Below are 70,246 nucleotides of genomic sequence, written 5' to 3'. Positions count from 1 at the left end.
TCCTGCTTCAGCGTCAGGGTTTGGTTCAAATTTGTGCTTCAGGAGTGCCGCTGGCCATCGTGAAGAGAATCCTGGCGTCCTTGAGTTTTCCCAGAAGTGGTTCAGGTTTCAGGGAGGCGGCGATTGCGGGTGGCCGGACCGCCTGCCTGCCGCCCCCGCCCACCACTCTGAGTGCACCGCCAGGTTCGCATCTTGCCTCGCCCGCCCTGGCCGGGCCTCTGCGCCGCTCAGTGTCCCTGTGCGCGCACCTGGCAGCCGACGCGGGCCCAGCGGAGCACCGGGCATGCCCTCCCCCGCGAGCCCTGCGGGCGGGCCGGCCGCCGAGCACCCTGGGGAGCCACCGCCGCCCTGGGCCTGGGGCTCCGAGGCCGTGGACACCGGGGCGCGGGCGCCGCCTCTCCCCAAAGGTATGGGGCGGCTGCGCAGCTCCACCCGGGTCTGGGGAGGTGTGGTGGGCAGCGCGGCTGGAGGCTGGAGACCAGATGGGCGCCGGCACCACGGCCCCGACCCGGGGGTTGATCTCTTCCGGCGCCTGTTGGTTGTTCTTGGCAGACTGGCAGCTCCCTGTTCCTCCTCCCCTCCTCCCCCAATCTACTCGCACTTCGACTCCGGAGCCTTCTGCGGGGGATCTCCTCTCTGATCTTGAGATCAGCAAGATACACCGTGCTGAACTGAGCACTATTACAGAGTGGGAGGAAGCAGTCCCCAAAGCTTCAGTTTCCAAGTGCTCCCTGTCGCTGCTGTGTGGTGTGTGAAGTGCTTAAAGGTTTTTATTTTGTTTGTATTTATTTATTTATTTTGTTGGTGTTGAGACTTTCTGCTACCATCTTTTGGGTCTTCCCAAAGGGGACTTTGTTGCCGTCTCAGGATTCTTCATCTTTTTTCTCTTCCCTTCCATTCTGTCACCTGTTCTTTGTTCCGGAATAAACACCTCCCCCTTGTTGGGCTTTCTCCACCAAACTGCGGCCTGCCATCCCGGCCTGCCATCCCAGCCCCAGAGGCGCCTGGTCTTTGTGGTCCTGCCCCTGGATGCCTCGGTTGTTGGGTGGGGATGGGGGAGAGGGGAGGGCGCTGGCCCCTTCTGAGCCTGACGGTGAAATTTCTCAGTGCTCTCTCTGTCTGAGACTATGGTAGGGGCTGGAAGCTGGCTGGTGACGCAGGCTGATTGTTGGGGAGTTCGTTGGGCCTCCCCTGGCCCAGGATTAGTCTTGGCTTGCTGCATTTGGACAGCCCCACGCCTTGCCCTGGTTCTCCCTGTCTAGCTGTGCACATACATGTGCCCCTTTCAAACTCTCTCAGGGACTGGCGGCCCTAGCATGGGCACGTGATCGCTGGGAGTGGGTGTGGGAAAGGAAGGCTGCTGCCCCAGTGTGGGCGGATGTGAGTCCTCCTCCTCCCCGGGTGGGGTGTGGGTGGCTTCTAGGGGTCTGGCCTGCCACTCACTGGGGTGACTTCTCTCTGGCCGGTTTCTGGGCTGGAGCTGAGGCGTTTTGTGAGGTGCGTGCGTATTCTTGTTTGCAAACGTTCCTCTGCCGACTATTTCAGTTCCACTCTGACAACCAAGGAGGCTAAAATTAGTTCTGGGGAAGGAAAAGGAAGGCTGCTTGGAAACTCAAGCACTTGGCTGGAGGATGGAGGAGGCTGCTTCCTGGGGCTGGTGGCCCAGCGTTTCGGGGAAGATGTGACCAGACCAGCTGTTGTCTGTCCATCCGAGGAGAGGGAGGGGCCTCTGCTTGCCTCCTAGACAAGCACCAATGAAAACGGGAGGCTGACCTGGAAGCTGCTGCTCTTGAGTGTTGATGCCAGGATGTTTTCTCCCCCTGGCCTGTGTAGTGGAGCACAGTGTTTGCAGGTATGAGGACAATGCCTTTTAGCGTCCAGTATCACTGACAACTCTCCTTCCCCCTTTCCCCTCATTGACTCGGAAAGCATGCGTGAGTTCTCAGAGTCTTGGACTGGCAACCCTGGCTTGAGAAACCATTACTGTATTCTGTTTGAGAATTACCCTCCTGTCCAAGTTTGACATTCCCTTCGGGGCCTCACAGGCCAGGCAGACCAGAGCCCCCTTGGAACCGCTAGCTTGGGTGGGAGTGAGTGCGAGCCTGCCGGCTTAGTTGCTGCAGTCACATCTGACTCTCTGTGACCCTACGGACTGTAATCTGCCAGGCTCTTCTGTGCATGGAAGTCTCCAGGCAGGAATATTGAGTGGGTTGCCGGGCCCTCTTCCAGGGGGTCTTCCTGACCCAGGGATTGAACTCACGTCTCTTATGTCGCCTGCCTTGGCAGACAGATTCTTTACCAGTAGAGAGTAGGGGTTAGAGGAGAGCCCTTGGTACCCTGAGGGCAGAATGGAATCAGGGTTCATCTGCTCTGGAGCTTAGAAAATAGAGGGGCAGAGGAGTCAGGTGAATTCTGGTTTCCCTTCCCACCTGGCTGGTGCCTCCTGTGAAGCCCCCACCCCGACCTGAGAGTGAGTCCTGCAGGACTCCGTCGGGGAGACAGTCCTGTCTCCCTTCCCTGAAAAGCCCCTTCCAAACCTGCGCTCATCCTGGGGTCTCCTGGTGGGCCATCTGGGGTGTAGTTGATAGTAATAGTCACTTTGGCCGTAACTTCTTGTCCCATTTAAAATTTTTGTTAATTTTTAGTTTTATAAGTAACACATGGATTTAGTTGCAGAAATTTAGATATTACAGGGGAACCCATGGTCTCTTTTGCCAGCTCTGTCTGCCTTCTGAATCCTCCTCCAGAAATGAGCCTTCTCACAGTTGGTGGAGTTTAACCTGTGTATCTATAGAAGTATTAGACATAGAGAAAGACAGAAAGCTGGTTTTTTTTCTTTTTAACCTAAAATGGTATTACCCTTTTTCAAACATTTAACTGAAGTGTAAATTATGTATACGATAGTGTAATTACCATAAGTGACAGCTTGAGGAATTTTCACAAACTGAATATGCTGATGTCATCAGCATCCAGATGAAGGTGCTCGCCCCCTCCCCACTGAGCCCTCTTTTTCTCCATTCCAGTCTTGACCCCTAAACCCTGGAGGGTAACCACTGCCCTTTTTTAATAGCATATGTTAGTTTAGCCTGTCATTGTGCTTTGAAGTGTAGTGAAGTGAAAATCAGTCGTGTCCGACTCTTTGCCACCCCATGGACTATACAGTCCATGAAATTCTCCAGGCCAGAATACTGGAGTGGGTAGCCTTTCCCTTCTCTGGGGGATCTTTCCAACCCACGGATCGAACCCAGGTCTTTTGCATTGTAAGCGGATTCTTATCAGCTGAGCCACAAGGGAAGCTGCCATTGTGCTTTAAAAGGATGTAATCTTGCGGGGTGAACGGTTTGTGTCCCCATCTTTTGCTCACCATGTTTCGTAACTTGCATCCACATTGTCACATGTTGTGGTTTTCGTGGTGTGTGTGTGTGTTTTTCCCCCACTGCATGGCATGCAGGATCTCAGTTCCCCTGGCCAGGGATTGAATCTGTGTCCCCTGCAGTGGCAGCGTGGAGTCTTAACCACTGGACCACCAGGGAAGTCCCTGTCATGGCTTTTTAAGCTCAGAGACTTGCTCTGGCAGTCTTTTTCAGTGTTTATGCATCCACCTCAGTCTTTCTAATAGTGTGAAATTTCAGAGTTCAGAGATAGGCTGCGTTTTGTCTGGTCTCCTGTTGATGGACTTTCTGATTGCTCACAGTTTATGCAGATTGCTTGCTAAGGATAGATGACAAGAAGAGAGTTCGGAGTCACAGGGCATGTATGGTTTGAATTTTAATATAGATATTGAGAAACGATTACACACGGTTATGCTGTGTTGTGGTTGTGTATGTGTGTGTTTGTGTCCCTGTGTAATGGTAGGTTACAGAGCTTGGAAATCGCCCACCTCACGAAGGGTGCCCAGACAGGAAGGATGTCCACTTCCACTGACCTGGTGTCTGAGGAGCTCCAGAGAGGCTGCTTCCCACGTCTGAGTCACTGTGCCGACAGATGGAGGTGGCCGTGGACCGACCAGGATGCGTCCGGGTTCGGGGTGGACGTGCACGTGTGCGTCTGTGTGTGCTCACCAGTCAGGCTCCACGCTGCCTCCATGCCCAGAGGGGCTGAGGCTCTTGCGGAAGGTTGTGGGGGGCAGGCTCTGCTGGTGCAGCCAGTGCGTTTGGCAAGTTCTGGGCGTGGCCGGATCCCATCTCACGTGTGGCGATAATGGAGGTAGGGAGGATGGGAGAAACTTGTAGAAGAATGGGCCTGGAGTCTGGGGAGAGGCTTTTCACAGCAGAAGGGGCTGCGTGAGCTTCAGTTCCTGGATGGGCGTGTGGCTTGTTCCCCTGCACCCTCTTCTGCCCTGACTGGCTGAAGAATGAAAGAGGGCAGGTTGAGATGGCTTGTTCTCCAAAGCCCCTGCTTTCCGAGTTCCTTCCTCACCATGCACTCTGTTCTTTCACTGCTGTTTTCCTGGGATTCCTTGTGTGAGCCCGCTTGTCAGGCCCTGTTTGTGGAGCTGGGTGTCAGTGGGTACTGTTTCTAGCGTGAGTGACGTCCCAGCCAGCTTTCCCACATTGCACAGGTGATGGGCGCTGTCTGGGTAGGAATCTGCTTAGGCTGCAGAATACCACTGACTCGGGGGCTTCAGTAACAGAAATTAATTTTCACAGCTCTGGAGGCTTGAAATCAAAGACCAAGATTTTGTCAGGATAGGTTCCTGGTGAGCTCTTGCTCCTTGGCATGCAGAGAGCTACCTTCTTGCTTGTCCTCACACAGCCTTCTCTCTGGGTGTGTCTCTTCCTCTTATAAGGACAGAATTCCTATTAGAGCCCCACCCATGTGGCCTTGACTGACCTTAATTACCTCTTCAGAGACCTTATTTCCTAGTACAGTCATATTGCCGGTTACGAATTTGAGGGCAAGGAGATGCAGTTCAGTTCACAAGAGTCTAAAATAATGAAGTTGGTTGAAAGGGGATTGTTTTGCCTTTGACTTACCCTTTGGAAGGGAAGTTAACTTTCTTCAGGACCCTGCTTTGGGGTCAGTGTTCTTGATTAACACTTTCTATGGGCAGTCTTTGGAGAAGGCAGTGGCACCCCACTCCAGTACTCTTGCCTGGAAAATCCCATGGACGGAGGAGCCTGGTAGGCTGCAGTCCATGGGGTCGCTAAGAGTCGTACACAACTGAGCGACTTCACTTTCACTTTTCACTTTCATGCATTGAAGAAGGAAATGGCAACCCGCTCCAGTGTTCTTGCCTGGAGAATCCTAGGGACGGTGGAGCCTGATGGGCTGCCGTCTCTGGGGTCGCACAGAGTCGGACACGACTGAAGCGACTTAGCAGATTAGCAGTAGCAGATGGGCAGTCTTATCTGCACTGGTGATCTCAGTTGCTGTGTATGTATGGAGGTGTCCTCTTGAGCTATTATATATAGTCCTGAAAATATATTTAAAATCTGGGTCAAAGTAGATACGGAGGTTCCCTCTTTTGATGATCAGTATCAATCCTCTTTCTGAAGGCACCTGGAAAAGATGGACAAACAGAGAAAATACCTCCGATTGAAAGCATTGTACAGCTAAGAAGATAGGGAATACCTACCAGGCCAGGATCTGTGTGACTGCAGAGGCCCTGGGTGGTGACTTTTACATCTGAGTCTGTTTTCAGTTCCACGTGGGCAACTGAGAGGCTGAGCCTTGCACTTGACACCCTTGCGGGGCGAGGAAGACAGGAATTGGAATTTTAAATAGAGGGTGAGTATAGTGAGCCCTTCTTTTTGGTTTGGGACTCCAAAGATATAGAGTGGAGGCGGAGCCAGAAGAAGACAAACTCTAAAGTGGGATGAAGATGTTAGGTGGTAGAAATCATGTTGCTTCTCAGCTTTCTGTGCAGCTAGTTGAGGAGTCCGTGTGGCCATTGGCCACTCGCGTATTTGCTTTCCGGCTTCAGAACTTTACTTCTGTGGTTCTTTGCTGTTCCTTTTGTCTTTATGGGTTTATGCCTTAAAAACCTTTTCTTTGCTGTGGTTTTAGTGGGATTACAGGAGGGAGCAAAAATAACATTTGTGTGAAATCCTTGACCTTTTATCTACAAGCTCTCTTACCAGTGTCCTTCAGGAATGATGGGCTCTGGAGAAAAGCAGGTGTTGTGGAGAATGGTCCTGCACCCTTGTGTTTTGTTTTGTTTTTTAATTGTATGTTTTAGTTTTGGCTGTGCTGAGTCTCCGTTGCTGCTCGGGGTTCTCTGGTTGCGGAGTGCAGGGGCTCCTCTCTGGCTGCAGTGGCTTCTCTTTGGAGCAGGGCTCTGGGGCGCACGGGCTTCAGTAGTTGGCTTCCAGGCTCCGGAGCGCAGGCTGAGTAGTTGTGGTGCAGCTTAATTGCTCCGTGGCATGTGAGATGTTCCCTAATCAGGGACTGAACCCTTGTCTCCTGCATTGGCAGGCGGATTCTTTACCACTGAGCCACCAGGGAAATCCTCCGCCCCCTCACTGGCCCAACCTTGTTCTGTGGGTGGTGTTACGGAATCATTTACAAAGTCAAAGTTGAATGTGACTCTAGGTGACCTCGCTTGATTTCTTGTTCTGCTGGCACTAGTCGTAAAGAACCTACCTGTCAGTGCAGGAAATGTAGGAGATTCGGGTTCCATCTCTGGGTGGAGAAGATCCCGTGGAGGAGGGCATGGCAGCACACTCCATTTTGTGGAGAATTTTGTGGACAGAGGAGCCTGGCAGGCTGTAGTCCAGAGGGTCTCAAAGAGTTGGATACGACTGAAGTGACTTAGCATGCAGGCTGATAGAGCTCCTCTTGTCACCCTTGAAAATTGCTCCGAACTTGCATTTCTGGCAATAATAGTGAACAGAAGAGCCAAAAAACCTCGTTATACAAGACACATGGAAATGCTGGATAAAGTATAGCGAATATCCTTTTTAAATGTGTATGCATACTTGCATGTATAAGAGAGGGAGAAGCAAGAGTGGGCTGGAAACTAGAGCTGTGCCCTTTCACTGGCTAAAGCTGCTTTTTCCTGAGGGACTTTGCCTCTTTCCATAATTTCAAGATGTGGGTGGTAGCAGGGTGTGAGGCGCAGGAGATAAGATGTGGAACTGAGACTGAGGCTCTCACATGATAAGATTCTGCAGGGTTATTCATTCAGTGAAAGTATGGACAAGAGGGAGCATTCTTTTGCTGATAAAGGGAATAGATGAATTGTTGATTGCTGGGGAGGTGGGTAGTTTCCTTTGAGAATTTGTAACATAGATCTGTGTGCTTCCATGAGCTTGGAGTTGAAGTTTATACCATCTGTGTTTCCTGGGAACCTGACGTTGAATAATTACAGTGATTCCAGATTGGTAATGTCCTAGAGAATTTGGCAGAATTTGGCAGAAGCAAAATATAAATTATTTCTGGAAGTTTGCCCCTTCAAACTTGGCTTCACTTTTTATTCCCACAGAAAAGGCCGCCACTGAACATAAGTTCTGTATCCAAAAACAGAATCCAAAATTCCAAAACACACAGGGAAACAAGATTCCATGAGTGAAATCATCAAAAGTAACAAGTGGGATAAATAGATGTTTAGGAAGTTAAATTATGGAATTTATATAAACTAGAGATTTGGAAGTATGACAAGAAATGGAAGTATCAAAATTGACCAAGAAGGTTTTTTTTTAAGTAGAACTTACCAAAATAAAATAATAGATTAATTGAATTTATAAATTAATTAGAACTAAATAGCAAATTAGACCCAGCTAAAAAGAGAATTAATTAGTTGGAAGTTAGATCTGTGGAATTATCTATAATGGCGTTTAGACACAGATTCGGAGAAGGCGATGGCACCCCACCCCAGTACTCTTGCCTGGAAAATCCCATGGACAGAGGAGCCTGGTGGGCTGCAGTCCATGGGGTCGCTAAGAGTCAGACACAACTGAGCGACTTCACTTTCACTTTTCACTTTGATGCATTGGAGAAGGAAATGGCAACCCGCTCCAGTGTTCTTGCCTGGAGAATCCCAGGGACGGGGGAGCCTGGTGGGCTGCCGTCTCTGGGGTCGCACAGAGTCGGACACGACTGAAGTGACTTAGCAGCAGCAGCAGCAGACACAGATTTGAAAAATATGAAAGCAGAGTTAAGAGACTGATCTGATGGTCTGATGCTTGTAATAGGAATGTCAGAACATGGAACAGGGAGATAGAAATAGATGTGGGAAAAGTGGAAACAGTGGCAGATTTTATTTTCTTGGGCTCCAAAATCACTACAGACGGGGACTACAGACGGGGATTGCAGCCACAAAATTAAAAGACTCTTGTTTCTTGGAAGAAAAGCCATGACACACCTTGACAGCATATTAAAAGCAGAGACAGCACTTTGCTGACAAAGGTCTGTATAGTCTAAGCTGTGGTTTTTCCCCTACTCACGTACGGATGTGATAGTTGGACCATAAAGAAGGCTGAGCACCGGAGAATTGATGCTTTCAAACTGTGGTGTTGGAGGAGATTCTTGAGAGTCCCTTGGATAGCAAGGAGATCAAACCAGTCCATCCTAAAGGAGATCAACCCTAAATATTCACTGGAAGGACTGATATTGAAGCTCCAATACTTTGGCCACCTGATAGGAAGAGCCAGCATGTTGGAAAAGACCCTGATGCTGGGAATGATTGAGGGGAGGAGGAAAAGGGGGCAACAGGGGATGAGCTGGTTGGATGGCATCACCAACTCGATGGACGTGCATGTGAGCAAACTCTGGGCCATGTGAAGGACAGGGAAGCACTGTGTGCTGCAGTTCATGGGGTCACAGAGTCGGACACAACTTAGTGGCTGAGCAACAACAAAGAATTTTTCAGAGTCAGTGAAAGATGTGAATCATCAGATTAAAAGCATATTCTTCTGAGCAGTATGGCAACCCACTCCAGTATTCTTGCCTGGAGAATCCCATAGACAGAGGAGCCTGGCAGGCTACTGTCCATGGGGACACAGCTGAAGCGACTTAGCACATAACTGCATAAGCACATGCCTCTGAGCAGTACAAATAAGTTTAAACATACAGCTCATTAGTGAAATTGCAAGAAGCAGATCTAAGAAAGCAACCAGAGGGAAAAGGCAGAATATCTACAAAGGTAAACTAATCATAGACTTTTCTGCAGTAACGGTGAAAGCCAGAAGACAGTGGAATAATACCTTCAAGATGCTGAGAGAAAATAACTCAACCTAAAAGGTTATGTTCTTCTACACTGTCAGTTAGGAACAAGAACAGAGTCAGTTAGGAAAAAGAACAAAATGACAAATTTTCAGAGAGAGAAGGCTTCTTTATCCAAAGATCTGTACTGAAGGAAGGTGTTCCGTGGAAAGGACAGCGGTCTTGGAAGGAAGAGTGGAGTTCCAGAATGAATGGGTGCGCAGACCAACTGATGGATGTATGAGCTGAGAAGAAGATGCCGACTGTGTAAAACCCAAATATATCTGCTTCGGGAGGCAGATAAGAAGATGAACAATTGGTTACACGTGGAACACAAATATGTTAATTTAATGTAGGTTGGATGGAGGTAATTAGAACAGTGAAGTTCCAATAAGGGATAGGAGAGATGTTGATTAACGTTCGGCTTTTAGCATAAATGTACATGTTAAAGCTTAGCTTACAATGGAATGGAAATAGGGTGCATTACTTCCAGACCAGAAGTGGCTGAAATAATGGAATTTAAAACAGGCTTACATTTGGCTGGGCCAGGTGTTAGTTGCGGCATGTAGGGTCTAATTCCCTGCCCAGGGATCAGACCTAGGCCCCCTGCATTGGGAGCAAGGAGTCTTGGCCACTGGACCACCAGGGAAGTTCCTGAAATGGGATCTACAATGATAATCTAAAGGTCTTAACGGTAGAGAAAAAGCAAATTTAAATGCTGTTGTTCAGTCGCCAAATCGTGTCCAACTCTGCAGCCCCATGGACTGCAGCACGCTAGACTTCCCTGTCCTTCACTGTCTCTCGGAATTTGCCCAGACTCATGTCCATTGAGTTGGTAGTGCCATCCAGCTATCAAATCCTTTGTTGCTCCCTTCTCCTTCTGCCCTTAATCATTCCCAGAATCAGGGTCTTTTCTAGCAAGGCAGTTCTTCACATCAGGTGGCCAAAGTATTGGAGCCTCAGCTTTAGCATCAGTCTTTCCAGTGGATATTCAGGGTTGATTTCCTTTAGGATTGGCTGGTTTGATCTTGCAATCCAAGGGACTTCTCCAGCACCACAATTCAAAAGCATCAGTTCTTTGGCAATTAGCCTTCAATATGGTCCTGCTCTCACATCTGTACATGACTGCGGGAGAAACCATAGTTTGGACTATATAGACCTTTGTTGGCAAAGTGATGTGTCTGCTTTTTAATACATTGTCTAGGTTTGTCATAACTTTCCTTCCAAAGAGCAAGCGTCTTTTAATTTTATGGCTGCAGTCTCTGTCTATAGTGATTTTGGAGCCCAAGAAAATAACATCTGTCACCGATTCCACTTTTTCTCCTATTTGCCGTGAAGTGATGGAAACGGCATCTATGATTTTCGTTTTTTGAATGTTGAGTTTTAAGCCAGCTTTTCCACTCCCATTTCACCTTCATCAAGAGGCTCCTTAGTTCCTCTTCACTTTCTGCTATTAAAGTGGTATCATCTGCATAGCTGAGGTTATTGATGTTTCTCCCAGCAGTCTTGATTCCAGCTTGTGCTTCTTCCAGCCCAGCGTTTCTCATGATGTACTCTGCATATAAGTTAAATAAGCAGATCAGATCAGATCAGTCGCTCAGTCATGTCCGACTCTTTGTGACCCCATGAATCACAGCACGCCAGGCCTCCCTGTCCATCACCAACTCCCGGAGTTCACTGAGACTCATGTCCATCAAGTCAGTGATGCCATCCAGCCATCTCATTCTCTGTTGTCCCCTTCTCCTCCTGCCCCCAATCCCTCCCAGCATCAGAGTCTTTTCCAATGAGTCAACTCTTCGCATGAGGTGGCCAAAGTACTGGAGTTTCAGCTTTAGCATCATTCCCTCCAAAGAAATCCCAGGGCTGATCTCCTTCAGAATGGACTGGTTGGATCTCCTTGCAGTCCAGGGGACTCTCAAGAGTCTTCTCCAACACCACAGTTATAAAAGCATCAATTCTTGGGCGCTCAGCTTTCTTCACAGACCAACTCTCACATCCATACATGACCACAGGAAAAACCATAGCCTTGACTAGACGAACCTTTGTTGGCAAAGTAATGTCTCTGCTTTTGAACATGCTATCTAGGTTGGTCATAACTTTCCTTCCAAGGAGTAAGCGTCTTTTAATTTCATGGCTGCAGTCACCATCTGCAGTGATTTTGGAGCCCAGAAAAATAAAGTCAGACACTGTTTCCACTGTTTCCCCATCTATTTCCCATGAAGTGGTGGGACCAGATGCCATGATCTTCGTTTTCTGAATGTTGAGCTTTAAGCCAACTTTTTCACTCTCCACTTTCACTTTCATCAAGAGGCTTTTGAGTTCCTCTTCACTTTCTGCCATAAGGGTGGTGTCATCTGCATATCTGAGGTTATTGATATTTCTCCCGGCAATCTTGATTCCAGTTTGTGTTGCTTCCAGTCCAGGGTTTCTCATGATGCACTCTGTATGTAAGTTAAATAAACAGGGTGACAATATACAGCCTTGACGAACTCCTTTTCCTATTTGGAACCAGTCTGTTGTTCCATGTCCAGTTCTAACTGTTGCTTCCTGACCTGCATACAAATTTCTCAAGAGGCAGATCAGGTGGTCTGGTATTCCCATCTCGTGAAGAATTTTCCACAGTTTATTGTGATCCACGCAGTCAAAGGCTTTGGCATAGTCAATAAAGCAGAAATAGATGTTTTTCTGGAACTCTCTTGCTTTTTCTATGATCCAGCGGATGTTGGCAATTTGATCTCTGGTTCCTTTGCCTTTTCTAAAACCAGCTTGAACATCAGGAAGTTCACAGTTCACATATTGCTGAAGCCTGGCTTGGAGAATTTTGAGCATTACTTTACTAGCGTGTGAGATGAGTGCAATTGTGTGGTAGTTTGAGCATTCTTTGGCATTGCCTTTCTTTGGGATTGGAATGAAAACTGACCTTTTCCAGTCCTGTGGCCACTGCTGAGTTTTCCAAATTTGCTGGCATATTGAGTGCAGCACTTTCACAGCATCATCTTTCAGGATTTGGAATAGCTCAACTGAAATTCCATCACCTCCACTAGCTTTGTTTGTAGTGATGCTTTCTAAGGCCCATTTGACTTCACATTCCAGGATGTCTGGCTCTAGGTGAGTGATCACTCCATCGTAATTATCTGGGTCGTGAAGATCTTTTTTGTACAGTTCTGTGTATTCTTGTCATCTCTTCTTAATATCTTCTGCTTCTGTTAGGTCCATACCAATTTCTGTCCTTTTATCGAGCTCATCTTTGCATGAAATGTTCCTTTGTTATCTCTGATTTTCTTGAAGAGATCCCTAGTCTTTCCCATTCTGTTGTTTTCCTGTATTTCTCTGCATTGATCACTGAAGAAGGCTTTCTTATCTCTTCTTGCTATTCTTTGGAACTCTGCATTCAGATGTTTATATCTTTCCTTTTGTCCTTTGTTTTTTGCTTCTCTTCTTTTCACAGCTATTTGTAAGGCCTCCCCAGACAGCCATTTTGCTTTTTTGCATTTCTTTTCCATGGGGATGGTCTTGATCCCTGTCTCCTGTACAATGTCACGAACCTCATTCCATAGTTCATCAGGCACTCTATCTATCAGATTTAGGCCCTTAAATCTATTTCTCACTTCCACTGTATAATCATAAGGGATTTGATTTAGGTCATACCTGAATGGTCTAGTGGTTTTCCCTACTTTCTTCAATTTAAGTCTGAATTTGGCAATAAGGAGTTCATGGTCTGAGCCACAGTCAGCTCCTGGTCTTGTTTTTGCTGTGACAATATAGGTGTTGTACTCCTTTCCCAGTTTTTGAACCAGTCTGTTGTTCCATGTCTGGTTCTAACTGTTGCTTCTTGATCTGCATATAGGTTTCTCATGAGACAGGTAAGGTGGTCTGATATTCTCATCTCTTTAAGAATTTTCCACAGTTTGTTGTGATCCAGACTTTAGCATAGTCAATGAAACAGATGTTTTTCTGGAATTCCTTTGCTTTCTGTATGATCCAACAGATATTGACAGTTTGATTTCTAGTTCTTCTGCCTTTTCTAAACTCAGCTTGCACATCTGGCAGTTCTCAGTTGAAGTACTGATGAAGCCTAGTTTGAAGGATTTTGAGCAGGAACTTGCTAGCATGTGAAATGAGCCCAGTTATGTGGTAGCTTGAACATTCTTTGGCACTGCCCTTTGGGATTGGAGTGTCCTGTGGCCACTGCTGAGGTTTCCAATTTTGCTGACATAGTGAGTGCAGCACTTTAACAGCATCTTCTTTTAGGATTTGAAATAGCTCAGCTAGAATTTCATCACCTCCAGTAGCTTTGTTTGTACTAACATTTCCCAAGGCCCATCCTCAAAGATGTCTGGCTGTAGGTGAGTGATCACACCACCGTGGTTATCTGTGTCATTAAGACCTTTTTTTGTATCATTCTTCTGTGTATTCTTGCCACCTCTTCTTAATCTCTTCTGCTTCTGTTAGATCCTTACCATTTCTGTCCTTTAAGTGTGCCCATCCTTGCATGAAATGTTCCCTTGATAGCTCCAGTTTTCATAGCGGTACTTGTAATGGGACTAGAGTCGGGGGTTTTGGCTGTGCCGGGTCCTCGTTGCTGTGCACAGGCTTTCTCTAGTTGTGGTGGGTGGGGTCTGCTCTCTGGTTGCAGTGTGTGCACTTCTCCTTGCAGTGGCTCTCTTGTCATGAAGCTCGGGCTCTAGAGCATGTAGCTTCAGTAGTTCTGCTGCGAAGGCTTAGTGCTCCGCAGCATGTGGAATCTTCCTGGACCCGGGATTCAATGTTAGAGCAAAGACAATTTTAGATTGAGTTGGGATAAAAAGAGATACAGAAAGATTTGAAGTACGAGTTGGATAAAGATAAATTGGGAAAATACTAACTACAAGAAATGTCATAAAACTGTGTTAGCGTCACATTAAAGTAGGGTTTCTGGCAAGGAGCAAACAAACAAATGAAAGGGGTTATTTTGTAGTAAGAAAAGTTGTATTGGAACATATAAAAAATTTCTATAACCCAAAGGAGAAGCAGCCCAGTGGAAAACGGGAAAGGATGTGAAGAGGCAGTTTTCAGAAGGAGCTGACTCACACACGCATGACCACTTTCACAAGCGATTAGGAAATGGGGATCAGAACCGTGACGTCCGATTTCACCCTGCTCCGGTTAGCACGTCGCAGGGCTCGGGGTGGCTCAGTGGGTCTGGAGTCTCTTGGGCACGTACAGAGTACATCCACGTGGGAGAACAGTGTGACCGTGACCTGTGAGTTGGAGATGCTCATCCCTGTGTCCCCCTTCTCTGACCTCTAACCCGTGGTGTATCCCCCTAGAGGAACACCCGCTCATGAGAAAACGCACAGGGGACCCCAGGAGGGCCCATGGCGGCAGGGCTCACGGCAGCAAGCATTGTCAGGGACCCTCGAGGTCCAACAGGAGGGTGGGCCCTGAGGTGGTGGTCTGACTGTACAGTGAGCTGTTCGCTAACACCGAGAGTAGCGGTGTCAAGAGCAGGTGAAGAGCGTGTGTACTCCACAGCGAGGCAGCCTTGGGCTCAAAACCTGGTTTTGACACTTAATAAACATCTTGGGTAGAGTTATTCTCTTATGTGGGAGAAGTTCAGAGATGGGTGTAGTCCAGTTTGGGATTCTTTCCTGCCTCTTGTATGTGTGTGTCATTGCACAGTGCGTGCACACGTGTGTGTGTGCTCCAGCCCTCCTCCTCACCTCCATTTAGGTTCCCTTTATCCCGCACACACCAGCCATCCTACTCTGGTCGTGGGGAAGATGGTGAAGAGCATCCTGTGTGGACCGGGGGAGGCGGAGTCACAAACTCAGATCCGGGTATTGCCGCTGGGCGCCCCCACCTTCAGGACCCTCCTTGGCTGCTCTGGAGGAGCCTGCGGTGACAGCGGGTGCTCGGCTAAGGGCAGGTCCCTCCTCGGGGCAGGGTGAGGGGAGCCCAGAGCACAGCCTCCAGGGAAGGGAGCCTGACCCCTGTGTGCGCTTGTGTGGCGGGGTGGGGGCTGCCTCTCTTCTCTGCGCAGACCTGGAGGCTGGACGATGTGGGAGAAAGCTGGGCTTGCCTCACTTGGCCGCCTCTCTGGCTTGGTGGCTCCTGCAGGGAGCGGGGGTGGTGACCTGGTGCCTGAGGTGGGTGGGTGGTGGCTGGCATCCCATTCTCACCACTCCACAGTGTAGGGGGACTGCGCCCACAGGGAGGCGGGGCTGTTCAGGGAGCCCCGGGAACCAAGGGCAGAGTGCAGTGGCCGGCTGGCTGCTGGGGTCTGTGGTACCTCTGAGAGCTGTTGGCTGAGCTGAATGTTCCCTAGACCCAGAGCTCGGGGGACCCCAGGGGAGGCGTGGCTGCTCCGGCTGCACCCCCTCCCCCAAGGTCTGCCTCAGGTCTCCAGCACTCTCTGTCTCCCCATTAGATTTCCCCCTTGTCTCCCCAAGTGCAAGTTGGGTACATCCAAGGCCAGCTGGCCTGGGAAACAGACCTTGCGTGTCAGAGCCCATCTATTCAGGTCCATCCTGCTTTCAGATCGTGGGTTCCGAGTGGAATATGCGTGTGGTTCTGTGTGTCCAGGATTGGGGTTTCCGTGTCTCGCCTGGACTGGGGGCTTGGGGAGCACCAGGGGTGTCTTCCCACCGAGGTTTAGACTCCTTGGAACATAAGGACCACCTCTTGGGGACACTGCTGCTTGTATACCTGTTTCCTTGAGAGGCTAGTGCTCAGGTCGGCTGGTGCTCGGGGTAGAATGAACCCCTTACCCTCATGTCTTCGGGGGAGGTGCCCAGAGCTCTGAGGCAGCAAGTGCGGGCACAGCTTCTTCTCCTGCTGGGATGGGTGAATGGGCGGGGGTTGGGGGAGCCTCCTGTGTAGGGGGCCCCGGCTCTATGAGCGTGGGCAGGAGCCCTGTGTCTATTAAAAGGCGGAGGCGGCCTTGTGGTTGGAGTGTTGCCAGAGGCTATAAATAGCTGAGTGTGTGCAGAGGAGTGCCAGGGAGGAGGGAGGAGGGGGATTCCTCTCCAGCTGGCAGCAGAGTCTGGGAGTGGGGGGGCATGCAGCCTCCCGGTCTCCCCGAGTCCCCCTGGGGGACAAAGCTCTTGCAGGTGTGGGTGTGCACACCCCAGCCTGACGGGGCGGGGGGCTTGTGCTGTGATGAAATGGCGTTGGCAGTGAGGAGGGGTCTGACTTTGATATAACAGTGATGGTGCCAGGCATCTTTCTCACTTAAAATGCAATAACTCAAGTCATTCTTGGGACAGCCAAGGAAGTGGGTTCGTTAGCATCCCCTTTACCCGAGTGGGGAAACACAGGCACGAGGTGGTTGGGGCACTTGCCAGGAGGTGTCCAAACCAGGACCTGAATGGGGTCGAGGCCCCTTTTTTTCAGTTGATGTGTGGGGTTCGCCGGGTGGCGCTAGTGGTAAGGGACAGCCTGCCCGTGCGGGAGGCGCTGGAGACATGGGTTCCATCCCTGGGTCAGGAAGATCCCCTGGAGGAGGGCACGGCAACCCACTCCAGTATTCTTGCCTGGAGAATCCCATGGACAGAGGAGCCTGGCGGGCTGCAGTGCATGGGGTCACAAAGAGTCAGACACGACTGAGCGACTTAGCATGCATGCACGTGTAGGAGGATCTTGTCAGGTGTGGGTCCATGGTCATCCTGAGCCCTGGGTCTTAACTGGAGCCTTGAGATTTGGAGTTCCCAGCCCTGTCCGCATGGGTCCTGCTCACAGTAGTGGCCAGAGGGGTCCCTGCTTGGTCAGTAGCCTGGAGAGAAGAGCTGGGCCAAGCTTGGGACACTCCTGCTGTGTGCTGACTTCTCTCTTTCGGCGGGCTCCCAGCTTTATACGGGGCGCGGAGGCTTGTTGTCTGAGCGCAGATGGACCTTAGGGCTTGGGCTGCAGGCTGAGGCCATCCCTCGTTTTCCCCTCCCTTGACAATCCAGCTCCAGCCAGGAGAGAACTATGTCCTTCTGTCTGATTATTGGTCCATCCTTCTTTCGGTGCCTCTGCCCATCTTTCCAGCCTGTGTCTGGACCTGGTTCTAGCACTCAAGACAGTTAAGGTTTCTGCTGTCAAAGCATCAGCTTTGCAGTCCTGTGGGGGAAGCCCACAGGATTAGGAAGCAATCATCAAGCACATTTGTAATGTTTTGTTTCTTATATGAGTGTTTATTATGTTATTGTCTCTGGGGGGATTATCTTTGGTTGCATTATTTTTATACTTTTTGAATGTCTGGAAAAACCCTTTAAACAGCAATAGGCAATTAGTCACAGGGGATAAATGAGGTGATGGAGGAAGTGCAAAGGCCTGTGGAAGTGGAGAGTAATTGGCCTGGCCTCCAGGGAGAGAGAAGAGCCAACATTTAAAGGAGAAAGTGGGGAACGTCTTGCAGCCAGAGGTAGTAACTTGTGTGAAGCCTGGAAGCCGAGCATATTCAAGAGCCTGGCAATGTTGTGTGCTGCAGTCGGGGGAAGGAGGGTGGGGTTGTGCCCAGCACCTGTCTGTAGCCCAGCTTGGGGGTCCGGCCCACAGGTCACCAGAGGACCCCCACTAGATTTGCTGCCATGGATGCAGTGGGTCCTGTGTGCCCTCTGGATTGGGGGCTTTGCAGAGTATGCAGCTGCCGATGCTGCTGCAGGTCGGCGGGGGGAGGGGGAGGTGTGGGCATCGTTGGCACCAGCATGGGCCCTGCCACAGTGTTTCCATCCCATTCCCTCAGCCCCACCTCTCGCTAGCAGAGCTGCTGAGACAAGACAGAGACATGGGCAGGAAGCTGCGCTCCTAGTTTCTCCAAAGTGGTCCCCGAGTTTTGCATGAAAACCACCTGGGACAAAGGGGGTGGTTAAAACACAGATCCTGCCCCCACTCCAGTTGGCAGGGTCTGGGCTGGGCCCAGGAATAGGCATGTCTAGCATCACCCTCCCGCCCCACTCCAGCACACACGGTGATTCTGACATGCCTGCGGTCGCAGGGAGGCACCCGGAGCTCCGGGTGTTGGCCGAGCCCCTCCCTGTGCACTGGCTGCCAGTCTGTGCCCGCCCCTCCTCCAGCCCAGGGGCCTGGGGCGGTTCAGCAGCAGCTGCCTCCTGGGCACAGGTTCGGGGCGCGGGGAGGCCGAGACACGGGAGTGCATCTACTACAACGCCAACTGGGAGCTGGAGCGCACCAACCAGAGCGGCCTGGAGCGCTGCGAGGGCGAGCGGGACAAGCGGCTGCACTGCTACGCCTCCTGGCGCAACAGCTCGGGCACCATCGAGCTCGTCAAGAAAGGCTGCTGGCTGGACGACTTCAACTGCTACGACAGGTGCCGGCACCCCCGAGGCCGGGAGTCTGGAGTCCACACGGGCTGTCGCCGGGTCCCAGCCCTCCCGGGTTTTGAGGTCCCCAGTGATGCTGGAGGGTTGTCCCCGCCTTGGATCTGCGTCCCGCTTCCGGGGAGCCCGACCCCCACGGTTCCCCATAGGATCTCTGTCTGTGGGGAGGGCTTTGGCTGGGCCGCCCTGGGAGTCTGTTCCTCAGCCGAGCTGTGGATGGGAAACTGTGCCTCCAGGCAGGAGTGCGTGGCCACCGAGGAGAACCCCCAGGTGTACTTCTGCTGCTGCGAAGGCAACTTCTGCAACGAGCGCTTCACCCACCTGCCCGAGGCGGGCGGCCCAGAAGGTGAGGGCGTGGGGGGAGCAGATGTGGGCCGGCTTTGGCCCCCAGATGCTCGGCTTCTGCGTGGGGTGGGGAGCGGCTGCAGGGGTCTCTGGTCTGGCTCTGGAGGTGCGCAGGTAGGCGCACTGTGTGACGCTGGGCTCCGTGTGTCCCCTAGTCACGTACGAGCCACCCCCGACAGCCCCCACCCTGCTCACTGTGCTGGCCTACTCGCTGCTGCCCGTCGGGGGCCTCTCCCTCATCGCCCTGCTGGCCTTCTGGATGTACCGACATCGCAAGCCCCCCTACGGCCACGTGGACATCCACGAGGTGAGACGGGGGTGGCTCGGGGTGGGGCGGGGTAGATCCTATTACGGCCAGATCCTGTTAAGCCCTGGATCTCCCTAGGACCCTGGACCTCCACCCCCGTCCCCTCTGGTGGGCCTGAAGCCTCTGCAGCTGCTGGAGATCAAGGCTCGGGGGCGCTTTGGTTGTGTCTGGAAGGCGCAGCTCATGAACGACTTCGTGGCTGTCAAGATCTTCCCACTCCAGGTGTGTGTCTGCCTGTGGTGGGGGGAGTCTCCAGGTCATCTGGCTGGGGCCTGAGCCCTCCTGCCCAAGAGCAGTCCATACCCTGTGTAAGCGGGGTGAGAGAGGAATGGGCCCCATTGCGGGTGGCGGGCCTAGGGTAGAGCTTTGTGAAACCTTGATTTGCAGAACTTCAGTCCACCCTGGTTTTCAGGGTTTTGCTTTGACATCAGGTTCTGCTTAGAGGCCCTGGACACAGGCTAACGGAGCCATTGCCCAGGACACTTGGCAGAACCAGGCCTGCTCTGCTTCTCGTTGGTTGGGTGGTCCTGGGCCACTCATTTCTGTCACTCTGGACCTCAGTGCCCCCTGTCGTAAATCAGGTGCTGGCCTTAGTGATCTCAGGGCTCACCGCTGGCCTGTGGTCCTTGGCCCGGCTCAGTCCTGCCCTGCGCCCTGACAGGCTGAGGTTGGGAGCGGGTGGGAAGCTGCCAGGCGGCATGGCTGCGGTGGGGTTCAGCCGCACCTCCCTGCTTCAGGACAAGCAGTCGTGGCAGAGTGAGCGGGAGATCTTCAGCACGCCTGGCATGAAGCACGAGAACCTGCTGCAGTTCATTGCCGCTGAGAAGCGAGGCTCCAGCCTGGAGGCAGAGCTGTGGCTCATCACGGCCTTCCACGACAAGGTGAGCCTTGCCCTGCGGACCCTGCTCCCGCGGGAGGTGACCATGGGCCCACCGTGGCCTTCCCCCGAGGTCCCCGTCCACGGGTGTGGACACGAGGGTCTGCAGGAAGAACCCCTCTCCCTGGGATCAGTTCTTGCAAACAGGAGTAGTGACTTCATGATTATCACTGTCTGACATCACCCGCTTCCCAGCCCCTCCTAGCCTCGTCGGTGCCAACCTCCTGGTGGGGAGCTCAGCCATCTGACCCACGGGTACTGCCCTCCAGGGGCAGGGCTGGGTCCTGCCCGCGTGCCCAGAGCCTGTGCTGTCTCCCGTAGGGCTCCCTCACGGATTACCTCAAGGGGAACATCATCACATGGAACGAACTGTGTCACGTGGCAGAGACGATGTCTAGAGGCCTCTCATACCTACACGAGGATGTGCCCTGGTGCCGGGGCGAGGGCCACAAGCCATCTATTGCCCACAGGTACCTGGGTTAGCAGTTGCCCTCTCTTCTCTTGACCTGGAGCCACAGAGAGGGTTAGAGGTTGAGGGCAGGGCCCGGTGGGGGTGGTTCTCAGTTTCATAAACATGCTTAGCCGCTCTGTGGTGTGTCAGGGGCAACCCTGGCCCTTCCCCTGACTTCCACCCTTGTCTGCTCAGGCTGTGGTCTTGCAAGCTGGTTCTCTGGTGCCCTCCAGTGGCCACAGAAGGAAGTGCTGATTCTGTCCCTGGTTGGAGTTCTGTGCGTTGATCCTTGCTGTATTAGAGCATACATATCCTGTTAACTGTCAGAGTGACGACGTGTGTATACGTGTGTATGTAGCCTCTGGAAAACTCTGTAGTCCTGGGAGAATGAGCTTTAAGAAAGGCAAATAACGGATTATTATGAAAGGAATGTTGACCTTGCAGATCCCCTGAAACAGTCTCGGGGATTCTCTGGAGTCCTTGGATGGTGCTTTGAGAGCCAGTCTGTTTGTTACCTTATCACAGTGGCAGGCACTACTCTAGACACTCCGAAATGCCAAGTCCTTTAAGCCTCCTAACTGCTCTGTGACATAAGCACTATTTTCCCCAGCCCTTCTTACAGGTGAAGGAACAGCAGCACAGAAAAGATGACCTAGTTTAGTGTGGCAGGGAGGCTCCTCTCTGACTGTGAGGGAGCCTCAGATTCTGGGGTTCAAAGCTGCAGGGCCACAGTGGGCATAACATGAATGACATAGGGCATTGACTGTAGGAAATTACCGTTTCTGTAGGTCAAACACGGTTGAATGCTGACTCTTCATTGGGTCCAGGCTAACAATAGTGCATAGTAAGTGTGCCGGGGTGGCTCGTCCGTCAGTTTAGTCCTCAGAGTAAGGCTGAGACAGGCATGAGGAAGTTGAGGACCTGCTAGGGAAAGGCAGGGCTGAGCGCAACCCCAGCGCCCACTGCACCACCTCCAGAGCAGCCCGAACCTCTGGGGCAGCAGTCCCCAACCTTTTGGCAGCAGGGACCAGTTTTGTGGAAGACAGTTTTTCTACGGACTGGGGTGAGGGTGGTTTCAGGTTGATTTAAACATGTTACATTTCAGTGCACTTTATTTTTATTATTACTGTATTAGCTCTACCTCAGATCATCAGGCATTAGATCGTGGAGTTTGGGGACCTCTGCTCTGGGGCCTGCTCAGAATCAGGCAAATTCATTGAAACTTCTCTTTTCACTTACATCCCAAACGGTGTAAATTCTTGCCAGGAAACTTACATCCCCAGCTGCAGTGCCCCTCCTCAAACCCTCTGAGAATGTGAGGGCTGGCCTTTGATGCTGGGGACTAGACGGGGGTTGGCGTTGCTGTGACAGCTCTGGTCGGAGTGCAGTTAGGGATTCTCACACTGACGGAGGGGAGTGTCCTAAAGCTGCCTGCCTGTGTGGCTTCGTGGAACTCCAACCTGGTGCAGACCCTGCTCCCCACAGGGTGGGATGGGCCCCGGCTTAGGGCTCTGGGAGTCCAGGTGGGAAGGCAGGAGCAAGGTCGATCGGACCACAGGTTCGGCTCCCTCTCAGTCCACTGTCTCCACAGGGACTTTAAGAGCAAGAATGTATTGCTGAAGAGTGACCTCACTGCTGTGCTGGCTGACTTTGGCCTGGCTGTTCGGTTTGAGCCAGGGAAACCTCCGGGGGACACTCACGGGCAGGTGACGAGCCTCAGGGGATAGAAGACAGGGGTGGACATTGCCCTTCTGGTGTCAGCTGGCAGGGGACAGGGGTCACCCCGTGAGCTCAGAGTTGTCTGAGAACCCTAGGGGCTATGCTCTCATTTCACCAGTGGGGAGGTGAGGCCTGGAGGGTGGCATGGCTTCCTGCGCCGGTCAGCGAGAAACAGATTTCCCTTCCCTCTTTCAGTAATTATTAAAGAAGATAAAAATAAGATAAATAAATAAGTGTATATTAAGAATCCAAATCAAAAACCTGGAGAAAAAGTAACCTAAAGTTAAACCTGAGCAGATCATCCTAAAACAACTGCTGTTAATATTTTGAACTATTCTCCCCCTTCTGTTTTTGGTGGCAGTCTCAGTAAAATACACATTATCTGTGGAGCCCCTTGTGGTGTTGATGGAGTAAAGAGGCAGCGGTTCTGTGGTAGATTACTACTGTCTGGAGTCATATTCACAGTCGTCATTGCATCGTGCCCCTTGTAGGCTCCCCGCCCCCTCCTCCCCACGACCATCGGGGACAGCTGTCATTGTCGATGACCCTGCTGTGCACACGGGCTGTAGCTCCCATGTCCTGTGAGTGCATCTCTACATGCTTGGTGACCACAGCCCCTCCCCTGTCCTCACGCAGGTGGGCACGCGGCGGTACATGGCCCCCGAGGTGCTCGAGGGAGCCATCAACTTCCAGAGAGACGCCTTTCTGCGCATCGACATGTACGCCATGGGGCTGGTGCTGTGGGAGCTCGTGTCCCGCTGCAAAGCTGCCGATGGTGAGCAGGGCAGGAGCCCCGAGCGTCCTGGGTGTGGTGGGGGAGAAGTGGGGCAGTCGGGTGACCCCCTCCCAACCCCGCCTCGGGACTCACTCTCTCCTCCAGGACCTGTGGATGAGTACATGCTGCCTTTTGAGGAGGAGATCGGCCAGCACCCGTCACTGGAGGAGCTGCAGGAGGTGGTGGTGCACAAGAAGATGCGGCCCGCCATCAAGGATCACTGGCTGAAACACCCGGTGAGGGCCGGTGGGGGGCGCTGCGGAGGAGGCTGTGGGCACAGGATGCTGACGCCAGGAGGGGAGCTTCACCCAGCGTCCTGTGTGGCAGGGCCAGAGGGCAGGGCTCAGGCCGCAGGACCGGCCCCCCCTCATGCCGGGGCAGTGCCTCCCTTCCACCTGGGGAGTGTCTGTGCGGGTTAGTGCTCTCCAGCTGGGGCGGCGGCTCTGGTTTTGACCCCAGAGAGTGATGGGACCTGACACATGGGATGGAAATCCTGGATCTGTCCGTCAGTAGCTGGGTGACATCAGGCAAATTGCTTTAATTCTCTGAGCTCTTGTCTCCTCAGGGTAGTATTAGATTTAAGGAGTTGCTGTACTTCACTGGGCAGGACACCTATCACTTAAGTGTTTAATATGGCTTAGCTCTGATGAAGTAATCGCTTTTCCCTGCCCTCATCAAGTTTTTGAGCCTGGGCTGAGCTACGTGGCATCTGGGCCCCTCCAATCTGGGGACATGTACAAAAGACCCCAGCTGTGGAAACCGTTAACATTTCTTGGATATTTGCCTTGAGCTCCATTGAATCCTTTTCCCCTGGCACCCTAGGGTTAATTCAGAAGGACACCATTGGGGGCTAGCCCTCTTCCCACATGGTCAGGGGTTGACCTGTGGAGGTCAGGTTCTGCTGCCATGCTGCTTGCTCTGTGAAACCCAAGACTGCAAATGGAGAAAATTTAGGCACAGGGAGAGGGATGCTGGGCCTTACCTTCTGCCTCAGACTTTCAGTTTCTCAGGGCAGAGATGCTGCGGTTGCCAGTCCAGTTCTCTGATGTGGAACAGGTCCAGAGGGGTCTGAGTGTGGCCTAGTGCCAAGCAGGCCGGATTGTTCCTGGGTATGGATGGGCACTTTGCTCATCTTGCGGCCTTTCCCAGCTACACGCAGTTGGTTCCAGCACAGGGTGTCAGGCCACATTCCCTGGACTCTGGGGAGGTTCTGGGGGCCGTGGGGAAAAGGGTGGGATGAAGTCCCCCTCTGTCTCCACTGTAACTGCACATTGGGCCCCTGTGTGATTTGGGTTTTGCCTGAGATTTTGTTGCAGTGTCACCACTCCAAGGCAGGCAGCCCCGAGGGGCCCTGGACTCCCTTGTTGAGTACTGAGGTTCCGTGGCCCTTTCCTGGGGGCTGTGGAGGAGGCCGGTGGGCTCAGGATGCTGACTGCTGGCAGGGGAGCTTGCCCCAGACCCCTGTGGACAGGCCTGTGGGCTCAGTCCTCAGGAACAAGTTTGCTTGTCCTCACTGGTTTGCTTGTCCTCACTGAGGGCCACCAGCAAAGGCATGTGTTTCCCCTCTTCCGCCGGCATGCAGGGCCTGGCCCAGCTCTGCGTGACCATCGAGGAGTGCTGGGACCACGATGCAGAGGCTCGCCTGTCTGCGGGCTGTGTGGAGGAGCGAGTGTCCCTGATCCGGAGGTCGGTCAACAGCACTACCTCGGACTGTCTTGTCTCCCTGGTGACCTCCGTCACCAATGTGGACCTGCCCCCGAAGGAGTCGAGCATCTAAGCCCAGGACACGAGTGGATCTCCAGACTCAGTAGATCTGAAGAGGAAAGGAAAAAAAAACAAAAAAAAAGTTGTGTTTTGTTTTGGAAATCCCATAATACCAACAAACACATAAAATGCAGCTGCTATTTTACCTTGACTTTTTATTATTATTATAATTATTATAATTATTATTATTAATATTATTTTTTGGATTGGATCAGTTTTTACCAGCACATTGCTCTACTGTATCGCAAACAGCGGACACGTCAGCAGGCGTTGAGGTGCTGAGCTGTGAATGCAGAACCAGCGCCATGCTGAAGAGCCTCGGCCACCTCCCGCCCTTCGGGGTCCATTTTTCCCCGCTTTCTCTTTGTTTGTTGTCTCAGAACCTGTGACACAAAGAAACCCATCCTGTCTTAGGAAACTTAATGCTGCAAACTCTACCTAGAGGAACCTTTGAAGACTGTTACATAAGAACACATCTTCCTCATGGGAGGAGTTTCCCTCTGCCCTCATCCCCCTCCCGCCTCGCCTTTTACTGTGTTTTTCTCCCTTTTTAGACAGTGAGTTTAAGAAACAGCAGGCGTGTCTTTTCACGGATTAACGGGTGTTGTCCTGACCGAGGAAAAACTGGGCTGAGGATGAGGATGGTTTGGACTGGAGGGAGGACGGAGCTGGGGGTGGGTTCTGGAGCAGAGTTACACTGGACTCGGGCACACTCGGAGCAACATCCTTTGCTATGAGACTACTTCTCAGGTAACCCGGAATCGAGGGGAAGGATAGCATGGAGGCCGAGCATGAACGGCAAGAGCGGGGTTTGGAGAAAGTCTGAAATCAGGTGTGGCTCTGGCCCATCTGTGTGCCCTGTCCAGTTTTTCTTTTCACCCATTTGGGCTTGGGCATAGGACACAATATTTTTTTCTACCCTGATTTTAAGGTTCAGCGAGGGTAGAAATCATCACGGTTTAGTGAGTACAGTCTTCATGAGACATTATACTGTAAATATCTATAATGGAGGAAAAGTTGAAATAGTTTCCTCCTGGAGCAGTTCAGGGAAATGGCCACGGAGGGGGCGCCCTGCACAGCCGGGGCGAGAGGATTTCCTGGGTCTGGCCTGGCCAAGGCCTGTCTCTCTGGAGAGCCCCAGAGTCCTGCAGCGCTGGCTCTGTCTGTCCCTTTATGTAGCTTGTGGACACAGCTTTCTCCAGACCCCCTTACAAGAGGTGCATATTCGAAAAAACCGTTTCTCTGTTTTGCCATAACCTTGCTCTCGTCAGTGAATGTTCCTAATGCTGCTGTTTCAACCTTTGACTTTTTTTTTTTTAATTTATGAAACATGCAAATTTTTAAAAGAAAAACAAAACACACACATCCACACAAATGCTTTGCTATGTGGCTTCCGAGGTTTAAATTTTGAAAAGTAAAAGAATTAAAACTTCACGACCACAGACCACCTCAAACCAGAAATACCTCAGAATTTTCTACTTGTGTAAGGTTTATTATATATTTTATTAGTTGTGTTGTCTCGTAGTAAGTATATTTTAATGTAAGTTGGCTTTTATGACAAGAAAGTTTAAAAGAAATAGAGAAAAAGAAAAAAAGTTGTGAGTCTTCTAGGGAATGCTCCCGTTTTTCGTTGATAACATCCCCTTGTAAATAATTGTCATCCACTGTGGGTTGGCTGTCTGGGCTGAGTCTGGGCATTCATCACTCTTATTGTGAAGGCGTTTCCTTCCCATTGCTTTAGACCATTTTATTTGAAAACTGGATCTCTTCACCTGGAGGGTAGGCGAGTTGGTGGGCAATGGGGAGAGGTTGACTGGGGTGAGAAGGGGGGTTGCCTCCTCCTGAGTTTTTTGGAGGTTCCGCTGTTTCCCTCGACTTGAGAGGTCATTGTTCAGAATGACGGGCGACCCCACTTTAACCTGGGAAAACTGTGGCCTTTAGACCCCCATGAGGTAATTTTACTTGAGACTTAATTTCTTAAGCAAATCAGCGGTGGCGCGAGGGGAACTGACCGGCAGGTCCCTGGAGCCGCACTGCCTGGGCCGCCTGTGATGGCCGGGCCGGGTGGCGGGGGCGCTGGGCCCCCCAGGCTGGGTCCTCCTCTGCGTGTTTGGACACAGTGCGGTGGGAGGTGAGCTTTGCTTCATGGGTCAAAATGTGAGCTGGCCAGAGTGGCTCCAGGGACAGGTTTTTGTTTTTTTTAGTAAGTTATTTGTCTATTTCTTCTTCCTTTTCTTTTTAAAACTATTTTGTGCTGTGGTATTTTTTCCTCCCTCGGAATGATTTTTAACAGCAAAACAGGCCTTACAGCAGTTGCTTTTCTTTTCCACTTATTTCTTTCAGAAGCTTTAAAATATTTATTAAAAAGTGCCATATCTGGTTTCCCCAGCTTTTTCCTTATTTAGGTAGGCAGTGCTTGGCATCTCTACTTTTCAACCCTCAGAAGAAACAAATAAACCACTAAGAAATGTAGCTGATTTCCGACAGGAATGATCAGATCCCTGATCCTATCCCGTGTGGAACACTGAAGCCCAGCCTCTGTTTGGTTTTAGGTTTCCTCTGGGCAGTTTTTCTTTTGTGTGCTGGCTTGATTCTCCGGAGAGCAAGTTTTGCCCTGCTATGGGGCCTCTTTAGGCTGAGGCAGGGATTGGGGTCCCCCTCTGCTGGCCCTGTGCCCAGCCACTGTCACTTCCTCAGGGCCGTGGCACCAGAATGAGGTGTCAGGAATTGGCTCCCGGGTGGCGTGTCTTGGCAGAGGGCTTCTGGTGGCGTGCTGTGCCGAGTGTCCCTGCCCATGATCGTGGCCAGGAGAAGGTGGGCGTCTCTCTCCCGACATGCCGCTGGGGCCTGGGGGGCTCTTCTGCCTCTGATGAAGTCATCTTTGTCCTCACGAATCCTCTGGGGAGCCAGCCATCCGCGGCTCCAGCTTGTGCCGACAGGCTTGTGGGGCTCAGCCTGTGCTCATCTCCACAGATGCTTCACGCACTCTCCATTTCCAGGGAGCTCATATCACTCCTACATTTTTTTTCTCTTTCCCTCCAAGCTCTGTGGAAGAGTGAGAGCTGTGGAGTCTGGTCTCATCGTCCCTGCCCCGTTCAGGATAGGAGGGTGGCCAAGTCAGAGGACAGAAGTGGCCCAGGACCCCTGCCCCTTCCTCCAGAGTGTGCTGTTGTCCAGTCAGGCTCCTGGCTGTGGAGAGTGTCTTCTCTTTGGTCACTCGTGGAGAGGTCTCCACTCACTCCAGTGTTCTTTCTTGGAGAATCCCAGGGACAGAGCAGCCTAGTGGGCTGCCGTCTGTGGGGTCGCACAGAGTCGGACATGACTGAAGTGACTTAGCAGCAGCAGCAGGGGAGGTCTCCTGAGCCAGAGGGAGCCAGGAGTGAGCAAGGGAAGGAAGAGACACGTGGGGACAGAGGTCGCTGTGTCACAGTGTCCTGCAGAGGACTCTTCATCACAGGCCATGGAAGGGCATGGGCGTTAGCACATCCTGGGGCCATTGGTCCCTCCCAAGGACTCAACCAGAGTCCTTCTCTGGTTGAATTACTTGGGGTGAGGGCCACAGCCAGGTCCTTCTGAGGAGGAAGGGAGACCCAGCCCAGTGGGGTAAGCGCCGTGAGCCTGGTGTTCAGATGGACTTCTTGTTTTCTTGGCTCTCAGTGGGGACCCCAAGGGCTCAGTCCTGCTGGGGAGGCTTCCTTACACGTGCCAGCTGCTTCTGATGCAGACTTCATCCTGTCTGCAGGGGGCGGCATGTGTCCAGAAGAAGAGGGACCTTGTGCAGCCTCGGACAGCCTCAGGATGCTTGAGCCGCCCACTCTTGCTTTCTCAGCCAAGGGAAAAATTTGCTATCTCCAGGCCCAGAGGTGGTTCTCCCTCTGCCCCCAGGGACCTGGCCGACCCTCCTGTCATGGCTGGTCCCTGCCTTAGGGAGCTGAGCAGGGGATCCTGCAGTTCTTCTCTGTGTCCTTTCTCTCCAGCTGGCCGCCGCGCTGCTCCTCTTTGGGTGCTGGGGCTGCGTGTGTGACGTTTCCTCCATGGCGGGCCGAGCCGTGTATTGAGGGTCCACCATATGCCGTGTATGTAGAGCCCCATCCCGTGGTCCCTGTACTCTGAACCATGAGGCCAGGGAGGGGGCTGTTCCACTGGGGTGGGTGGACTAGATGGCTCTCTTGAAAATGGAATTCTGCCTTTTCGAGAATACAATGTGAAGTTCCCAGCATCTGTTGGCAATACAGGGATTTCATGTTTTTTTTTGAAGTAATACAGTGAGCGTACGTACGTAAGTTTTTAGAATTGGTACTAGAAGTGAAGGGGCTTCCCAGGTGGCGCAGTGGTAAAGAATCTCCTGCAATGCAAGAGACGTGGATTCAGTCCCTGGGTGGGGAAGATCCCCTGGAGTAGGAAATGGCAACCCACTCCAGGATTCTTGCCTGGAAAATTCCATGGACAGGGGAGCCGGGTGGGCTGTAGTCTGTGGGGTCGCAAAGAGTGGCATGTGACTGAGAATGCATCCTAGCAGTTGAACAGCCGGGCATTATCACAGAGAACTTGGCTTACTAAAAAAATACCTAACCTGGAAAGCATTTTCCGGGAGTTAACTCCGTTTGTCAGTCCCAGCTGTTGCTGAATCTTTGGAGAGATGGCCAGGCCTGCCTCAGACCTGACTCTTAAAGAAGCACAGGGAACTGACTGACTACCCCCGCCCTCAACCCCATCCCACTCCCTCCCCTTTCGGTTCAGGGCAAGCGGCCAAAAAAGAAAAGGAGACAAGGTGGCTTTTTCTGGTCAATGGCTGTTTACAAAAGCTGGACTAGTATAATACTCAGCAGCTAATGTGTTCAGCCTAGGAATGATGAGTTCAAGTCGCAATCAGGAGTTATGTTTTAGGCAAAAAAACCGGCCCAGTGATTCCGTTGATGAACTGTTTGTTTTTCTTCTTAGTCTAGATTTGTAAACAATGAATTCAGGGTTATAGGCATGTTCTTTAAGTAAGATTCCTGACAGTTAATTTGCAACCAGCAATCCACCTATGAATGTATCCCAGACCTTTAGGAGGCTTGGGGAAGTTTTGTTTTTTTTTTAAAGAGGATTTAGTTTTGTAGCAAAAATAAATGGAATTTTAAAATGCACCCCTTCCCTTGGAAATTAATTCATGTGACTCAGCCACACTTGAAAAACAATTACAGTTGGCCCTCCGCATCCATGGGTTCCTCATTCTCGGGTTCATCCAACCTCGAATCAAAAATATTTTGGGGGAAAAAATTACAGAAAGTTCCAAAAATCAAAACTTGAATTTGCCACTTCCTGGCAACTCTTTACATAGTACTTACATTATATTTACAACTCTTGACATAGTCTTTTATTAGGTATTATAAGTAATCTGGAGGTGATTTCAAATGTGCGTCATTTTATACAAGAGGTTTCTGTATCAGTGGATTTCGGATCTCCACCCTGCAACCCTCCATATAGAGGGATGACTGCAGTGGGTCCAGGAGAACTAAAAATTACCATCAAGTAGAAGTCCAGATTACCTAGTGGGATATTTTGAGTATTCTTGTTTTAAACTCATTTTGTGTTCACTGTAAACTTTGGTTTGGACAGAATTTTGAATTGAAAGGATTTACCACTACTGAAAATTCTTACCCAGCTTTTACATCGTTGTGACGGTATCTTCCAGGTATGAATGAAGCAGGACTTTGTGATTGTGATCCTCCATGTATCCCTGTAGTGCCAAAACCAGTGAGATTTTATTTGCTCCTATGGCAGCTCGTAGCGATAAGACAAGTGTTTTTTCCTCATGAATTAAAACACATATTCTCTAAATGCCAGCATGTGGAGATGGGCTTTGCACTGCCCTTTCCAGGAGTGTCTTTGGATTGTCTGGAGCCTAGGCAATTCTGAGAACTACTGCAAGCCAACTACAGGACACTAAAGAAATACACACGCAGACGTGTGTGTGTGCAGTGGATTCTACAACTGTGGGCTTTTCTGGACATCCATAGAAACGCGTTTCCTTCACTTGTAAAGTTTACATTTTGAAGCTCACAGTTACAAAAAATAGGACCCATTAGCTCATGCTTTTCAGGCAGATGTGGATGGGTCTTTTTTTGCAAATGGAGGAGTCCTGTCTTGAGCCCTGGGAATTTCTGCTGTGGGTTGGGCACGGGCTCATTCCTGGATTCTCCCAATCACGTTCGCATTGGAATGTTGTTAGGTAGCATTGTAAATAAAAGAATAGGTTATATAATAGAGATAACAACACTTGAAATTTTACTTTAAGAAATCTATAGCACTACATATATATTTAGTTATATCACCCAACAGATTTCTTCTGCACAGTGTGGAGATTGTTTTATACCACAGATTATTTTTATAAAGTCTAGTGAGTTTGAGTAAGAATGATTTTGTAATCAGAGTCATGAGCTTTACCTTTCAAGATAAGTGTACACTGGAGTGTGAGTGGTGTGGGGCTGTCCCTGAGCGCTCCTGCGGCTTCTCATTGATACACTGGCAGATTGCAGTCCACCGATGGGTCTTGTTTGGCCCAAAACTCCACTCGCAGACTGTCTGCATGAGGCAGTCTGCCGAGGAGCGGGGCTGGGAGAGGCCAGAAGATCCTGCCGTGTGCTCTATATACATGCTTCCTCCTGAGGTTTCTTTTGAACAAACGGTTCTGAGGTGAATAATTCCTTTGTAAGTTACTCTCATGGGTGTAGTGGTGTGAAGGGGTTTCGGGGAACAGAAATGGTACCAGGGTGCAGATTAGGGTGGCTTGGGACTCGAGTAAGATTCAGGCAACAAATGGGTAAAACAAGGATTCGGTGATTGGAGAAATCTGCCAAACCGAATGATCTCAGACCAAACTATCCAGTTTTTCAGGAGAGAATTCTCTGTTCGGAAAGGGAGGGGCATGGTGTCTGGACACTGCGATCAGAGTAAATGGAGGGCTGCCCGGCCTGTCTGTCTGCTCTATTAAGGCTGCTGGGAGGCGAGAGGGGCTGGGCCGCTTGAGTCTAGCGAGCAACCCTGGAGCCCGCGGAGGAGGCTCCGAACCACATGCCAGCAGGGCCTCTGCCCAACGTCTACAGGGTTTTCCTGCTCTTCCTACAAAGGTCAGCATCACTGCCGTGATGTGGAAGGCGGTCTTTACCTGTTAGGTTTTTGGGTGGAGAGTGGATGGTCACTGGGGTGAGCCTTTCTGACGGGGTTGTATAAGATGTCAGGCATGTAGCTGATACTCTGTGTCCACAGTTGCTGAAGGCCTGGCTTCAGCCGCTGGGTTCAAAGGTGCGCTGGTCAGGACGGTGTTTCAGGAGAGTCTCTGATGGGTCTTGTTAAACCTGCTGTGCTTCTCTTCGGTCTGGCCGAGAGTTTTTACGCCACCCCTTTTATACTTGAATGAACTGAGTTTCGGCGGATCCAGGAGCACTCTGGGCATCGCCCCTCGGCGCGTGCCTGTTCCCCGTCACAGAACGTTCGTCTGCCCTCCAGCCACGCGTCTTGGATGTAATTCTGTTGTGCCTTTGTTTTTCTCACCCGCCTCCCCCCAAAAGCAACTGCTGTAAGCTTTTTTCTACTTGTCTTTTCTAGCCAGAAATCCCACCTTTTTCCTTTTTCCCAGCTGTATTTTCTGGATGCAGTTCTGTGCTCCAGGTGTGTTAAGAACCAGTTACCTCAGACCTCATGTTGGAACAGTGTCACCGTCTGGGTCCTCTCGAAACTGCAGGCTTGCGACACGCACACACGCACGCGGGAACCCTGCCGAGTATGGGTACTCGTTTGTTTTAAAGTAAAACTCTTCCCAAGGATTGAAAAAAAAGGGGCTTCTGGCAAGCTCTTCGCGGCCCTGTGGTGGGATGGGTCTTGAGTGTCATCTGAACGGTGCTTCCCGTGCTCCACTCTGAATCCTGCCATTTTCAGTATTCTTGTGTCTGAATAGGCAAGGTGATTCAGTAGGTTGGCCTTGTTCACAAACGAGTTCTGAAAATGAGCTCTTTGTAACACACATCCAGTCGCTAAAGCTCAAGTGTAGAACATTCCCTTAAATGGCAGGATCGAACCCCCCACCCACCCCATCCACCGCAGTGCATTTTGGGAAGATGTCTGTAGCATACATTGCTGTGAAATTAGGCCTTGCGGGTTATGGCTGTTTGTCATTTTGATGTATTTTAAATAAATATATATATATATTTTTAAAGAGCCTTTTTTTTTTTTTTTTAAACCAGTTCAGAAAGTTTAATTAACCAGCAGTCACCACATCTGAATTTGCGTCTCCAGGGCGTAGATGGCATACCAAGATTAAAGTGGTAACTCAGCCCTTGTGAGGCCCTTGTGAGCGTGGGCTGCCTGCCTGGCCGGGGCTGCTGGTCGTGGGACAGCAGGGTCAGCGTGTCCCCGCTGGGTCCCAACGCAGCCCTCAGAGTGCACGCTCTGCTTTCTGCAGGGGCTTTAGCTGAGGCTTTCTCAGAGTACTGCCACAAGTTAAGTGTCTGTTTCGCCAAATAGTTTTTCCATAAGCGAGAAACGCACTCATAGAAATCTTACCAGCAGCGGCAGAGGTGAGAGTAGGATGAGGCAACAGCTGGAGTTTGAGTTGGAAGGTGTCCAGGTCATTTTCGAGAGGCCGTCTGAGAACCAGTGACCATGCAGAGATTCTTAGGAGACCTCATCTGAGAGCCTGACGACCTCCTAGGAGAGGAAGACTTGTTAAAATGCCAGCGTCTTTTTTCCTCCCCCCTCCATTTTATTTTTCTTCTAGAATTCTGTAAAAATGCAAAAGTAAATTGGGTGGTACTTGAGAATTGGGGGGGTGAGGGTTACCGCAGATGAGAAACATGCTTTGAGATTTCAGTTCCACACCACAAATCCACATGATGCCATTTTTCAACTGTACAAAAAGAATCTGCTTATGAATTTGACATATTTATGGTAGCATCAAAGGCCAAATTTTCCATGTGTTAACATTTTTCCACATTTGTCCTTGAATCTGAATAACTTCATACAGTACTGTAAATTCAACTTATATTGAGTTTGATGTCAGTTCTTGTGAAAAGAGCTTCTGCTTGCAACAGACACACAGTTAAAGAACACAGCAGGGTACATTTGCAGGACCAATTTTGGAACCAATAGATGTCACCTCTCATTTGCCATCGTAATATATCAGTTTTACCAGCTCCTTCTAAATGTTTGTATTATTGTAAGGGAAAGACAGAAAACCCTAAGACTTGTCTAATACCTTTGTGGAGAATGTGTGTGTTGGGTTTAGGATGGATAGCAAAGTCTTCTTGAGCTGTGTTATCTAACTTGTATATAAAACTGTAATTAAAAGTTTGGATTCACCTGTTTCTCGCCGTTTACAATGATGAATAATTTGCAAACTCTGGAAATGTGACTAGGATATGATTTCAGACAGTAGAAGTTGAGGAAGCTCTTCAAGTGCTAAAACTAAAGACTTCTTGTTTTTGGCTCAAATTCAATAAGTACTGTGTACCAGGATATGTGAGATGTAAATGTAATAGGTCACTTTTCACCCTTGTAGCTATACAATAAAAATTTTGTAGAACAGAAATAGATTGTACTACTGAATTAACAAAAGTTATACTAAAGTATCATGTTTAAAATATATATATATATACACACACAGAGTTAAGCTTGTTGCTGTTACCCTGTCTGGATTTGAAAAGTGTGCTGCTTTATATATATATAATATATATATATATAAAATACACACACCTATATATATATATTAAATACCCGCACACACCTAAAATGGCCTAAAGCAGACATCCATGTAATTACAGTTGCAAAATGAAGACATTTTGGAAAGAACATTGTATCATAGTTCATTCATTTGCAGTGGATCTTTGTTCCTTTTTACTGTGGTAATTTTAGAAATGAGTGTCAAGTTTGAAATTAGATCTGCTAAGTTGGGGTTTTGCTGCTTAAACTCTGCACTGGGTCCTCAAATAAACCGATGTGAATGTAGTCCCCACCCCCCTACCCCCAACCCCCCGTGTGAAGAAGCAGCCACACCCCAACAGAATAGGAGGAAAAATCTAGAACTATTTCAAGTTTTATCTTTTTGTATATGAAAATAAAATAATAATAATAAAAAAACCCTGTGGTCTCTCTTAATCACATGGCAGGGGGGTTCTGTTCTCCCACTTACAGGGCCAACTTGAGCACCTCTGTGAGTTCCTGTTTGGGACACGTGCACTCGTTAATGGCTGATACCAGGCTGCCAAGGTCCTGTGGGTGATTAAGCACAGGTCTCCAGTTCTGCCCTTCAGAGGCTCAGGACTTAGTTGGAGATACAGCGGGCATCTCCTTCGTGGACCATCCTGGGACTCTTTATGTTCCTGCAGAGCAGGGGTGTGTTTTCAAATCCCCAAGACCTCCTCACGCAACGCTACCCCCACAGTCCTATGTGCTTGGCAGACAGCCCTGAGCACTATTTTTGTAAGTGAAGCAGAGAAACCCAGAAAAAACGTCATATTCAGGACTACTGCGGAATACACGTGCTGCCATTTGAAACATGGTTGAGTAGCCGGGTCACTTGCTGAACTATTAAAAAATACAGTGATGGAACACCTCCCCAGATGTCCATCAGCAGTCAGGTCTTTTGGAGTTTCTGAGTTACCTCACTAGATGCAAACATGGTTCCTTGCGAATAAAATAATTATAGTCTCTATAATATACAGGAAAGACTCAGAAATCACCTCACTGCTTTCTGCAGTAAGATAAATGATTTTTTTTTTTTTTTTTGGCTTGTGACTAGTACTTGTTAAGTGTGGAGAAACAACAGCTTTGAATCCTTCTGGTGGGGTCAGTGTGTTTTTATTCACTTTATTATGAAGATTAAATAACTTGCTTGGAACACTAGGGAACAATTTTTGATGAAGGGAGGGGCCCTTTATTTAGGAACTTCCTGTTCAGTTTTGGGTCCATTTTGTCCTTTTTAAGTGTTAGGAAGTTCACCTTTTATCCGTGAGTGTCCTTAATCATGAGAAGGAGAGGAAGACAAAAGGCCAATAATGTTTTTGAATAAAGACCTTGGTGCTAACAACATTGGAAGTTTGGACTGCAGGGGCCATCTGGTTGCTTTCTCTTCAGCAAAGGAATTTTTTTCAGTTAAAAAAAAAAGAAATGGAAATACAAACCAGTTCATAAAAGCAGGCTTGCCCACATGAGCAAGAAGAAGGCTCATTCAGCCTGCCTCCCCTCCTTCCCTGACTTCTGAAGCACCCCTATGGAATACTAAAGTTTCCCTAATGACAGTTTTAAAACTACTAGTCCTTCATTTTAAAGGTAGGCCAACAGGCTCAGAGGCGGTACCCTACCCAGAGTCAGGCAATCTTTACTTCTAATTCTTGACTCTTGGGACCCAATATGGGGTCCCACCGTTGTTTCCAAGTTCAGGATGTAGACGAGGAGAAGTCACCCACCATTCCCCTCTCTAGTGCTTAGCTCAGTGTATGGCATTCGGGAGGGCCTTGAGAAATACCTCTTAAGTGAATGTGTATATTTTGTAAATTCTGATGGAAGCAGCTTTGAAACCTGCAGATAACTAATGCTGCCTGGTTGTATTTGTCTGGATTCTTGACTGCAGATGCCAGACACCACTGAACAAAAGGGGGCTTTGCTGGAAGGATCCTGGGACAAGTGGCCAGCCCAGCTCTGGGTAAAGGCAGGATATGTCTGAACTTCTTCAGGGGCCTTGGAAACGGGGTTTGGCATCACAGACCTTCACCTGTCTCAGCATTTGCTCCCCTTGCGTTCTGTGCAAAACCAGATGCATCTGCTCTTTGACTACTTAGCAGGAAAAAAAGGCCTTAGGTGCCAGAGTTCCACTTGTCACAACTTTGCTACCTGGAGAAAGTTCCAGATTCAAAATCCTTAGGAACACTCTGGTTGACCTAGCTAAACCAGTTAGTGTCAGAGGCCCAGGGGATGATACAAAATGACTTCATGACAGGTACTCCTGGGAGGAGGCATGGAGTCATGAAACTCAAAACAGTGTCTACATTGAAGTTAGCAATGGCTTCCTGCTTAGTGAACTAAGTCCACATGAATGCTAGAGATTATGCTGCAAAATGAAGACCTATTTGTGAGTGGGAGTGTATAAAACATCCTTTTTTAGACAGCAAGCATTCAGCAATCTGGATTTCATATAGAAAGCAGAGCTAAATAACAAATTGTAAATATTAACAGAGCATTTAACAACATGCCTCAGGTTCTTCTCAACACACTATATGCTTAATCTTTGATCCTCACAAGAACCCTAGGGCCTAAGAAGTATTATTATTATTCTTGTTCAAAAGAGGAAGCAGGTGGAAAGTGGGTGAGTGGGGATCCAAAACCCTGTGCTGTGATTGAGTCCTGAACTACCATGGAGTACTGTCTTGTCAAGAAACTCCTTAGGAGGTGCAAAGCTGCCTTTGGAAGTTAGGATTTGTGTACCACGCGACTTCAAAGCCACGTATCATGAACACACCTAATGTGGCACAGGGTTTAGGATCAGATCTGAGTTGGAATCTCGGTTCTTAGGACCTTACTGTAAGCATGTGCAAGTGGTGTACTCACCTATTAAGTGGGACTAAAAGGATTGTATGTGCACACACTGAGACCTCACGGCGTCATGCCTTCACGCATCACCCGGTCCAAGTGGACGAGGTGGAGCCTGCGTGTGCCTGGGCTTCCAGGTCGGTCACCAGAGGGCGCGAGCTTGCGCTCCAGCCCCCGGCGTCCGGGAGAGCCTCCGTGCCAGGCGACTGGAGGTGGCGCATGCGTGTCTGGGCGCCGTGATTGCGATTGGCTTTAAAGCGGCCGACCTGGAGCGTGCATGCGCTGCGGCAAAAGGCTAGCGTCTCGGGCAAGATGGCTGCTAAAAGTTTTGCTTCCCGTCTCCGTGGGTCCCGGCGCTTTTTGAGTGGCTTCGTGGCCGGAGCTGTCGCGGGCGCTGCAAGCACTGGGCTCGTGGTCGTGCAGTTCCTCTGGAGTCGGGATGCTGAGCCAGCGGTGGTGGTGAGGGAGCCGGACGGTGAGTGTGTGGGCCCCCAGATCTCGGGTCCCGGCTACTGCCTCGGCCGGGAGCCGTAACCATGGACGCGCGCTGTCGCTACTCGCCCAGCCCTTGGTCATCCGCTGTCCAGTCTCTCGGTTCTGCCTCCTCCCCACGGCGCGTCTCACCTGCCGGCTCCGTGTACTCCTTCCCGCTGGGGTCTACTATCCCCCAAGTACTGATCCCCACACGTGGTTTTCACTATCTTCTGTCCTCCCTTCGATTGTTAGCTCCATAAGCGCTCGGACCGTGTTTAAGTTTTGTTCTCCACCGTATACACGGCCCAGTACCTGGTACATAATTGGCGTCTAGTAAGTATAGATGAATGAACGAAGGACCCCATAGTTTTAACACAAGGGTCCCAAAGATCCGGGATCTAATGGCTTATGATCCGAGGTGGAGCTCATGTAATAATAATAGAAATAAAGTGCACACTAAATGTAATGAGCTTGAATCATCCTGAAACCATAGGCCCACCCCCGGGTCCTTGAGAAAATTGTCTTTCAGGAAACCAGTCCCTGATGCCAAAAAGGTTGGGGAGCGCTGTTTTAGCAGATCCCGGAGCTGTCCTCCTTTGATCATTGTTTAAATGAAGAACATCTGCTAGCCTTCTTCAAGGCAAGTAAATCTGCAAGTTACCAGGTGTACCTTATGTTTAACTAAGTAGATGAGCTCATGCTCATTTCTGTCTCCAACATGTACATTTCATTTGCTCCTTCTGACACTTGGCATTTAGCCAGAGGGCTACTCTGGTGAGGTGAAGCCTGGAGAGGGCATCGAAAGAGGGTTATTTGGAAACGGACTCCCTGTCCAGTGGGTGTTTAGTTTCTCCCACTAGGAAAAGCCAGTTTTACCACTGTCCTGCTGCAGCATACATCTCTGCCTCAGTACCAGAACATTGAGGAAGCGTGTCAGTAAGGTGGTCTTTTTGTTGTTGTTGTTTGGGTTTTTGGCTTTTTTTTTTTTTTGGCTGCGAGGCATGTGGGATGTTAGTTCCCTGACCCTAGATTGAACCAGCACCTCCTGCATTGGATGCCTGGAGTCTTAACCACTGGACTGCCAGGGAAGTCCCTGAATGAGGGTCTTAAAAAAAAAAAAAATTAAAAAATTAAGTCTATGCTTTTGTCCCCACATTAACTCTTAAAGCATGGTGAATAGGTAGGCTGTCTCCCTTTCAGTTATATCGATGACAGGAGTTTTTCTTGAGCACACTGCATTGTGTGGTGCAGAGATTTGAAAATTCGATGTGAAAGCCCAGTAAAATCGGATTCTTATTTAACAGTTAATGAAATAGCTACAGTTTCAGATCAGATCAGTCGCTCAGTCGTGTCCGACTCTTTGCGACCCCGTGATCGCAGCACGCCAGGCCTCCCTGTCCATCACCAACTCCCGGAGTTCACTCAGACTCATGTCCATCGAGTTAGTGATGCCATCCAGCCATCTCATCCTCTGTTGTCCCCTTCTCCTCCTGCCCCCATTCCCTCCTAGCATCAGAGTCCTTTCCAACGAGTCAACTCTTTGCATGAGGTGGCCAAAGTACTGGAGTTTCAGCTTTAGCCTCATTCCTTCCAAAGAAATCCCAGGGCTGATCTCCTTTAGAATGGACTGGTTGGATCTCCTTGCAGTCCAAGGGACTCTCAAGAGTCTTCTCCAACACCACAATTCAAAAGCATCAATTCTTTGGCGCTCAGCCTTCTTCACAGTCCAACTCTCACATCCATACATGACCACAGGAAAAACCATAGCCTTGACTAGACGAACCTTTGTTGGCAAAGTAATGTCTCTGCTTTTGAACATGCTATCTAAGTTGGTCATAACTTTCCTTCCAAAGAGTAAGCGTCTTTTAATTTCATGGCTGCAGTCACCATCTGCAGTGATTTTGGAGCCCAGAAAAATAAAGTCTGACACTGTTTCCCCATCTATTTCCCATGAAGTGGTGGGACCGGATGCCATGATCTTCGTTTTCTGAATGTTGAGCTTTAAGCCAACTTTTTCAGTCTCCACTTTCACTTTCATCAAGAGGCTTTTTAGTTCCTCTTCACTTTCTGCCATAAGGGTGGTGTCATCTGCATATCTGAGGTTATTGATATTTCTCCCGGCAATCTTGATTCCAGCTTGTGCTTCTTCCAGTCCAGCGTTTCTCATGATGTACTTTGCATATAAGTTAAATAAACAGGGTGATAATATACAGCCTTGACGAACTCCTTTTCCTATTTGGAACCAGTCTGTTGTTCCATGTCCAGTTCTAACTGTTGCTTCCTGACCTGCATACAAATTTCTCAAGAGGCAGATCGGGTGATCTGGTATTCCCATCTCTCTCAGAATTTTCCACAGTTTATTGTGATCCACACAGTCAAAGGCTTTGGCATAGTCAGTAAAGCAGAAATAGATGTTTTTCTGGAACTCTCTTGCTTTTTCCATGATCCAGCGGATGTTGGCAATTTGATCTCTGGTTTCTCTGCCTTTTCTAAAACCAGCTTGGACATCAGGAAGTTCATAGTTCACATATTGCTGAAGCCTGGCTTGGAGAATTTTGAGCATTACTTTACTAGCGTGTGAGATGAGTGCAATTGTGCGGTAGTTTGAGCATTCTTTGGCATTGCCTTTCTTTGGGACTGGAATGAAAACTGACCTTTTCCAGTCCTGTGGCCACTGCTGAGTTTTCCAAATTTGCTGGCATATTGAGTGCAGCACTTTCACAGCATCATCTTTCAGGGTTTGGAATAGCTCAACTGGAATTCCATTACCTCCACTAACTTTGTTCGTAGTGATGCTTTCTAAGGCCCACTTGACTTCACATTCCAGGATGTCTGGCTCTAGGTCAGTGATCACACCATCGTGATTGTCTGGGTCATGAAGATCTTTTTTGTACAGTTCTTCTGTGTATTCTTGCCATCTCTTCTTAATATCTTCTGCTTCTGTTAGGTCCATACCATTTCTGTCCTTTATTGAGCTCATCTTTGCATGAAATGTTCCTTTGGTATCTCTTTAGTAGCTTGGCTAGAATTCTGCGATTGATTTTAGGCCAAACTAGTATTTTGCTTACTCTCTTCTTTGCCTTGTAAGTAATTGCAAAAATTAGATCACCTGATTAATGTTATGGTCGAGCCAGTCCTTTGTCTTACCCCCTTCATTATTATTTTTTGTTCCTAATAAAATTCACTAACTGTTATGTTTGCACCCTTTCTCATTTTTAGGTTCTTCGGAAAAGGCTGTCTTGGAACAATTTGGATTCCCTTTAGCTGGAACAGAGACAAGGTGTTACACTAACCATGCCTTGTCTTATGATCAATCAAAGCGGGTGCCTAGATGGGTTCTTGAACATATATCCAAGAGCAAGATAACGGGTAGGTGGTTAGAAGCAAAGGTATTGATGAAGGATGTTTCCAAATTGAGAACAAGGAGGGTTATGAATAATTTCAACCCTTTCTACATTACTGCACTTGTAGAAAATGTTTGTATGGCTTACTAGATAAATGGACCCTGCCTGGCTGTCTCAGGGGTTGAGAGGATCTGTATCTTGACACATGAATTGGAGGCTTTGTCACAAATGTGGCTGCTGTGAGCACCACTCATTCATAACCTCCACACATACCTTCAAATGCCTGCCAAGTGCCTGGCACTGTGCTGGCCCTTGGGGTTCTCTCGGTGACCAGAGTAGATGGTCTCTACCCCCAGGACACTTTGGGTCAGGGAGCGGGTGTGTTGACCTGTCAAATACTCATGACCGTGTAGTTACACTTGGCAATAACTGTTCTGGAGGAAAAGTGATTGCAAGTTGGGTTTGTGCAATTAAGGAACAATAGAGAAGATGATGAGAGATTATAACAGGAGAACCTGATGCTGCTTAGCGAGGCTTCTCTGAGAAAGTGGCCTGAAGAGTGGATGGCAGTGAGCTGGGTAGGTAGCGGGATGCGGAGAAGAGCATTCCAGACAGGGAAGGAGAAGCACAGTTGCCTCTCCAGAGGCCTCCATGTGAAGAGTGTTGTTCCACCGGGGACCTAAAAGAAGGCCAGCCTGGCTGTCGCGAGGGGGAACGTGATTGGAGATTGCAGAGGCAGGCAGGTGCGTGCATCTGTCCACATGTCCTCGTGTCTCGATGCACTCCTGTGATTAGGATGGCCAGATTTTGCTGTTTATGGTTAGAGTGAGTTTTAGGGAGCCTTTCCAGTTTACACTCCCACTATCACTCTCTGTCCTACTTGTTGTCACACTCTCACCATTCCTCTGTGTTCGTTACCAGGGTTAATTAACCCTCACTTTGAGGGTTAGTATTTTGTGATTTATTCTTTCTTTGTGAATTTTGCTTTACCATTTTCAATGGGGATATTCTGTTTTGAATTTTGTAGGAAATTTTTGTTTTAAGACTATTTGTCAAGAGTTGTTTTATTCCCATTCTGTTATTTGCCTTTTAATTTGCTATATGACCCACAAATTATTTCTCCATTGCTGTATACTGCATACTGTGTTTAAATATATTAAAATGAGCATGTGCCTTCGTAAAGTACACATTAACCTGCAGGATAGCAGGAGGATTGGAATATGCATGGCCTCCCTGGTAGCTCAGTTGGTAAAATATCCAATTATTCAATTCCTGGGTTGAGAAGATCCCCTGGAGAAGGAATAGCTACCCACCCCAGTATTCTTGGGCTTCCCTTGTGGCTCAGCTGGTAAAAAAATCCACCTGCAATGCAGGAGACCTGGGTTCAATCCCTGGGTTGGAAGATCCCCTGGAAAGGGGAAAGGCTACCCACTTCAGTATTCTTGCCTGGAGAATTCCATGGACTGTATTGTATAGTCAGTGGGGTCCCAGAGTCAGACATGACTGAGCAACTTTCACTTTCACTTTGAAATATGCTTACTGCTAGAAGGGAACTGATGTAAGTGTAAACTTTATCATAGCAAGTGAAATTGATTATCAATTTAAAAAGTTATTTATTTGGCTGCCCCGGGGCTTAGTTGCTGCACACGAGATCTTTAGCTGTGGCATATGTCATCTAGGTACGTGACCAGGGATTGAACCTGGGCTCCATGCTTTGGGAGCGTGGAGTCTTCACCACTGGACCACCAGGGAAGTCCCTGATTATAAACTTACATCAAGAGAAACTCACTTGATTTAGTCTCAAGTCTGATAAATTTCCTTTAAATACAGCAGTTTGCCCAAGATGGGATTTCAGCTTTACTAATTTTATCTTGTGCTTAAGTTATTATATTCAGAGGTATGTAAGAAAAAGCACTGTGTTGCATACTGTTAATCATATGAGCTCTATGGTTTTGACGAGGTGAATTAGAGCTAATTAATATTATTTGAGAACAGGAAGCAATATACCTGTGATTTCCTTGATTTTAGTGTGAAGTATTTGTTTTACAGTTTTTGTAATGACAGGCTAAGTTATTTAGATTAACTCTCCTGCCGAAAACAAGAAATGTTATTAGCAGTATATAGAAAAAAATCACTTAAAAATATATATATATGAAGAACCTATATGATGGTAGAGCTTTGCCAGACCAATATTTGGGGAATGCCTGAATCCAGAGAGGGTCAGAGTGGTCCTGGTAAACTAAAGCCATAAGGCTTTTGTTTCTGTAGCCTTATGGGGTGAGGGGGACTGAAGGCAAGACTTAGTTCTTGCTAAACTCAAATGAAGTATCTGAACTATCCCAGGAACTTGAGACATGCGTGCGATCACTAAGGATTGATACTACGTACCAACTGCTCAAAGAGATACCAGCTGGCAGCTTGCCTTAGAGAATCTTGAGAGATATTTGTGCACTTACATTGTGTGTCTTTTTTCTTCAGGTGCTGCAGACAGAAAACATTGTAAATTCAAGCCGGATCCCAACATCCCTCCAGCCTTCAGCGCCTTCAACGAGGACTATATTGGCAGTGGGTGGTCACGAGGCCACATGGCTCCAGCAGGAAATAACAAATTCTCAACTGTAGGCATATTTTTCAGGAGGGATGGGAACATGGGGCTGGTATTATGTGTTTCCTGGGACTTGGAAATTAACATAAGACCCAAACCCTAACCCTTGAGAATTTTCTTATTTTCTCCCTGATTACACTTCTTTTCTTTGCTCAGATGCTCAAGCATTTTTAAAGGGGTGGAGTGACGAACATTAAAAGCTATGCAAAAGGGAATTGGAAAGCCAATATGAGCTTAAACGACTCACTCATTTTTATCTTGAAAAATTTCAGACCTGTAGAAAAGTTGAAAAGAGAGCACAGCAAAAATATTTTGACTTGGAGAAGAGTTGAGGATAGTACATAAAATGCATCTTGATACATTTACTTTATGTATGAATTTTCTTAAACCATGGACAGTAAATTGCAGACATGGTAACACTTCATGCCTAGGTAGATTGTTTGGGAGATTATATTATCTGAGGATGAAGATATTTGAATATATATCAAGTTGTATCATCATCCTAAGAAATGTTTGCAAATGTGTTTTTGTACAATAATATCTAGTATACAGTTCACATTCAGATTTGCCAAATTGTCCCAATTATGTCATTTACAACTTTTTTAAAAACAATTCAGTATCTAATCATGAGTCACATATTACATTTAGTTGTCACGTCTTTATCCTCTTTTAGTTTAGGATACTTTTTCTGCCAAAAAAGGGGAGAAATGACTTTTCTGACGTTGAGATTTATTACATGAATTGTTGGTGATTATTGTCTTTAAGATAGTGACTCTCAACCTTGGATACTCATTATAAGAAGCTGGGGAAGTCTTAAAAAAATCCTGGTACCCAGACTGTAACCAGAGCAGGTAAATCAGGAATTCTAGGGCGTGGGACCCAAGCATCCGTTTTTTTCAAGCTCCGTAGGTTATGTCAGCATGCATGCAAGCCTGAGAGCCACTTTTTGAAGACCGAGTATTTGGTGACCTTGGCAGTTAGTGTAGGTCAATGAAAAGAAACCTGGCCAGAGCCTTGGGCGTGCAGGCCAGAAACGGGAGACGAATGAACACATGAAAAAGTGTTGGTTGCTCAGTCGTGTCTGACTCTGCAGCCCCATGGACCCTCCAGACTCGTCTGTCCATGAAAGTCTCCAGGCAAGAGTACTGGCGTGGGTAGCCATTCCCTTCTCCAGGGGATCTTCCCCACCCAGGGATCCAACCTGGGTCTCCTGCATCGCAGCAGATTCTTTACTGTCTGAACCACCAGGAGCCTGAAAGAACACACAGTGGCCGGAAATTCAGAAGAACAGGACTTTTTTGGTACCGCTTTTGAACTAATGTGTTTGTACCATACTACTTAAATATTGCTGTGTTCCCGAAAGCTGACCTTGATTGAGAAACTCTTTGCCAGAGGCTTAACACTAGAATTTACCTTTTAGCCATATGTTGGAAATTTTTTGCTCATGTAGTTGACATTACATGTATGAATTTAATAAATTGTGAAGTAAGGTAGCACGCCAAACGACCTCTTTTGCTACAGTCCTTATTCTAAATTGTGAAGTAAGGTAGCACGCCAAACGACTTCTTTTGCTACAGTCCTTATTCTGATAATAATCATTGAGCTTTCTGTCGTGGAGCAGTTGTGGCTTTCATTTATCTAAACAAATAGCGGCTGTAATTGCCTGGAGCTAAGGTTTGACTGAGGAACTGGTGGTCTGTCTCAGAGGGGAAGGCATTTCAGCGCATGTTCCTGTTTTTATTTCTTTCCACAGAAAGCCATGGCCGAAACCTTTTACCTCTCTAATATTGTGCCTCAGAATTTTGATAATAATGCTGGATATTGGAACAGGTGAGCAGGGAGAGTTTTTAAAATGTGATTCTCTGGGACATGAGGGATATGACAAGGAGAATGCGTGCCTGAGCTGTTCCTGTCTTTTGTTTTTCAAATGCTAACAATACTGAAGATAAGTGCTTTGGGCTAGTTTGCTTTGCTGGATTTGGGGATGGTTTTCTATGGAAGTATAGACAGCAATCCATAGCCAGCCATTTTGGTCTTGTTTCCACTGATCGCAAGTCTGGAAGAAAGTAGTGAAAACATTCCCGAGGCAGTGGAGCGCTGTGCATTGGGCACAGGACTCTGTATTTTGCTCTGTTTGTACTTAAAGATTTGCTGAGCTTTTTGAGAAACACACCGTTGAACGTAACCATTACCAGTCTTTGATAGAAGCTGTCCACAGCAGTCCCTTCTTATCTGTGGTTTTGCGTTCTGCTGTTTCAATTGTTCACCACCAGCCACAGTCCAAAAACATTAAGTGGAAAATTCCAGAAATAAATGATAAGTTTTGTTTATTTATTTGAAATTAATTTTCTTAAGTTTTAAATTGGTGCCTTGCCAAGTTACCTGATAAAACCTAGTGCTTCCCGGGCTTCCCTGGTGATCAGTGGTTGGGAGTCTGCCTGTCAGTGCAGGGAACACGGGCTTGATCCCAGCTCAGGAAGGGTTCCACGTGCCGTGGGGGACGAAGCCCATGTGCCACAGCTGTTGAGTCTGAGCTCGAGAGCCTGCTTGCTGCAACTAGAGAAAGCCCATGCACAGCACTGAAGACCCAGCGCAGCCACATAAATTAATTACAGTTTTTTTTAAAAGATAAAAAAAATCTAGTATCTTCTGCCTTGTCCTGCCCGGGATGTGAATCTTCCCTTTGTCCAGTGTGTCCCACCTGTTGGTCAGTAACCATCTCGCTTTCATAGTGCTTGTATTCACATTACTTACTCATGGCCCCAAAATGCAAGAGTAGTGATGGTGGTAACTGGGATTGGCTGGAGAGACGCTGTAAAGTGCTTCCTGTAAGTGAAAAGGTAAAAGTTGTTGACTTAAAGAAAAAAAATTGTATGCTGAAATTGCTCTGATGTAAGAAGGCATCTTTTTATCTCTGAAATTGTGAAGAAAAACAAAACTTGTGCCGGTTTTGCTGTTGCATCTCAAGCTGCATAAATTACAGCCACTAAGCATGATAAGGGCTTGGTTTCGATGGATGGATTTGTACAGTAAGGTATTTTGAGAGAGACTACACCCATATAACTTTTATTATAGCATATTGTTATAATTGTTCTATTTTATTATTATTGTATATAATCTCTTACCATGTTTAGTTTATAAATTAAACTTTATCGTGGATATATGTGTATAGGAAAAAACAGTATATATAGGATTTGGTACTGTCTGCAATCTCAGGAATTCACTGAGGGTATTGGCATGTATTCTCTGGATGAGGAACTATTGTATAAAATCATCTGGGTGTTCTCTATTTTTCAGATGCTTTCATTCAGTTCTGTCAGGGAGTTTTAAGTATTTAAAACTAATACTAATATTTCATGCTATTAATATTTCATTTTACACTAGTAATATTTCATGCTACTAATATTTCATTTCTGTTAATACAGTGTGACAGTGTTTAAGAAATGCTAGGATAAACCTGATTGTCCTACAGTAGATGTAGTTACATAAAAAAATATCAATTTGTTGAAATGATACCTAATTCTTGAATAAAGTTTGAGAACTACTGGCTTAGAAGAATAAAGGAGGAAGCAAAACAAAATTTCAGTCATAAAATGTACGTTGAATGGACACACAGGAAAATGTAGATAGTTGTATAAATGCATGTGTTTAAGTTTTTGCATACAGTAAACTGGGAAGAACATTGCTTATTTATTTGCTTCTTAGTGTTTTAGGCCATATTCACTGTTTACATTGATTTCTGTAATTCAGTATTCTTGTTACCTCTCCCAAGGACTTGATACGGTTTGCTTCTTTTCTACATCCAGGTATGAGACTGTCACGTATCTTTTTGCTTTCTGTTTTTCAGAATAGAAATGTACTGTCGAGAACTGACAGAGCGGTTTGAGGATGTTTGGATAGTATCTGGACCGCTGACCTTACCTCAGACTGGAAGTGATGGAAAGAAAACAGTTAGTTACCAGGTAGGAACATGTTTTAACATTCAGGCTTATGTGCGTGAGATTGTAGTCATTCTGTATTGTACTTTTTAGAATTATTATTTTTAAAAATATTTATTTATTTGACTGCACTAGCCTTAGTTGCCACATGCAGGATATCTAGTTGCGGCAGGCAGGATCCAGTTCCCTGACCAGGGACTGAACCCAGGCTCCCTGCCTTGGGAGCTCAGAGTCTTAGCCACTGGACACCAGGGAAGTCTCTGTATTCAACTTTTTAGTTTCATTTATTCACAAGGATTTATTGAGCAGTTGGAGTGATAGCCATAGAGGATATAACGATGGGTTACAAAGCAACCATTGACTTCAAGGAGTGCACAGTTTAGACAAGGAGACAGACATGTTATCGGCTAATTATGTTGCAGTGTGAGCTGATGCATAGAGGAAGTGGTCTCAGAAAGAAGTGACCAATCCTGTTTGCAGGGGTCAGGAAGACTTCACAGAGGAGGGGATTTATTTATTTATTTTTTTGGCCTGTGGGATCTTAGTTCCCTGACCCGGGATTGAACCCTAGCCCCTTCATCGGAAGCACATTCTTAACCACTGGACCACCAAGGAAGTCCCCCGAGAAGGCGATTTTTGAGCTAGATCTTGATGGAGGAATAACAGTGAGCAGAGTCAGGAGGGGAGCATGGGAACTCCAGAAGATGGAGCGGTGTGAGCTCAGAACACTTAGGATCAACAGCAGAGTTGTGGGATTTAGGTATTGTTATAGATACAGGCTGGACTCAAGCAGGTAGGGTGAGGAGAAATAGAGAAGTACAGGAAAGAGTAATCAAGAGTTCAGTTTTTGGGGTGAAGAAGAGGGAAGCATTCAGGAAGACATCCAGCTTGCAGTTATTAATAGTTGAACACGTGCTCAGGCACTCAGTCGTGTCGGTCTCTTTGTGACCCCATGGACTGCAGCCCACCAGGCTCTTCTGTTCATGGATTTCCCAGGCAAGAATACTGGAGTGGGTTTCCATTTCCTTCTCCAGGGGATCTTCTCAACCCAGGAATGGAACTCAACATCTCCTGCGGCTCCTACACTGTAGGCAGATTCTTTACCATTGAGCCAACCTGGGAAGCCCAGTTAGTTGAATAAATGGGAGGAAAAGCTTTTCTTTTTAGATGCTTGGATTTTTTTTTAAAAACAGGTGAAAAAAAATTTTTTAAAACATGCATGATATTTGACAACTTTATGGATTAAAGGAAAGGGAGAATGAAGATATATGACAGTATGATTAGTGGTGTGAGAGAGGTAGCCGCGCCTGTTGATGGGTAAGATGAAGGATTCTGCCAAGAGGGTGGCTGGGTTGATGTACTGTGAGACGTACCGAGTGCCCAGGAACGAAGTGGGGTAAGGAGGAATAAGAGAAGTGGTCGAGGAAGTAAACAGAGATTGAAGGACTTCCTGGAAAGTCAAAGAGTGGGTGTGTTTGGAGGGAACAGGTGTTTAGTAAATGCTGCCTGTTAGGTTACATAGGTTACATGGTTACTAAGGCAGTCTGTGATAAAACTGAATGAGCTGAGAAACAGAGTTAGGAAAATTACAACTTTAGGGTATATTCTGTCCCCCATGACTGGCTTGTGATTACCCTGTCTGGCTCTGAGGAGCAGTGATGGTGGGTCTTTAAGGCGTCCACAGAGGTGCTCACACACTCAGTGTTCCAGAAGTGCTTGTGGGAGTGAAGGACCGGCAGCAGAGACTTCCTGATAAGCTGCCTCATGGCGTGTCACACTGGGAAGGACACAGTGTCAGTGCTGTGGCATTTCTGCCAAGATGCGTACTGTTGAGTGTCATCACGCAGCAGTAGTAGGCAAACCCCAACTCAGGGGCATGCCATGAAATAGCTGACGGGCATTCTTCAAAAAATGTTAGTGTCGTCCAAGACAGAGGCATGTCCTCAAAGACAGAGGCTTGAGAAATTAACCGTTCAAGATTAATGGAGACTAAAGAATTGCTACTTTTGAACTGTGGTGTTGGAGAAGACTCTTGAGAGTCCCTTGGACTGCAAGGAGATCCAACCAGTCCATCCTAAAGGAGATCAGCCCTGGGTGTTCACTGGAAATAGTGATGCTGAAGCTGAAACTCCAGTACTTTGGCCACCTCTGTGAAGAGTTGACTCATTTGAAAAGACCCTGATGCTGGGAGGGATTGGGGGCAGGAGGAGAAGGGGTCGACAGAGGATGAGATGGCTGGATGGCATCACTGACTCAATGGACATGGGTTTGAGTGAACTCCGGGAGATGGTGATGGACAGGGAGCCCTGGCGTGCTGCGATTCATGGGGTCACAAAGAGTCGGACACGACTGAGCGACTAAACTGAACTGAAAGACTAAAATACATGAAATAAAATGCATTGTGTTATCTTAGATCAGATCCTAGATCAGAAAAACAAAAGTTGCTGAATAAGACTTTATTTGGACAATTGGTTACATTTGAGGTCTGTAGATAATTTTATTTTATCAGTGTTAAATTTACTGACTTTGATTATTATACTGTAATTATGTAAGTGAATGTCTTTGCTCTTAAGAAATACAAAAGATTTAGGGAAAAAAACATAGAAAAAGGTTGAGTGATAAACGGAATTGGGCAGAATGTTCAGAATTGATGAATCCAGGTGAAGGGTGTACAAGTGTTCCACATGCCATCCTTACACATTTAAAATTTGCAATTCAGAATGAAGCAAATGTATATACCTCTTTAGTATATCTTTTGTATACCGAATTCTGTTACACTGGGTTATATAAAATTAACTACTAAAAAGACTTAACCTTGCTTTTCCTACTAAATAGTCGATCAGTGAATGCCATACAGGCGTGTATAGGTATTCTCAAAGAGAGTTTTAGAAGAGACCTGTCAGCTCTTCTGACCCTGATTAGCGTCATGGTGACGAATGTGTGAGGGCAGTCATGGTGCGCTTCTTGAAGGGTGTACTCTGAGTAACAGTCTTGTTTTTTTGTTTAAAGCATTATCGGTCTTAGTTAGGCCTTCTCTTTCTCTTACAGGCCTCTGAACCTGTAACATTAGTTTTCCATGTCTGTAGTAATTGATAGGACCTATTCATGTTCACACTGGCAAATCTTTTAATTCAGCAAATCTTTAAGTACTTGTTACATGGGAGGCATGTACATGGAATTGTAAACGACATGCTTTGCCGGGGTCCAGCCCTGGCTGATCCAGGGTATTCGAAGGAGAGACGGCCTAGGCAACTATTTATATGTTAATTAGAGATATAAAAAGTAATAGAATGAGGATAGCTCAGTAGGAAAATTCAGTGGAGAAAAGAGGCTGAGTAGCTTGGTTTACGCGGAAAATCAATATAACCCGTGACACCAGGTTAGCTCTGACCACGGAGGCCACAGGCGCCTTCTCGAATAGCGGAAGGTGCCCCACCTTAGACACCTTCTCGAGTGGGTCTTAGAAGCCCAGGCAAATAAATGGTCGCAGAGGATATCCGCGCTCCACATGGAGACTCAGCTGGAAGTTAAGGGGAAGAATGACATGGGGAGACCAAGCGCTGGTGAGCAAGGCCCGTAGCTTTATTTTCAACAGGGGCTTATATACCCTAAGTTACACATAGAGGATAATAGGGGATGCAAAGTCAGCAGTCTTTGACCCTTATCAAAAACCAGGGTTTCTTTCCTGCAAATTTATCGTATACAAATTGTTTAGGTGATTTACATCATCTTCTGGCCAGAAGGCCTATTAACATTTTATGACTCTTGACAAGGACTTATCAACAAAGACTTATTTTCTCTAAGAGTAATTATTTTAAGGTTTGGCGCCATCTTCCGAAGATAAAATTGCATTCCTATAGGGTGGATGTGTAATGGGTTTACAACAAAGGAAAGAATTTATTACCTTAAGGGTCTAAAGTTACTAACACCAAGGCCACTACTTATTTTTTCTATATACCAACTATATTAATTAATACACATTCAAGGATACAATTCAGGGGATGTGAAAACTTGGCAACAAACATTGGTTCATCAATGAAATCTTTTACTAGTTTTATTCTGACAGTTTCTAACTCTCTGAGAGGCTCCAAGCTATTTGAATATCTTAAGCTTCCTATGCCTTTCGAGGCTGGGAGACTGTAAACCATCGTATGCATAGCTGAGGTGTCCGGGTAAACTTGTCAGGCGAGTTAGAGAGCCATCTGAGGGGTTTGGATTTAAACACTCCTAATTGCCCAGGAACTTTATTAATTGGAGCTGTAAGTTAACTCGTTGACAGAGAGAGCGAGATGGTGGTGGGGGACAGCCCCCAGTAAAGTCAGAGGTAAGAGCACAAAGCAATAAAGTAGGCAGACTCTGGTTTTTTGGGGGCAGATGCTCGAGAATATCCGGGGGGACTCCTGAGGCTCGATCCCGCCTTTGCGTATGTCGAGCCTCCTTCCTCATGACCTTTGTCACGAGTGGAATGCCTCACCGGCTCCCGGCAATGCTTCAAACTGTGTTCTTGGATACTCTTCCCCTTCTTTCCTCTCTCTCACATCGTGGAAGTCATCTCTCTCTCTCTCTCTATGTCTTTGAGTCAACAACTTTCATCAGTTCCTTTACTTAATAACCTGTACTCGGGTTTTGCTGAAGCTGTGAACAGCTGCTCTGTTGTGGAGGCCTCCCACAATATTACAGGGCATGGCAGGTGTATTCTTAACCGCTGGACTGCCAGGGAAGCCCAGCATTGTTTTTCAGATCAAACTTGACTGCAGGTGGAATTTTACCTTTAAAAATCTTTAGTGTATTTTTTAGCATGAAAGGAAACTATGATCCGTTAGTAAATTAAATTGGAAAAATTGTCTCAGAGCTCACCATTTTAAGAATTGAGTTGGGACAGCAAAAGAGACACTGATGTATGGAACAGTCTTATGGACTCTGTGGGAGAGGGAGAGGGTTGGGAGATTTGGGAGAATGGCATTGAAACGTGTATAATATCATGTATGAAACGAGTCGCCAGTCCAGGTTCGATGCAGGATACTGGATGCTTGGGGCTGGTGCAATGGGATGACCCAGAGGGATGGTATGGGGAGGGAGGAGGGAGGAGGGTTCAGGATGGGGAACACATGTATACCTGTGGCGGATTCATTTCAGTATTTGGCAAAACCAATACAATATTGTAAAGTTTAAAAATAAAATTAAATTAAAAAAAAGAATTGAGTTGGGCTAAAAATATATGTATGCATATAAATCTACGCGCATATGAACTTGGGCGACTTTGGCTAAGGAAAACAGACATGGGAGGCAAAGCTAGGCAAGGGGAAGAGGGAGGAAAAAGTAGGATGTGTGCTAAGAAACAGTATGTCCCTCAGACAGTTGGATTAGAGCACTTGTGTAGGGAAGAAGGCAAAAATGAAAGGGTAAACAAGGCCCTGCTGTTTACAGTTCCCAACAGGGAACTGTATTAAATATCTTGTAATGACTATAATGTAGTAGAATCTGAAAAAGAATACCTATGTGTGTGTGTATACAAAACTAAATGACTTTGCTGTATACCTGCAGCAAATACATTATAAATCAACTACACTTCAAAAAGAGTTTTTTTTGGGGAAAAAAAAAAAATTTGCAGCAGGTGCAAATGCTCAACTTGAATGCCCAACTAAAAATTCAGGTTATTTTCTGGCAATTTGTAATAAAACTATTATGGATAAAACCATGTCCTTAAGAGATGCTAAGAAAGGGCACGTGGCATTGCCCAGCCCTTGAAGTGGGTCTGTTCCCCTCAAGGAATAAATACATATTTGAATCATGGATCCTATTTCCCAGGGAATGCTTTGCACTTATGTATGACAGTTCATGATTTGTTTTCTTAAATCTGTCTATTTAGTATTTCCTTCTTGTTTACAACTATACTCTGAACCTTATTTTAGTAGAATATAGCTAATAAAAATGACATATTTGTTTACTTTTCTATCTAGTGGTGAAGCTTTTGTGTATCTAGTATGTGCACTTTGGAGGAAGTGGAGCAGATGAACTGGGATTTATCAAGGGCCTTGTATACCTCCCAGTATGTATGTGGCTTTGTTCATGCTATCCCGGTCCGGCCTTGCAAACAGCTCTTACAAACAGGTAGTGATTATCTTCTTTTATTGGAGGAAATTGAGGTTTCAAGGGGTCACATCCAAGTGACATTGCTAGTAATTGTCAAGGGGTAAATCCAAACGTGGGTCTCTCTCCTTGTATGAGAATTGCCCGTCATTCACAGTGTTGTTCTTTAAGCTCTTGAAAGTCTCCAGTGAAGGGATGGTTCTGCTCTTCATATGTAGAAACTTAAGGCCAGGAGGTAAAACATGGTGTGGATGGAGAGCAGTTACAAGTGACAGTTGCTGGCGTGCAAAAATAAGAGCAGAAAATGGGCCAAGAGGAGGGTTCCTTCTAGCCAGGCAGAAATGTCTGCTGGAATATGTAGGAAAGAACTGCAGCGTCATAGGACCGGAGCGAACATGAGCCCGCGGGACGATGAGAGGCAGTGATTTTATCAGAAGTGAGTCATCTGACAGCTCTGATCACAATCACCCCCTTTATTATAGCTTAGGTCAGCCATGTGCCTGTTTCAAGAAGAGATGGAATCCAGGCAAATGAAACATACCTGAAGATTCCAGCCTGAACATTATAATTGTCCTGGCAAGAAAATGAGCTTCAGATTTGACGGCTCGGCAGTGGTGGGGTTGTCCTGTGAGAAGTACTTAGTAGTCTTTTTTCCTTCTACAGCATTATCCAAACTTCCACTAATTCCAGAAGGGGAAGGAAATTAAAAATAATGCCTCCAGGGATTTCGAGGCCATCAGCTGTTGTGATCAGCAATTATTTTTTTAAATCTCCTATTTCATCTTTATGTAGTCTTAATTTCTATATCTATTTAATTGAAATCAACTCTTTTATTGGATGAATATTTCCTTATGGAACTTCCCTGGGTGGATCCAATGGTCAAGACTCCCAAGTTTCCAATACAGGGGGCAGGGGTTCAATCCCTGGTCGGGGAACTAGTATCCTGCATGCCATGTGATGAGGCCAAAATAAATAAATAATGAAGTCTTGGGAACTTCCTGGTGGTCTAGTAGTTAGGGCTCCGTGCTTTCACTGCTACAGGCTGGGGTCAAAAAGTAAATAAAAATAATAGTCTTATTAAAAAAGCAAGCAAATCTATAGATATATATATTTCCTTATCCCCATCCTAAATCACTCAGTAGAAGTGACCGTCTGGGCAGATGTGCTTGTTTCACTGGCTTGGCATCTCCCGCCCCCTCCCAGGGCGGGTGCCCAGTGTGAGAAGGACCGTCTCCCAAGGTTTGAGTGTCCGTAGAGGCTTCACAGGTGGCACATGGGGCAGCCACACCCCTGTTGACGCCCTCACTTGTCCCTCTGTTCGCTCAGGTCAGGATTTCCTGTTTATCACACCATCACGGTCTCTTTCACTTGATTAGTCTGACTTTATTTTAAGGGCTTCATCTCTTGATGTGTCTAACAGTTTTATTTTTGGAATATCTTTTTATTGTCTTACCAAGGGAGTGTAACCAGATACGTTACATCTGTCTGAGTCTTGCAGGCACATGTTTTTTTCCTCTTGACGCTGCGTATATGACACGACAGAGAGCGGGTTTAGCCTGGGTGTGTGTGTGTGGCCAGTCTCTCTGGCACGGAGTCAGCATGAAGGCCCAGCTTTGAGTGTGAGGAGTTAGTTGGGGGTGAGACAGGGGAAGCAAATTGTCATCTCTGTCTCTTGGGTGGGAAGAAACAAGCTCAGGCCAGCAGGTATGGAAGCTTATCTCAGGTCGTGAGCGAGTGCCAGCTTTATGATTGTTATATGTATTGTATTTTCTCGTCACTCCCGGTTGATTTCCAGTTTTCATTACAGCCTTGACACAAGTTCAGTGCTTTTTGGTAATTTAACAGCAATAAGAATTTCCTTTGTAAAATATTTTTATACCTAAATATTATATGAAAAGGACTATTGCTGATTTACTGATAAATCGGTTCAGCCTTTGGGTCCTTTGTTTGGCATCATTTGTGTCCAGCCTCCTTTCTTCTGAATCCATTTTGTCCACCTTGAACTGGCCTCATCTTGCTTAATCCCACATTTCCCCCGTCCTGGTGCAGAACCATCTTTTGTGCCAAATGCAGTTTCATTCCTGTCTCTCGAATGATGTCTGCTACAAAAATAACTTTTCACATAGGCCTTGCAGATTTCAAAATCCTTTTGTCAACTAATGTGTCTTTGTGTCTACAGAAACTATTCAGAGATGGACTGCTTGGGGATTGTTACTAGCCATTTTATGAATGAAAACAGAGGATACCGTGGCTGTGACTTGCAACTTAGTGCAAAGCCTTAGGTCTCTGGGGTTTCAATTTGCTGAACTATTCTGTTTTGGTGCCCTGTTTTCTAGAAACATATTCTGAAAGTCTTCCAATTTTCCTGAAAATAGGAAGAATTTATGTTGTAGGTTGAGTTGTCTACAAAGAAGTTTTAAAATATTTTAGGGTTTTTTTTTTTTAAGTTTTAAATTCAATGAAGAAATGAGTTTTCTGAATTTCCAAATATTACTGGTTCCTGTATTAGGCAGGTTAAAGATGTTTACTTTCTGAGAACAAAGCAGACTGAATCAGCAGATAGTGAGTGGCTAAGTTTCTGTTTTTCTATTTCTGTGAAGAATATCTTACTCCCCTTTTGTTGAAATACTGCAAGGAGATCACGGGTGGAAGAGTCACACTTTGTGGTTCTTAGAAGGAATTCCTGTGTCCGTGCAGTTTCTGAAAAGCAGTATTGGAGGTTCCCTAGGTGTGTGAGTGTTTTTGAAAATCTAATAGAAATGGTAGATTTCCATGAGGTTAAACAATGAATCTTAAAATGTCAAGCTTCTTTACTTTTGCCTAGAATTTAATGAACCGGGGTTATTAGAAACCCTGGTTGGCAGTACACGGGCTTGACCTACTAATTATTTTTGAGAGTTGTCATTTGTGTGTGTACAGAGTCCATGAGGAGAGAAAATATTCAAGTGACTGGTCTTGAAGGCTCATCATAGTGGCATTCTGAGGTCTGCGCTGCAGTGATGGAGATGTCCACCAGGTGGCACCAAGGATTTGCTTAACTGTTGGCTCCCAGCTTGAAGGCCATTTAGACTCCCCTCCCTGTAAACCCTGGCGCAGCTGCTGCCCTGCCCTCAGTTCTGGTTCCTGACTTCCTCTGCACCCACGCCCTCAGCACAGGCCTTGATGCTCTATTGATATCTCACCACATTCTACCTGCAGTGAAAACTGTGGGTGTTGACTGCTCCCCACCATGGGACGCTTCTGAGAGCAGCGCGAGCTGTATTTACTTACTTTCAGCCTTATTCCTTTAGTATTTCCAGCGTGCCGGGCACAGCGCCTCTGAGTTGCATTCTTGAGTGAACATCTCTTGGTGATCTGTGCGCTCGTTGTGCACCCCATCGGGTTCACTTCGGTGTGTTTTTTGGCCTGTGAGGAACACACGTAAATGACTTGTTGGAGGGGGTCACGTAGGCTGTGCAGTTCCGTGAACCTTACTCTAAACCGCACCCTGACCAACCGCTTGCACTAACTTCCAGGACAGCTAGTTAGAGATCACTCCTCTGGGTGGGTCTTCCCCGCACCCCTGTGGTGGGTCGTGGTGGCGGGGCCTCCCTGCGTGCTAGGCAGCAGATGGCCTGAGTCGTTGGGCTGTGCCGCGTGGGTAGGAGCTGGGGAAGGCAGAAGCGAACCCTCTCCGGCTCTGGTCCCTCTGTCTTATCTGGGCTGCCGGCGGGGCCTGCCCAAGCTGGCGGTTTGGGTCTGGAAGGGAGGCCTCTTAGAGGGTGGGCGGGCCTGGGAGGACCGGGGCCAGCACAGCATGCCGTGGTGGCATCGCGTCATTTTATTGGAGGCCATTAAGGAAACGGATGCTCACTTTTTCTTTTGCAGAAAACAGATAATGGCTCTTAGGCCAATTGGAAGGAAATCTGAACAGGTTTCCTAACAGTGTTACTTCATTATTACAGCCAGCCTGCACAGGCGACCGAGTTGTCTCCAGGCCTGACCTGGGCTCTGGCTGCTTCATCGTGTGGAGACCTTTACAAAGTGTTAAATTTGATGACACATTCAGGAGTTGTGTGTTTGATGGCAGATGCGAGTGTGCAGAGCTCTGAGCAGACGGCGTTTACATTTACCTAATGTAATTTTAAAAATGAGCCGCAGTCTAGGTGACACTGGAGATAGCGATCCTGATGTGGTCTGTCTGGCTGCTTCTTGAAAGGCTGTTTAGCTCCCTAGTGAATTTGATAAACTAGGCCATATTTTTATTTCTAGAGCTGGGAGTTCCTGAGCTGGCAGTTTTGACTATTGAATGTTAGCACCGGAAGTTCTGATTATGAGACAGAGAAGGCAACGGCTTTTCTTGTCCATTGAAACACCCAGGACTCACTCCTGGCATTCCTTTGTCCTACAAAGAGAGCAGAGAATGGGAGCCCTGGTCTTTGGTGTGACCTTACTTTAAAGATGATCAGAATCTACCTGTTAAATGCTCATCTTCTCTGAGAATCTGTCTTGGTTTATTATTACCTTTGGCAGTTGAATTGAAATCCATTGGGATGGGGTGGAGTAGCTTGTTAAGTGCATTTTTGGAATTGCATCTGGAAGTCTTTTCAGGAAATATTTGGGACTTGCTTCCCTGGTAGCTCAGAGGGTAAAGAATCCACCTCAATGTGGGAGACCTGGGTTGGGAGGAGGGCATGGCAACCCACTTCATTATTCTTGCCTGGAGAATCCCATAGACACAGCAGCCTGGCGGGCTACAGTCCATGGGGTCTCAAGGAGTCGGACACAATGAGTGACTAAGAACAGCACAGTGCAAATTGGGCTTCCCAACTGCCATTAGTGGTAAAGAACCTGCCTGCCAGTGCAGGAGACATGAGTGACCTGGGTTCAATCCCTGGGTCGCAGGGCAACCCACTCCAGTATTCTTGCCTGGAGAATCCCATGGACGGAGGAGCCTGGCAGTCTGCAGTCCGTGGGGCTGCAAAGAGTTGGACATGACTGAAGTGACTTAGCAGTGCACATTAGCATCGCTGATACAGCTGCTTTGTTCCCTAGGTGATCGGCGAGGACAACGTGGCAGTGCCCTCCCACCTGTACAAGGTGATCCTGGCACGCAGAAGCGCGGGGTCTGCTGAGCCCCTGGCCCTCGGGGCCTTCGTGGTGCCCAACAAGGCCATTGGCTTCCAGCCCCAATTGAGTGAGTTCCAGGTGAGCCTGCAGGACCTGGAGAAGCTGTCGGGACTGGTGTTTTTCCCGCATCTGGATAGAACTAGTGACATCAGGAACATCTGCTCGGTGGACACCTGTAAGCTCCTGGACTTCCGGGAGTTCACCCTGTACCTGAGCACAAGAAAGGTAGAGGGGGCCCGATCGGTAGTCAGACTGGAAAAGGTCCTGGAAAACCTTCGGAACGCGGGCATCGAGCCCGACGAGTACTTCATGACTCGCTACGAGAAGAAACTGGAAGAACTCCGAGCTCAGGAGCGGTCAGGCGTCCTGGAGGAAAAGCCCTCGTAGTTCTCTCAGAAGCGTGAACGTAAGGAAGTGGGTGTGGCCTCTTCGGGATACTGTATTTTAGCGACTCTGTTCTTAAAATGGTGGAATCCTAAATTTCAGACCAAATTTCTCCCCAAAAGGTGAAAGATGTCAGATTTTTCGGTTGGCATAGTATTTGACACAGGAAGTGATTATATAAGGAAACTGTTAGCACCTGCCGATCATGGGCTGGTCCTGTGTCAGGCTAACCGGAGGGCTGTGTCTGCTGATGTGTCCCTTCGGAGGTACTGGATGTGAAGGTGTTACACTTTCTGTCTCCAAGTGGTACAGGGTCTTTGTATCTGCTCAGCCTTCTTGGAGCCCAGTATTATTTATATGTTTTTGTTAATTAGACGTGGGTTGGTCTAACGCCTCTAGAGTTGGTCTAACGCCTCTATGCGTTATCCTGGCCACATGCATTGTATATTTCTTTCTCGTTGCTCCTCTCGTGGACCCGCTGTTTCTCCTCTTCTGCCATGTAGAAGCACCCAGCACCTGCATTTTCTGCTCACTCAGTGGGTCGTGTATACAAAGCTCATTGCTTTCCATGTATTATCCCACAACTACCCTCTGAGGGAAACGGCACTGTCCTCATCTTACCCATGAGGAAGCTGAGGCTTGGAGAGCTTAAGTGTTTTGCCCAAAGTTCATCTTCCCAAAGAAGTAATCCACGAGGAACGAGGCACCCCACGTGGGGTATGTTGAAGTCATCTCTGACACAGAGGCTTTGACTCAGAAAGACGTTCTTCCACGGGTATCTGTGAGCCTGAGGCCCCCGCTTGGTGAGAGCGTCTGGTTTCTTGTCTGCCGTCCAGCCAGAGAGACTTGAATGTCCTCTGACTTGAACCCTCCTTAGTTCTTTGGGAAGAAGTAGTCACAGTGATTGAATGGAGAGGTCAGTGCTTTCTGGGGTTTATCAGAGCCCTACTTGCCTTCAGAAATGCGGTTCTTCTAGTGACCGGCTGGTGCCAAATCCATTGGTTTGTTGCTTTCCAGATGGGCCTTTTGTCCCAGAGGCTGAGGAACCTAAGAAGGGTCTGTGCCTGCAGAGTCACCAGCTTTTGACCTGCTCACCTTTGTCTTGCTTGTCTACGTGGATGGCAGCGGGCAGGTGGTTGGGCCAAAGACCCAGAGACAGCCAGCTCTAGGGGAGGCAGTGGCTGTGTTTCTGAGCCAGGTCTCCAGTTTGGGATTTGCGTGGGATCCTCTCATGGGCTGTCATCAGCGTAGGCAGTAAAATATCTTAAAATATCATACAGGCACTTGTCTGACTGTGTCCCATCACTGCTGTCTTTCCAAGTGGTGTTACCAGAACAGTTTTCTTGGTGTTGATGTGTTTATCTCTAGCAGAAATGCCAAAACGTTAAGATAAAGGCACGAGGGATTTCCCTGGTGGTTGAGAGGTTAAGGATCTGCCTGCCAGTGCAGGGGACACGAGCTCAATCCCTGATCTTGGAAGATCCCACGTGCCACGGAGCAGCTAGGCCCATGCACGCCACAGCGTGAGCCTGAGCGCCTAGAGCCCGAGCTCTGCAAGGAGAGGCCCCCGCAGTGAGCAGCCTGTACACGGCAATGAAGAGCAGCCCCCTCTCACCGCAGCAAAGGCTCAGCACAGCCCAAAATAAATAAAATTACGTTAAAGGAAAAGATAAAGGTAAGATGGTAATGGTAGATCTTGTTCTGCTTTATTTGGGTAAAAAAGAAAGAAGTTGGGAAGGAGGATCAGAATGCCCCAGCCTGATTAATACCGGTCTCTCTTAACACACTGTTCCTCATTAGCTTGTGCCTGCTTTTTCTTCTCAGGGAGAAAAAGCCAAAATGTCACTGTGGAACCAAAAAAAAATCTGTTACTTTCTCTCCTTATTGGAGAGGTGATACAATCTGGGTGTTTCTCCAGGAGCCCGAGGGCGGCTCTGGGGCAGAGGTCCTGCTGCCCTTCAGGGGCCAGCCCCATCTGATGTCCCCGGGCCCCTGCGGGCATTTCCGTCAGACGTGGTGTTATTCCCATGCCATTCTCGCTTCTCTGTCTTCACCTGGATGGTAGAGAATCTTGATTTTTAGATCCGTCAAGTGTTCTAACGCATTTTATAACATAATTAGAAAATGTTAAAAATTTTCTAATTAGAAAATTAGTCATTAGAAAACGTGTTAGAAAATGCTACCTGGTTGTTGTGGAACATAGAGATAGCTACTCATACTAAATATATATATATATAAGTGTGCCGTCTCCCAGTCCTCACTATCGTATACAAAAGTTGTGTGGGCATACGACAAGTGATGCCTGAATTGTTGTCTCCACACTTCCAGTAAGTCGCTTCAAGACAAACTTTGAAACATAAGCACTGTGTAGATAGAGCTCAGGACGTTCCTCTGAATCGGATCACTTCCGCCTCCTCCCGTGGGACGTCTGAGAACTGGGGCTCAGACGCAGCAGAGCCGTAGGCCAGGCATCTCCATCTCACTACTGCCCTGAGCCGATCCCGTCCAGCGCTCCTCGGTCCTGTGAGTTTTTGGGCTCCTGTACCTGGGACTCTGCCTTCCGCCCTGATACACCCAGGGAGCCCCTGGTGCTGCCGGGGAGAAGGACCAGGCTGGGGGCTCTGCTGCTGAGAGCCCACCTGGGGGTGAGGGGCTCCCTACTCTCTCCACTCACAGTGACATCTTTATTTCGAGGCTTCGGGCTCTCTGGTCTGTGCACTGAGACTGTGTCACCAGTATCGTGTGGCAGGGGGACCTCACACAAGTGGCCAAGGTAGGATGGGCGTGCGAGCCCCTTAAACCCCTGCCAGTTTGGCCTCGGGCCTCGATCTTCCAACTGGAAACCTCCGTCCGTCCTTCAGGACTTAGACTGGAGCCCAGCAGGAGAGGCAGAGTGTGATCTGGAGGGAGCGGCTTCCTGTGGGGCCGGGCGCAGCCTGCAGCCCTGCTCTAGGAGTGACTGTGAGTGCCCACGGGCTCCCTGGCCTCATCCTCCTGAGCCCCTGTCGGTCACTGGTGTCAGCATGACGCACCTCGAATTTCCCGTCAGTGCCTGTCCCCACCCAGGGCCTGCTGTTGTGTTGCCCGCTCACTCCCCCATCCACCTTGTCTGCCCTTCCCCTTCATGGGCCCCTGGTCTCCTCCTCGAACCTCCGATTCATTCTGGTGGAGCTGGTGAGGGGTGGCCTCGTATGGGCTGTGGAGCTCCTGCTCTTGCCTGCCCGCTGTGCTGGATGTTGTCATGGAGACGACCTATCACGGGATACCATAGGCCCCCCACCTCTAGGAACCAACCCTTAGGTCACAGAGCTGACGAGAGGCACTGCACTCTGTATAATTTGGGGCAAGGGAGATTGGATGCTTGGTTGGTGGTTGGTGGGACTTCTTTTTCGTGTTCCTAAACTTTACTGGTCTGCCCTGAAACCACAGTTACCTTTAGGGATCACTGTAACATAATACATTTGAGTTAATTTCAGGCCTTCAGAGAAGTTGCAAGTACAGTGAATGTCCTCTCCCTCGATACTGTCTTATTTGCGCTCTTTTCTTGAACCATTTAAAATTGTATTAAAAAAATAAGTTGTAGACACAGGACTGTGTCTTTTTTAATTGAAGCATAGTTGAGTTACAGTGTTGCATTAATTTGTACTATACAGCTGAGTAATTCAGTTACATATATATATATATTTTCTATTATAGTTCATCATAGATACTTAATACAGTTCTCTGTGCTATGCAGTAGGATTTGTTTATCCATTCTGTATATAATAGCTTACATCTGCTAACCCCAGCCTCCTCCCCGCTGGCAGCCACAGGTCTGTTCCCCACGGCCGTGAGTCTGTTTCTGTCTCATAGGCTTTTTTGTGTTGCATTTTAGATTCCACTTACAAATGACCTCATGTGGTGTTTGTTTTCTCATTCTGATGTATTTCACTTAGTATAATCATCTCTGGTTGCATCCACGGTGCTGCTTCTGGCATTATTTTGTTCTTTTTTATGACTGAGCAGTAAGTACTCTGTTCGATACATGCACCACGTCTTCTTTACCCCTTGCTCTGCTGATGGACATGTAGGTTGCTTCTGTGTCTTGGCTGTTGTGAATAGTGCTGAATGGAACACTAGGGTGCGTGTATTGTTTCAAAGTTTGGTTTTCTCTGGTATGGTGTGCCTTTGGTTTTGCCAGCGAGTGTTTGACACACATGGCAAGCACATCTTCATTTTGATTCCATCTGACAGCCTCCTAGGGAAAATTCTGGCAGACTGGGCAATCTATGAACCTGCAAATAAGGGAAAGAGAACTAACGCCATGTGGTCACATGTGGTCACAGTATTCTTTAGGTGGAGAAAATTGGTTGAAAGTGTTTTGAAATTCCAAAACTGATCCTTTTTGCATGTACAATTAAAGAAAACTGGCTTGATAAAAATACTTTTTTTCAGAACACTGACCCTGAGAGAACAAAAATATTCTTAGCAGAAAACTTGAAGTAAACTCTTACCGTGCCCTTGAAGTACAAACACAGCCCACTTTGCCTGGGACTTCAGCCTTGAGTTTTAATTGGTAGAACTTCAAGTCAAAGGGGGGGAAAAAGGAGGGAAGAAAAAGATCCTTTTAAAATCAAACGTGCAAATTTGACTATTGTGACTGTTATTCATAAACTGATAAATTTAAGTGCAGTGACTGAGTCAAGAAATACAAAAAGATTTTAAAAAAATGAGATCTGTCTGGATGTATTTATGTCAGAGTATGTGTCTGAATAATGTTGCTGAAGTTAATTTGTACATGAGCTCTAATTGGCTTAAAGAAAAGTGTTTACAAATGAAATCTGCAATTACCTGCTTTTGCAAGAGGAAAACTAAGGATAGTTGTGTTCATTAGACTCATGTCTTATACCACTTTGAGAAAAGAAATTGTAGTTAGAAAAAATGCCTGTTTTTAGAGGTTACAGAATATGTTCTTAAGTTTGCTGACACCAGTATGACAGACAGTTCACAATTGCTTGCTTGCTTGTTCTCACTAGAGAGGAAGGGTTTTTTTAGGGGTTGAAAATTATAATATGATTTTAAAGCTACTAAAATGGGAAGGGAACCATTTTGGTGTTTAAAGCATGTACGAGATGCATTACCAGCTAAAGAAGATATAAGGACTGGAGATTTTTTTTTTTGAGGGAAAAATATGATGATGATAATTTTGTCCTACAAGTTGGTGGTTGTTTCTGGATGGAAAAAATAAGGGAAGAATTAATACGAATCCAGAAAGTGATAAAAAGGGTTGTGAAAAGGGTACTTCAAGAAAAGAGTTTTCTGTGTTGTTAAGATTGATCTCCGTTATAGCACAGAAATGGTTTACTCCTATGTCAGGGAATTTAAAATTAATAAACAGTAGCTGTAAAGTAAAAAACTCAGGGCCGTGGGACATCCAAGAGGGCCACTCGGCTTTTCCTGGCTCCCCGACAAACCTCATCTTCATCCAGTGGGTTATAGCTTTCCATCCTGCAGGACAATCCTGTCACAACGAAGAGGAGGAGGTTAGAAAATGTGTCTCGCACTCGGAGTATAGTTTCTGCAAGTTCCAGTGACCAACACACTCACTCCACAGGACAGATCATACAGTCCTTAAAAACATCACAGACTTTTTGAAATGATCACTGTCAGTAGCGTCCTCAGTCACCAGGCAAGGTCAACAAAACGAATGGGAAAACCGGACTCAAACAGAACAAAGATGAATTATATGAGATTAAGTGAACTGCTCAATATGATTGTGATTTTTACAACTTGTCTGACATGCTTTGGGCTACTAATCATTGTTTTTCAGATAAAAGCTCCTTTTCTCTTGTGATTTACAACAATATGGTAATTTACACCTATGGGTAAAATTAAAATATTTTTGTTTTGTCTCTACCTGGTTTCTCCAGAAATTGGAGGAACTCTTAGGTTCTGAGCAACCTTATCAGGTGAGTGAAAAAAACTCCCTTGTCATGTGTAGGAATCTAGAGATTATTGGGACCTGGAAAAAAGACAGTGTACTCAGTCTACAGATATCACAGGCAGAATCTGAAGGCAAGCCACTGGCATGGCTTTCCTGGCCTTGAGAGGCCTTCAGAAGTTCAGTGTGAGATTCCTACTGAAAAGTTCCAGTGCAACCAATTTTAAAGAGCCCAGGGACTTACCTGGTGGTCCAGTGGTTAAGACTGTGTGCTTCCAATGCAGGAAGCATAGGTTCAATCCCTGGTCGGGACTAGGATGTCACAAGGCCACACAGTGCAGCATAATAAATAAATACAAGCCCATATAAGCAATTAAGTGTATATAAGCAATCAGGCCACGTTTATTGAGACCAGACTGACTTTGAACAAATCAGCCTTAATTAGTCTGGGTTTAGTAAAAATGAAGATAATCTAGAGAGAAAAAAATGATATTTCAGTTTTATACACGTGTTGATGTTGCAGTTATGTGTTTACTGAGGCTTTGTATTTATTATCTATGTCCAAAATGGCTCTTTATTGCTATATTAGTACACAGTTTATTGGAACTAGTAAAAGGGTGTTTTAAGCATGTTTCCAAAGCCAGTCACAGTCCTCTCTCTCTGGATGAAGATCAGATGCCGTGTGACTTACAGCTAAGGGATTATGTGCACTGGAAAAGACACGGCCGAAAGGGCTAAGCCAGAATAAAGGACCCTGGTCAGGCACTTTTTTTTTTTTTAGGAATAGATCTGTTTATTGTACTGTGAAAATGGTCTTGATACATGTGAGAAACATTATATACTTTGAGGACAGCATTCAAAACTGTTAAGACAAAAGACAAACTATAATTTTAAAATCAATCTTGATTTAAGGGAAAGGCTATAAATTATTGGCTGGAATGCATTCAGCATGAACTCAGATTCTATATAACACAAAGCACAAAAAGAGTACAAAAGATGTTGGAGTCCAGTAAGCCCATACCTAGATTTTAACTGTAAAGCTGCAAAGACTTTTTTGTTTATTCTTATATACTATTTTTCTTCTGAGACAAGTTGATTTTATCTCCAAGACTTAAGGCCATTCCCTGACTCTTTGCACGGACTCTTATGTGGCCAGTAACAGGGGCACTCTTAACTAGCATCTGTACGACAAGAATGAAGGAAACTGACTTGAGTTTGCACTTTGCATTTAAGAAGGGCCTACAGAAAAGCTTGCTGACCCCAAATGACACCCGCACCAAGGTGAAAAGACGACAGCAGTGGAAGAACAGCCGACCTGAACAGCTGAACCAGGCCTGTAAGAACCGCCCAGCTCACTCAGTCGCACTGTCCACCAAATGTTGTCTCCCTATCAAAACGGAAAGTTACTGTTTTACTTCTGACCCCAATATTCAGGATGAAAAGAAAAGTCTCTAGTGAAGATGCCACAGAGTCTAACTGTTCAATCGGTGCCTGTTTTCTGTGCACTGCCAAAAGCGTGCGTGCAGTGCCTGTGTGACAATTAAGTGATAAAGTGCACAGCCTGCAAAGCACTTCCCCAATAGCACAGCTCTGAGCTTGTTTGTGATATCTGATTCATTCTCCCCGAGTGGAGAACTAGGCAGGAAAAAAAAAAGGCTTAGCACCAAGGGACATAAGTGGACCCAGAGCAGGCAACTGAGCCACCCTGGCAGCGTCGGAGAAATGTCGTGCTTTATCAGTGGTGTTTATGGAAACATCTGCAATCGAATGGGGAACATGCTGAAAGACATTTTCACATGTTGAGGTATGGGGACATCATTCTGGCTTGCACAGGATTGAATTTTAACTTGGGGTGATCAAAACAGCCTGTTTGTGGCCTGTTAAACATGCATTGTACATCTGCTTTAGCCATTTAAAAAACTTACATTAAAATGAAATAACTGTGGTTCAGACATCCAAAGTGGGAGCTAGCTGGCCGTAATGGACATGGGTTCAGACACGCTTCTATACTCCTGGAGACTATCAGACTTAAGGATGTCATCAGTCATTTTCAAAACAGTATATCCACTGCCAAATACAACCTTATGGTCTCAAAGTCTTATAATCATGAAACCTTTCTCCTGCTTTAAAAACAGTAATAACAAACGAGAAAGCTCAAGCTACTGCGTGTGTGCTGCTCAGTTGCTCAGTTGTGTCCCACTTTTTGCGACCCCGTGGATGGTAACCTGCCAGGCTCCGCTGTCCATGGAATTTTCCAGGCAAGAATACTGCGGTGGGTTGCCATTTCTTTCTCCAGGAGATCTTCGAACCTGTAGCTCCTGCATTAGCAGGCAGATTCTTTATTGCTGTGCCACCTGGGAAGCCCAAGCTCAAGCTATAGCCTCCTAGGAAAAGGTGACTTGGTTACTAAATATAGGTAAAAAGGAAACACTTCAAAAATTATTTTCTTATTTGACAACTAAAATAGGGCTCTTTTGAAAAACACTGCCAAGGTGTACTTTAACCATTGTCTTCATGGTATTGTCGTCATCCAGTTGCTAAGTCACGTCCGAATCTTCGTGACCCCACCAACTGCAGCATGCCAGACTCCTCTTTCACTGTCTCTTGGAGTTTGCTCAAATTCACGGCCATTGAATCAGCGATATTCTCTAACCATCTAATTTTCTGTTGACCTCTTCTCCTTTTGCCTTCAATCTTTGCCAGCATCAGGGTCTTTTCCAGTGAGTAGGCTCTACGCATCAGGTGGGCCAAAGTATTGGCCCATCAGTCCTTCCAATGAATACTCAGGGTTGATTTCTTGTAGGACTGACTGGTTTGATCGCCTTGCATTTCAAGGAACTCTCAAGAGTCTTCTCCAGAACCACAATTTGAAAGCATCAATTCTTTGGTGTTTGGCCTTCTTTATGGTCTCACTCTCATATCGTACATGACTATTGGAAAAATCGTAGCTTTGATTATATGGACCTTTGTCAGCAAAGTGATGTCTCTGGTTTTTTAGTATGCTATCTAGGTTTGTCATAGCTTACCTTCCAAGGAGCAAACATCTTTTAATTTCATGGCTGCAGTCACTGTCTGCAGTGATCTTCATTGTAAAACATCTAATACTTTCCAAATGTTTGTCTAGGTGATATGGCAAAGCAATTTAAAAGAGAGTTAATATTTTCTTAACACAAAATAGTGATGCTGAGCTTGGAAATCAAGATTATTTCCAACTCTGTGTCCATTCCCTATATTAGGCAGGATTATTCTCCTCTTCCAACAACACAAGAGAAGACTCTACACATGGACATCACCAGATGGTCAACACCAAAATCAGACTGATTATATTCTTTGCAGCCAAAGATGGAGAAGCTCTATACAGTCAGCACAAACAAGACCGGGAGCTGACTGTGGTTCAGATCATGAACTCCTTATTGCCAAATTCAGACTAAAATTGAAGAAAGTGGGGAAAACACTAGACCATTCAGGTATGACCTAAATCAAATCCCTTATGACTATACAGTGAAGTGAGAAATAGATTTAAGGGACTAGATCTGATAGACAGAGTGCCTGATGAACTATGGACGGAGGTTCACGACATTGTACAGGAGACAGGAATCAAGACAACCCCCAAGAAAAAGAAATGCAAAAAAGCAAAATGGCTGTCTGAGAAGGCCTTACAAATAGCTGTGAAAAGAAGAGAAGCGAAAAGCAAAGGAGAAAAGGAAAGATATACCCATTTGAATGCAGAGTTCCAAAGACTAGCCAGAAGAGATAAGAAAGCCTTCCTCAGCAATCAGTGAATTCTGCAAGCCAGGCTTTAGCAATACGTGAACTGTGAACTTCCAGATATTCAAGCTAGTTTTAGAAAAGGCAGAGGAACCAGAGATCAAATTGCCAACATCTGCTGGATCATCGAAAAAGCAAGAGAGTTCCAGAAAAACATCTATTTCTGCTTTATTGACTATGTCAAAGCCTTTGACTGTGTGGATCACAATAAACTGGAAAATTCTGAAAGAGATGGGAACACCAGACCACCTGACCTGCCTGTTGAGAAACCTGTATGCAGGTCAGGAAGCAACAGTTAGAACTGAACATGGAACAACAGACTGGTTCCAAATAGGAAAAGGAGTACGTCAAGGCTGTATATTGTCACTCTGCTTATTTAACTTATATGCAGAGTACATCATGAGAAATGCTGGGCTGAAGGAAGCACAAGCTGGAATCAAGATTGCCGGGAGAAATATCAGTAACCTCAGATATGCAGATGACACCACCCTTATGGCAGAAAGTGAAGAAGAACTAAAGAGCCTCTCGATGAAAGTGAAAAAGTTGGCTTAAAGCTCAACATTCAGAAAACTAAGATCATGGCATCTGGTCCCATCACTTCATGGGATATAGATGGGGAAACCGTGGAAACAGTGGCTGACTTTATTTTTCTGGGCTCCAAAATCACTGCAGATGGTGATTGTAACCATGAAATTAAAAGACACTCTTTGGAAGGAAAGTTATGACCAACCTAGATAGGATATTAAAAAGCAGAAACATTACTTTGCCAACAAAGGTCCATCTAGTCAAGACTATGGTTTTTCCAGTGGTCATGTATGGATGTGAGAGTTGGACTGTGAAGAAAGCTGAGCACTGAAGAATTGATGCTTTTGAACTGTGGTGTTGGAGAAGACTCTTGAGAGTCCCTTGCATTGCAAGGAGATCAGTCCTGAGTATTCATAGGAAGGACTAATGTTGAAGCTGAAACTCCAATTCTTTGGCCACCTGATGCGAAGAGACAACTCATTTGAAAAGACCCTGATGCTGGGAAAGATTGAGGGCAGGAGGAGAAGGGGACGACGGAGGATGAGATGGTTTGCTGCTAACTAATCCGAGACTTGTCTGTGAGCTGTTCACGCCTGCTCCTTGGATGGTATAAAACTCCCTACCCCCTCCAGTGTGGATCATACGGTCTTGAGGACATGAGCCTGCTGTGGCCCCCTTTGCCAGGCAAAGCAATAAAAGCTGCTCTTTTGTGCTTCACCCAATACTCTTGTCTTCTCCCTTCCATTCCATATGAGTGAATGGATGCTAGGTTTCAACAACAGTATGATTCACTTAGAAATCATCTAAGTTGCTGCAAAAGCATGATTTCACTCTGTTTTCT

General features: G+C 47.1%; 2 protein-coding genes across 4 annotated transcripts in view; both read left to right on the top strand.

The window, feature by feature from the left end:
* Positions 1 to 26,030, top strand: part of ACVR2B (activin A receptor type 2B) — a 31,094-nt gene extending 5,064 nt beyond the window's left edge. Inside the window, exons 1-11 of one of the 2 annotated variants that reach the window (XM_027522666.1) lie at positions 1 to 407; positions 18,229 to 18,436; positions 18,683 to 18,792; positions 18,947 to 19,098; positions 19,177 to 19,320; positions 19,836 to 19,979; positions 20,297 to 20,445; positions 22,018 to 22,132; positions 22,782 to 22,920; positions 23,026 to 23,156; positions 24,503 to 26,030. The exon at positions 1 to 407 is cut by the window's left edge and continues 2,272 nt beyond it. In XM_027522666.1, the coding sequence (XP_027378467.1) occupies positions 284 to 407; positions 18,229 to 18,436; positions 18,683 to 18,792; positions 18,947 to 19,098; positions 19,177 to 19,320; positions 19,836 to 19,979; positions 20,297 to 20,445; positions 22,018 to 22,132; positions 22,782 to 22,920; positions 23,026 to 23,156; positions 24,503 to 24,697 (1,611 nt within the window). In that variant the 5' untranslated portion in view covers positions 1 to 283 and the 3' untranslated portion in view covers positions 24,698 to 26,030. The remainder of the gene's footprint in view (positions 408 to 18,228; positions 18,437 to 18,682; positions 18,793 to 18,946; positions 19,099 to 19,176; positions 19,321 to 19,835; positions 19,980 to 20,296; positions 20,446 to 22,017; positions 22,133 to 22,781; positions 22,921 to 23,025; positions 23,157 to 24,502) is intronic. The other variant, XM_027522667.1, reaches the window with a different exon arrangement.
* An 11,464-nt stretch (positions 26,031 to 37,494) lies between these two features.
* Positions 37,495 to 66,100, top strand: EXOG (exo/endonuclease G). Of its 2 annotated transcripts, XR_003507752.1 has the most exons (7): positions 37,495 to 37,723; positions 40,942 to 41,091; positions 43,545 to 43,684; positions 45,425 to 45,501; positions 47,519 to 47,633; positions 58,734 to 61,965; positions 62,054 to 66,100. XR_003507752.1 is itself a non-coding variant. In XM_027522756.1 (6 exons), the coding sequence occupies exons 1-6, from the start codon at positions 37,561 to 37,563 to the stop codon at positions 59,193 to 59,195; spliced, it is 1,107 nt and encodes a 368-aa protein (XP_027378557.1). In that variant the 5' UTR covers positions 37,495 to 37,560; the 3' UTR covers positions 59,196 to 66,100. The 2 variants fall into 2 exon arrangements, 1 of the variants encoding a protein (XP_027378557.1); XM_027522756.1 differs by having other exon boundaries at positions 58,734 to 66,100.
* Positions 66,101 to 70,246: the final 4,146 nt, after the last annotated feature.

The sequence above is a fragment of the Bos indicus x Bos taurus genome, chromosome 22, assembly GCF_003369695.1.
Source record: "Bos indicus x Bos taurus breed Angus x Brahman F1 hybrid chromosome 22, Bos_hybrid_MaternalHap_v2.0, whole genome shotgun sequence".
NCBI lineage: Eukaryota > Metazoa > Chordata > Mammalia > Artiodactyla > Bovidae > Bos > Bos indicus x Bos taurus.
The sequence above is the reverse complement of the archived record's forward strand: the minus strand, read 5'-3'. Positions and strand labels throughout refer to the sequence as shown.

Coding starts and splice junctions, on each gene's coding strand:
- EXOG (XM_027522756.1), top strand. CDS start 37,561: ATGGCTGCTAAAAGTTTTGCTTCCCGTCTCCGTGGGTCCCGGCGCTTT. Junction 41,092..43,544: donor ATCCAAGAGCAAGATAACGG/GTAGGTGGTTAG, acceptor TTTTTTCTTCAG/GTGCTGCAGACAGAAAACAT. Junction 43,685..45,424: donor GAAATAACAAATTCTCAACT/GTAGGCATATTT, acceptor TTCTTTCCACAG/AAAGCCATGGCCGAAACCTT.